This window comes from Vicia villosa, unplaced genomic scaffold, assembly GCF_029867415.1.
Source record: "Vicia villosa cultivar HV-30 ecotype Madison, WI unplaced genomic scaffold, Vvil1.0 ctg.000605F_1_1, whole genome shotgun sequence".
Classification (NCBI taxonomy): domain Eukaryota; kingdom Viridiplantae; phylum Streptophyta; class Magnoliopsida; order Fabales; family Fabaceae; genus Vicia; species Vicia villosa.
In genome coordinates, this window is record NW_026705277.1 from 242,521 (window position 1) to 314,166 (window position 71,646).

The 71,646-nt window shown below is 32.4% G+C and overlaps 6 protein-coding genes and 1 long non-coding RNA gene across 17 annotated transcripts; 4 read left to right on the forward strand and 3 right to left on the reverse strand.

The window, feature by feature from the left end:
* Window positions 1–733: 733 nt before the first annotated feature.
* Window positions 734–3,494, reverse strand: LOC131629768 (vacuolar protein sorting-associated protein 20 homolog 2-like). The gene is made up of 6 exons (XM_058900550.1): window positions 3,102–3,494; window positions 2,588–2,740; window positions 2,246–2,398; window positions 1,897–1,980; window positions 1,125–1,254; window positions 734–1,025 (listed from the first exon to the last, which is right to left on the reverse strand). The coding sequence occupies exons 1-6, from the start codon at window positions 3,201–3,203 to the stop codon at window positions 1,000–1,002; spliced, it is 648 nt and encodes a 215-aa protein (XP_058756533.1). The 5' UTR covers window positions 3,204–3,494; the 3' UTR covers window positions 734–999.
* Window positions 3,495–13,816: 10,322 nt separating this feature from the next.
* LOC131629770 (RNA polymerase II transcriptional coactivator KIWI-like) lies at window positions 13,817–15,984 on the forward strand. Its single transcript, XM_058900554.1, has 5 exons — window positions 13,817–13,917; window positions 14,007–14,175; window positions 14,273–14,378; window positions 15,529–15,551; window positions 15,690–15,984. Exons 2-5 carry the CDS (start codon window positions 14,035–14,037, stop codon window positions 15,747–15,749), a joined length of 330 nt encoding a protein of 109 aa, XP_058756537.1. The 5' UTR covers window positions 13,817–13,917; window positions 14,007–14,034; the 3' UTR covers window positions 15,750–15,984.
* Window positions 15,985–18,320: 2,336 nt separating this feature from the next.
* Window positions 18,321–23,849, reverse strand: LOC131629769 (NAD-dependent protein deacylase SRT2-like). Of its 3 annotated transcripts, none has more exons than XM_058900551.1 (10): window positions 23,629–23,849; window positions 23,272–23,528; window positions 23,094–23,159; window positions 21,829–21,874; window positions 21,105–21,265; window positions 20,866–20,995; window positions 19,499–19,663; window positions 19,183–19,310; window positions 18,912–19,011; window positions 18,326–18,825 (listed from the first exon to the last, which is right to left on the reverse strand). In XM_058900551.1, the coding sequence occupies exons 1-10, from the start codon at window positions 23,665–23,667 to the stop codon at window positions 18,775–18,777; spliced, it is 1,143 nt and encodes a 380-aa protein (XP_058756534.1). In that variant the 5' UTR covers window positions 23,668–23,849; the 3' UTR covers window positions 18,326–18,774. The 3 variants fall into 3 exon arrangements, 2 of the variants coding, with proteins under 2 accessions (XP_058756535.1, XP_058756534.1); XR_009292109.1 differs by having other exon boundaries at window positions 18,781–18,825; window positions 18,912–19,006; window positions 23,629–23,848; XM_058900552.1 differs by lacking the exon at window positions 23,629–23,849 and having other exon boundaries at window positions 18,321–18,825; window positions 23,094–23,172; window positions 23,272–23,408.
* A 9,526-nt stretch (window positions 23,850–33,375) lies between these two features.
* LOC131629755 (uncharacterized) lies at window positions 33,376–33,789 on the forward strand. Its single transcript, XM_058900530.1, has one exon. The coding sequence runs from the start codon at window positions 33,376–33,378 to the stop codon at window positions 33,787–33,789; it is 414 nt and encodes a 137-aa protein (XP_058756513.1).
* Window positions 33,790–53,314: 19,525 nt separating this feature from the next.
* Window positions 53,315–54,985, forward strand: LOC131629771 (psbP domain-containing protein 2, chloroplastic-like). The gene is made up of 3 exons (XM_058900555.1): window positions 53,315–53,777; window positions 53,862–54,017; window positions 54,603–54,985. The coding sequence occupies exons 1-3, from the start codon at window positions 53,493–53,495 to the stop codon at window positions 54,855–54,857; spliced, it is 696 nt and encodes a 231-aa protein (XP_058756538.1). The 5' UTR covers window positions 53,315–53,492; the 3' UTR covers window positions 54,858–54,985.
* A 2,559-nt stretch (window positions 54,986–57,544) lies between these two features.
* On the forward strand, window positions 57,545–60,296 carry LOC131629796 (amino-acid permease BAT1 homolog). Of its 3 annotated transcripts, none has more exons than XM_058900596.1 (8): window positions 57,545–57,639; window positions 58,007–58,129; window positions 58,230–58,412; window positions 58,505–58,624; window positions 58,718–58,909; window positions 58,992–59,297; window positions 59,379–59,561; window positions 59,656–60,296. In XM_058900596.1, the coding sequence occupies exons 2-8, from the start codon at window positions 58,019–58,021 to the stop codon at window positions 60,145–60,147; spliced, it is 1,587 nt and encodes a 528-aa protein (XP_058756579.1). In that variant the 5' UTR covers window positions 57,545–57,639; window positions 58,007–58,018; the 3' UTR covers window positions 60,148–60,296. The 3 variants fall into 3 exon arrangements, with proteins under 3 accessions (XP_058756579.1, XP_058756580.1, XP_058756578.1); XM_058900597.1 differs by lacking the exon at window positions 57,545–57,639 and adding an exon at window positions 57,679–57,807; XM_058900595.1 differs by lacking the exon at window positions 57,545–57,639 and having other exon boundaries at window positions 57,821–58,129.
* A 1,656-nt stretch (window positions 60,297–61,952) lies between these two features.
* On the reverse strand, window positions 61,953–65,862 carry LOC131629797 (uncharacterized). Of its 7 annotated transcripts, XR_009292126.1 has the most exons (13): window positions 65,570–65,862; window positions 65,455–65,502; window positions 65,265–65,368; window positions 64,950–65,075; window positions 64,695–64,839; window positions 63,769–64,601; window positions 63,392–63,574; window positions 63,238–63,307; window positions 63,022–63,099; window positions 62,776–62,910; window positions 62,481–62,670; window positions 62,257–62,385; window positions 61,953–62,065 (listed from the first exon to the last, which is right to left on the reverse strand). It is a non-coding gene; the product is annotated as an uncharacterized LOC131629797 (long non-coding RNA). The 7 variants fall into 7 exon arrangements; XR_009292128.1 differs by lacking the exon at window positions 65,455–65,502 and having other exon boundaries at window positions 65,265–65,346; XR_009292125.1 differs by having other exon boundaries at window positions 63,769–64,579; window positions 64,808–64,839; window positions 65,455–65,862.
* Window positions 65,863–71,646: the final 5,784 nt, after the last annotated feature.

Sequence of the window (71,646 nt, forward strand, 5' to 3'; positions counted from 1 at the left end):
GTTTTATTTTGTTATTTATAATGTAGTTTGATTTTTGAAAAAGTAAGTATTTTTATTAAAAAAATTGATTTTACGAAATACATGGTGGCGGAGCGGGGATACCCGAACCCGTTAAGGATGGGTTTGGGTTTTAACTCCCCATCCCCGTTTGGGTTTGGGGCGGGTAACGGGGATTGATTGGGAATTCGGGTTTGGGTTTGGGGGAGGTAAAAACTGTCCCCGACCTGCCCCGTTGCCATGCCTACTTACCACCTTGTTTTAAACTTTAAAAGACAAATTTTGTGAAAAGAAAATGTTTCTTCTTCCTACCAGACCGTTTGGAGGCCTGTATATGGTATTATTGCTGATGACTGCCAAGTCATTCACGAGTAATTCAAATGCTATTAGTTCACAAACAAATTTTGCTTGAATAAATTTAATTAATACGTTGTTTTTCTTAATAAAAAATATTCAAATATCAAACATAAAGACTGAGGTGTGTAAAAACAAAACATGATTTTCTCACTATACAATTCAATGATAAAACTTATGTATCCTCATTCAAAGTTTATATATACTTCATTTCCTCGTTTCATATTAGTGCCAGCTTTAAAAATGGATGAAAATTAGTGTAATTTTACTTTCTTTTTTATTACAACATTCATTTCCCCCTCAAATAAATAGTTTGTGCATCACCCCCATTCTCAAGTCATTGTATTACATATTATAACAGTGAATAATACTCCAAAGACAATTCAGGAAAAAATATTTCACTCCTTTGTTCATTGATTGTTCTTTTGATTTTTGTGAAGAAGCCTTATATCAAATAGAGATGAAACTGAGTGTCATATATGCACATCTGTACAAATTAAATGTCATTGCAAATACTAAAACCATTCAAAACTCCAGTAACTGCATTAATCAACAGAGTTGATAATGATAGGGGTACAGGCAGACCAGAAGACCAGATTCTACATTTTGGTTTGCAAAGCAGTTGACAAGTTTACGTCACAATGTTCTTCAAGCTGCCAATGGTTCCTCCATAACTGTTGCAACATCAGCCATATCAGTTAGCAAATATTTACTCTACTTTTTTGTTTTCTTTGAAAGAGAGGTGTGGCAGGTTCAAAGGGATGAGAAAATACCTTTTCTTTTTATAGGTTCTTTAGCCTCAGTGGCAACGGGTGCCTTGGTTGGGACATCAGGAAGGTCCAAATTTTCATCAATATCTTCAGAAACAGTGGTAGGAACTTCGGGAAGATCATCGACAGCAAGCTGATAGAAATAACGTGAATTCATTCAATTGTCATGCAATAAGAATTTATGGTGAAATGATGCATCTATTGCATATTCATGCTTCTGTGAACTTGATAAATCAACATTTTTCAGTTTGGCATGACTTATGTGTTTCCTTTATTCCTAATTTTGACATTATGCAGTTAGTTGCAGTACATGTTTATTTATGCTAGATGGTAATAGTGTATACCAAAAATAACTTGGATTCATCAAATAACAACTAAATCAAATCTATTCAAATTCTGTTACGCAACAGTGCTACAGTCCCACTTTTTGACCAAACTTTGTATTAAATAGAGTATAGCGGAACAATAGCCATTTGTTCAATCCACTATGGTATAGTGTTATTATAGTAACGCTGTAGCTGCTACATAGCAATGCTAATGAAAAATCTCCATCAACTAACCTTAGCTAATACAATAACATGGCATTCCACCAGCAACAAGGTACAGTAAGTGAAAAGTGCTAAACTGAAGCACAATAATAATATGTCCTTTCCATATACTATGATTAAAGCCAATAGTACATTTCCATATACTATGATTAAAGCCAATAGTACAGTTGGAATAATATGAATGAATTATATTGGATTAAAATATAAGTCAACACAAAGTAACATACCAGGGTTTCCAAGTTCTCAAATTCGGCCAAAATCTCCTCTTCATCTTCTGCTGATAATTGCTCCCCAAGTACTGCATTAATTTCCTTTAAGTTCAACAAAATCATGTAAACCATCAGCAAGTTTCAAATGTAAACGAAAAAAAGAGAGTATATTGGAATTGCCAAAGAAAAAGTAGCTGCCAAAATATTAACAACCCAAAAGCACAAAAGCTCGATCAAAACCACAACAGCTTCAATCCCTAACTAACCCCGTCCCTCAAAAAAAGAAAACTTAAGTTCGATGAATCTAGATGTTGAAATCAGCTTTTAAAAACATCAAGAGTAAGGATAAGATTGAACTGAAGCTCACATCTTGATAAGCTTTAGCTTCAGCAGTGTCATCCATAAGTTTCTGAACATCCTCAATGTTTATCTCACTTTGTATGGCTTTCATCGCTTCATTTCCAGCCTTTAAACTTTCAAAAACAGACTTCTGCTTGCTTGCCAGTTCAATATCTGCTAACTGAACCCAAAAAATAAAAGTAAGCATCTCTTTCAAGTGTGATCATGTTAAAAGAGGGTAGCATTGTCGCTCAATTATCACTTCTGAACACAAAACCATAAAGAGAAAAAATATTGAATTGGTTTCATAGACAAGGGCAATTATAAAGCCATAGAAAGATGCTAACAGGCAGAGATTCAGAAATATTACTTGTTGCTCAACATTTATAAGCCAGGTGTCAACTTGCTTCAACAATTCTTCTTGTGTCTTTTTTTTCTTTAACGCGAGCAAGGCCCTATCTTTCTTCTTTTCACGAATCAAGTCACGTGCAGCTTGCTTTTCTGCTTCAATAACAGCATCAAGCTGAAAAACAACAAACACACAAGAAAATAACTCAATACTCGTGTAACTGTTCCACCTAATATCATCAAAAACCATATGAAAAAGGAATTCAAATGGAAAGAGTAGAAAAATGACAGAAATGCCCTTCTCAACTTCTCCACGGAAAACATATACAAAAAACAAATGCAATTAACATGAAAGTGATCTATATTTCAGTTCAATTTGATTAAGAGAGTGTCCAATACTTCAGTTCAAGCATTTCTAATCTAAAATTGAATTGAATTCTTCAAATCCCTTTTAGCCCTAATAAGTAATAACATCCAATTATGAGAATGCTAGAACATAAATGAAATTGAGGAAAGAGGGTTTAGAAAAAAGTAACCTTTTGTTGATATTGGGCAAGTTTGCGTCTCTGGGTCTTGAGAGCTAGAATTGCACGATCCACATCCGTTACCTTAGGTTTCTTCACGAATATATTCCCCATGGATTTCGACTTGCGGTGCTGATAAGGATGTTCTATAATCTGGGCATGGACTTGAATTGAATCGAATCGATCATAGAGAGATGATGATGGAATTGGAAAGATGAGGAGTATTGGATTTGGGTTTTTAATTTTTTCAGTTGAATGTATCAGAATTATATGACGCACAGTACAACACAAAGCTCTTGAAATCTCAAAAACTTGACGCTCTCAGATGAAGGATGACGTTACCCTTGCTCTTGTTCAAGAGAGAAACAACTCATTAAGGGAAAAAGAGAAAGACAGAAATAACTTATTAATAATATATTTTTTACCGTATACCATTTTTTGATATAAAATATTTCATCATAAATACAATTTCTCGTATATAAAAATATTTAGGTCAATAATAAATTTTTCCCGTATACAGACTTCATTTTTGTTTAAGTATCATTTACAAAAATATTTGGTTCAATAGTAAATTTCGTATATAAAAATATTTACATCAATAGTAGATTCTTCCCCTATACTATTTTTGAATAAAAAATATTTGGTTCAATAGTAAATTTCGTATATAAAGTTATTTACATCAATAGTAGATTTTTTCCCCTATACTATTTTTGAATAAAAAATATTTGGATCGTAAATACCATTTTTCGTAAATAATAGATTTTTTCCGTATACAAATATTCTTTTTATTTAGGTATCATTTACAAAAATATTTGTATCAATATTAAATTTTCGTATATAAAAATATTTAGATCAATAATTGATTTTTTGAATAAATTTTTCCCGTATATCACTTTTGACTAAAAAATATTTCGATCATAAATACCATTTTTCGTATATAAAAAAATATATATCAATAATAGTTTTTTTTGGAAGAAAAAAGTGAGAAAGTGATGAAAGAGAAAAAAAAAATAGAGAATAAAGAGAGATTTGATAAGTTTGATAAAATATAAGAGTTGTATTATTTTAATAATAAAATTAAGAACTTTATGGTACAAAGACAAAAAAACCACAATTTTAATGTGGTGGCAAAAAATCAAATAAGGGTATTTTGGACTTTTTCACAACCATTAATTTTTTTATATTATAGATTGATAGTTTTTTTTTGGAAAAAAGAAGTCAGAAAGTGATGAAAGAGAAAAAAAATAAAGAATAGAGAGAGATTTGATAAGTTTGATAAAATATAAGAGTTGTATTATTTTAATATTAAAATTAAGAACTTTATAATACAAAGACCAAAAAACCACAATTTTAATGTGGTGGCAAAAAATAAAATAAGGGTATTTTGAACTTTTCCACAACCATTAATTTTCTTATATTATAGATTGATAGATTTTTTTTTGAAGAAAGAAGTGGAAAAGTGATGAAAGAGAAAAAAAATAGAGAATAGAGAGAGATATGATAAGTTTGATAAAATATATGAGTTGTATAATTTTAATAATAAAATTAAGAATTTTATGGTACAAAGACCAAAAAACCACAATTTTAATGTGGTGACAAAAAATCAAATAAGGGTATTTTGGACTTTTCGACAACCATTAATTTTCTTATATTATAGATTGATAGATTTTTTTTTTTGAAGAAAGAAGTGAAAAAGTGATGAAAGAGAAAAAAAATAGAAAATAAAAAGATTTGATAAGTTTGATAAAATATAAGAGTTGTATTATTTTAATAATAAAATTAAGAACTTTATGGTACAAAGACCAAAAAAACCACAATTTTAATGTGATGACAAAAAATCAAATAAGGGTATTTTGGACTTTTCCACAACCATTAATTTTCTTATATTATAGATTATATTGGGACTTTAATTAGAGTAATTAAAGTAATGAAGGGTCATAATATGAATAATAATTAATTTTTGTACAAAAATCATACTCCTCCATTCTTTTTCATAAGTAAATTTTACTTTTTAAATTTTTGAATAAATGATTTATTTGAATTATATATAAACTAGATACATCAATTACTTAATAAATCTAAAAAGTAAAAGTTATTTATAAAAGAGAATGAAGGGAGTATCTTTAAACTCTCTCAAAATTATAAACTCTCCTTATTAAGACACAAATTTAAGTGCGGGAAGTTCTTTAATAAAACTTATGTTTTAAATAGAAGTTGTGTTAATAATTATTCTAAATTATAGTAGAAGTTATGTTTCATATATGGGCAATTGTGTCTATGAAGAGGAGGGAGAGCATCCGAAAAGACATAAAAAGAGTACATGAAGTGATCAGAGTGATATTTATAAATTTTACTAATTCTTGTGAATTTTATCACTGAAATTCGTTATTTTTACGGATCACTATCACCACAATACATTTTTTTTCCTTTAACTCAAGAAAGGATGCTAGAGTTTTAAGGTTTAAGTTTTTACCAACCAAGTGTTTTTTTTTTTGACCGAACCAACCAAGCGTATTTGAAAGCTAAGTTTTGTAGCAAATCCTTAGGTGATAGAGTTGATGTATATGACGATGTTTGTAGTTTTGTTTCAAATATTTTGATAAAAATAAACTTAACTTGTCATATGTTGTTGATAGCTTTTATGTGTCATTAAAGTTATGTTTTTCTCCTCTACATAGGAAAAAGCGGTTCTTATTTGAGTTTCTGTTTTGTTTTTACAGGTTAATAGAGAGATGATGGGTGTGATAGAATTGTTGCAACATCAGGTTGAAGAGATTCAACTCCTGTGAATTTTATCACTAAAACTACCTATTTATTATTGGGTTAAACTACTCCCAATATCCTTTAAGTTATTTAATTGTAACAGTTTGGTCCTTCAAGTTTTTTTTGTAACAACTTGGTCCTTTTAGGTGATATCTGCCTCATTTTTCTCTCGTGTTAATTATTTAGAAATGTTGATTGTTGTGTTTTTGGAAGCACTTCATCATTTTTACATCCCTCAAAATAATTGCATCCACAATTAACACATTTTCTCGGTTAAAAAAGATAATGGTGCACACATTTGATAAAATAAAGGACCAAGTTGTAGAGAAAATTTTGGTCAAAAAAAAGTTGTAGAGAAAATAACATGAAGGACCAAACTGTTACAATTAAATAACTTAAAGGACCTCGGGAATAATTTAACCTTATTATTGTATTCAAATGAAATAGTGAAAGTGATATTTATAAATTTTACCAACTTCTATGAATTTTATCATTGAATCTCGCTATTTTCACGGGTAACTATCACCACAATACCTATTTTTTAATTAACAAAATATTTGTAAATATTTAACATTATTAGTGATATTTGTAAATATTTATAGTTATTGGACATATTGAATTTATCATGTTGGTGATTTGCTACATATTTATTTTTAAATATTTTCAGTTATTAGTGATTTTATAATAACAATTATATATCACTAATAACCTAACTTTATTGAATGATCTAAGATATGAATGAAAGTCATGGCCGTCTCAAATAATTTGGAGGTCCTGTTCTAATATTAAAAGTGGGCCCTTGAAAAAATTAAAATTTTTAAAATAACATTATCAACATTTAAATTTTAAACTAAAGTTTGTGGTTCTTTTATAAGAAATTTATCAAGAGTTCCTGCTTGAGATTGAGTTATCTCATTAAGTCTTTTTTTTCTTACATTTTTCATAATCCGGATCAAACATTTTAAATTTAGGAGGTAATTTAGGAGACATAATAAAATAATGAAAAAAATTAAAACCTGAAATTTTTTACTATTCTTGATTAAATCTGCAACGTTGAATTTGAACCAAATACAGAATATTGAAGTTGAATAGGAAAATAAAATTTAAAGATGATTAATTATTTTTAAATAAAATTGTAAATAAAAAAATAAATAAAAAACAATGAAAAAATAAATACCAATTAATATATATATATATATATATATATATATATATATATATATATTTTATGCCAGGAAAAAATAAACTATACACAAAATTTTATATATATTTGTTAATTCTATAACTTATTAAAAGTAATGCATGAAACAAAAACAAATTATTTTTAAGCAATATTGCAACAATTTCATGATCTAACTTGCACGGAAACTTTGAGAAATTGATTTTGAGAGATACTAGTCCTAGTAGTATTATAATATATAATATAATATAATTAGCCCTAGTAATATCATTTATATATCTTATTAATGAATTAATAATGGGTATATGGCAGTACAATACACAAGACCCATATTTTATTTATAGGTAATTGCTGGAGTATGCAAGCTATGCAAGCATAAGTATTTAATACATAATTTTTATGCAATTATTAATTGGACTAGATTGGTAATCAAAATTTTGAGGCCCCCCATATTCAGAGGCCCTGTTCTGAAGGTCTGGTTGCACTTGCCAATCACCGGCCCTGATGAAAGTACCCGTACGGATGCAGGGTCTTCTACTAGTGGTGGACAAAAAACTCCTTGACCAGGCTAACGCCACCTTCCTATTAGGTTAAATTATATTGGGACTTTAATTAGAGGAATTAAAGTAATGAAGGATCATAATATGAATAATAATTAATTTATGTACAAAAATCGTACCCCCTCCATTATTTTTTATAAGTAAATTTTACTTTTTAAATTTTTGAATAAATGATTTATTTGAATTATATATAGACTAGATACATCAATTACTTAATAAATCTAAAAAGTAAAAGTTATTTATAAAAGAGAATGGAGGGAGTATCTTTAAACTCACTCAAAATTATAAACTCTCCGTAATAAGACACAAATTTAAGTGCGGGAAGTTCTTTAATAGAACTTATGTTTTAAATAGAAGTTGTGTTATTAATTATTCTAAATTATAATAGAAGTTATATTTCATATATGGGCAGTTGTGTTTATGAGGCAGAGGGAGAGCAGGCGAAAAGACATAAAAAGAGTACATGAAGTGATAAGATGTAGATTTACTTAACTAGTGTAGTGGTGTTTAATCTAATGATTAAATTGACTGATACACTAGTAACAGGTTTAATTTGACAGAGTCCTCATTCTAGAAGCCTCTTAAAATTATGGGTGTATATGAGTCGGTTTGAGTTGAATTTAGTCAGAATCATAACTCAACTCATACATGGTATACCGGTTTGAGTGAAGTAAAATAATCACCCATGACATCATTTGGCTGGTTTGAATAAAACCATAAATTTATGGGTTGAATTGAGTTGGGCAGTGGGTTACTTTTTTTTTTTCTTCTTTATATAGTTATAAATGAAGTGTCACATTTTTTCTTGATAAATAATTTAATCAACTGCCGCTATTTGTTTAAACATCAAATGTCAAAATACATGATAAAATTCATCATAAACATATTTGCAAAAATCAAAGTTACATTACAGTAATACCTAAATGACATAAAATACTTGCAACTTATAAGAATTAGCATCAAAATAATCAAAGTACGTCATCTTAAATAAGTTAAAATAATTACTTACAAAATAAAAAATAAAAGATGTTCGAAAGATTGTAGTTGGATCAACAAAGATTAAAAACATCAAAGTCATCACTTATCAAATTTTTTTAAAAAAATAGTAACTCAATAACCTATGAATTTTTTGGGTTGGGTGTGGATTTATCCATAACCCAATTATTTTGAATAGGTTTCATTTTTTAAACTCATATTAACCCAATAATCTAATTTAACCCATTTATTTAAAATCGATTTGAATGAATTTTACTGGATTTATTAAGTTTACCAACACGTATACATCCCTACTTAAAATAATATACTTAAACCAAAAAAAAAAACATTTTATTTATAAATTATTAATAAAAAATATCATTTTTATTTCACTTTTACATTTTATTCTAAATAAGTGCAAAATATTAACTTTTGTTTAATATGTGCGAAATGTTAACTTTTACTTATAAATAGTTAAAAAGAATATGTTACAATAATAAAAAACAATAATATTATATAATTTTTAAATTTGAGTCATCCCGCCAAGTTAAATTAGAAATTGAATCTTAGGGACATTTTATTAAATGGTTTATAAAATTTAAATATATAACACATTTGTTAAATTAGTCAAAATCACCCCGTTTAGAAGAGTTGAAGTTGTAAAAGAATGATGTAAAGTCACACATTTATTGTTAAATTACATCCATTTTTTTGGAAAATGTGCATCAATATTTCAATTTATATTATTTATTAATTAATATCTAATTTATTTTCTTTCTCTTTTTTTAAATTCTTATAATTATTTGAGTAAAGGTAAACAAAATCCTCTTAAGCATGACGCCTAGGGTGGCTCAGTTACTCTTGCTTGTATACATAGTGTTGTAAAATGAAAAAAGAGACTCGTGATAGGAGAGACTTCTTAGTTCACACATAATAATAAGGGTCCATTCATTGTGTGATATCTTAGAAAGGGCGACATTGATGGTTATAAGAACTTCCGACTTAAACATTGTAAAAAGGATTAATGTAACGTCCGTTTTTAGTTTGCGTGTTTTATTTAATTGTGTTGTGTTATGATATGTGTCCTGTTTTACTAAATTATGTGTTAATTAAGTGCTTATGCGATATCGGTGTTATTTATGGGGTTTTATAGTAAATAATATAAGTTAATAAATTAGGAGAGTTATTGGGCTTAAGGTAGCATTAGTAAGTGTGAGGTGTGATTTAAGGCCCATTAGTAATGAGAAAGATAGTAAGTTAAACAAAACAAGGGTTTTAGAGGTTTAGAGAATAGAAACTCATTTTTCATAAAATAGGGAAATAGAAGAGGAGAGTGAATAGAAGGGAAAGGGAGAATTCCAAGATTCAAGTTCATAGAGTTGGCTTCATTCCAAACCTAAGGTAAGGGTGGGATTCTTCCATGCTAAAGGGATGTATGATGATGTTTTGGGTGGGATTTGATTGTATGTTTGTATCCATGAAAGTTGTGTGTAGAGATGTTAGGGTTTATGAACAAAATGCATGAATCTATGATTTGAAATGTGTTTTAATTGATATGTAGTGATGAATGATGATAGATTTCGTGCTTATACCTGGTTAATTGATGTTTAGAATGAGATATGGGTGAAGGGAGGGGGATTATGCAGGTCTGATACTGTTACTGAATTTCAGCAAAATCGCGCCTCCGCTAAGCGGACCTTGTTTTGCTCTTCGCTTCTGTCGCGAGTCGCTAGTACTCCGCTAAGCGGACCTTGTGTGTATTTCGCTTCTCGACCCCTTCGCTAAGTGGGCCCTGTTTTACAAAAATGGTTCTAACTTTGAAATGATGTAACTTTTGAACCGTAACTCCTTTTCAAGTGCCGTTTGGACCTACGTGAAGCTCTAATTGATGTTTTCCCATTGAATATGCTTGGTATAACTTTGAAAACTCTTGGAATCTTTTCTTGAATTGAATTTTGTTGACATTAGAGATCCGGAATTGATTATGTCGTTTAAGTTGATCATGTCGTTTACGTAGAATATGTGGTTCGAGTCGATTATGTCGTTAAGTGTGATTGTGAATGTGCATCATTGAGTCACATTCATTACATTGTTTGAGACGACCCTCGTGGCAAATGTTTGAGACGACCCTTCTGGCGAATGTTTGAGACGGCCTAATGGCAATTGTTTGAGACGAGAGTTTTACTCCAATGGTACCACATGCATTTGCATTGTTCGAGTTGCATAAATAAAGTCGTATGATGAGTCATAATTGAATATTTGTGTGTGCATAACATGAATGTTATCTCGTGTCGAGTTCATGGTTGTTTCGTTGATCATATGTGATAATTGACTATGCATGCCTTAATTGAGATTGATATTATTGTTGTTAGTAAGATGTTGAATGATGTGAATAGTAGTAAGTGATATACGTTGAGAAGTGGTGACCAATGTATGATTATTTCTCCGCTTTGAATATTATCATACATTTCTTTATAATGAATGACATCTCACCCCTTCTGTTTGAATGTTACCCTTCGTTGATAACGTGCAGGTAATGACGAGGAGTAGTCGTGTACCTATAGCTCGAGTTGGTGTGTGTCGATCCTCTGATACGTAGAACTCGGGGAATGTTGGATTACTTGTTTATGTTTTGTTTCTTGTTGTTTATCCTTGTTAAACTTTATCCTTATATTGTGCTGAGACTTGTTAGATGTATTGTGTCGTGTTTGGCCATGATATTATGAGTTGTTGTTGTTGACATATGATTTTCCGCTGCGATGCGAGTACTTATTGGCTGACAATGATTAACGATTTCGATATTGTTCTCCTATATGTGTGTTATGTATCTAAGAAATTGAGCATGATATACGTATGTGATTTTGTTGTTTAAAATGTGACGCTCCGAATCATTATGTTCTATTTGCTTTGAAATTTTGTACTCTGATATTTCCTGTTAATTGCGGGGTAGATTTGGGGTGTTACAATTAACACCCTCCAAATCGTTAATGACATGGAGGTGCGTGTAAAAGAAGTCATCCTATGAGTAAGCTAGGGACGCCATGTTGACCTTTTTCGTCATCGAAACAAGGTTCTATTAGGACGTCTTCTTCATCCTCTGAATCGGGTAAATTTAAGCTTTTACAAGAGGAATCCATTTTTTGTAGGTTGTACAAATAGTCTTGTAATCTTTGACTCCAATGCACTTTAAAGAACTGGACACCATCAATTGTATTGAGTTTTCTGGGAAAGATGTGTGAGAAATAAGAGTCATTATCACTACTAGAATATGAACTACTATCATAACTTTAAACCATCCCTAATTCAACGAGTTTGTAAACAACATTTTCATTTGGCCGCCTCACATTTCAAACACAATGCCACCACATCTCTTTATAATTCTGATGAGTATAAGGCTCTATCACATTTTCAGTATCATCTAAATCTCTACTAATTTCCATGGGGATGATGATGGAAGATGGAGTTGAACTTGGAAGGGAAGAACCTATGAAGAAATTTGCATTAAGAAAATGAAGAAAATATGACTAGAATCCCCTTATTATAAAGCCAAAATACTTAGGTTGTATTAGCTATTATTGCTCGACATAGGTACGTGCCAACGATTAGGGAAAAACCCATATACAATTATGTTATAATGCATTCAATAATATCAAAGACAAATACATCATGATAGGGCATTTAATGCTTTACGTGGTCCCAACGTTTGATACTTAAGAGACTCACCCTCCAAACCTCGCTCGAGGGACTTGTCTTACTATTTTTCAGAAAGGCCATTATGCATACAATTTAATTACTTCGCCATTCCCAGGCCTCACGATTTAAGGATTGTGGACTGAGATAACTTTTATTGGACCATAAAGAAAAATAAACCATGGTTTAAGCATCCCAAACGAGTAATGTAATGACCATTAAAGAATTGGTGATTATTTCCAATGTCTCATAATTATAGCCTGGTCTAACGACCCTAACACTTGTCCATTATTGGCTCATCTCTTTAATATGTGGCATATGAGGTGTTCTTGAAAGGGTCAGTCTAATGATACCAGTAAAGGAGGAAACCTCTTATTCAGTCCATAATGAAACTGCTCATTCAATTAAGGAAAAAGAATCGTCCATCGCCCCTTATTCCTATGTTTAGGGACAAAAAATTGAGGCTCGACCTAACTTGCAAGAAAATGAAAATATAAAGAAAACTAGATGGGTTCAATTGGATCAACGGGTTGGAAGGTCGTACAAATGGCTTGGTTTAGGTGGATGTGAGCGGTTTCGGGTAAATAAATTGAATAACATGCACCCTAACTCCTTCACTAACCATAGATAAAACAACATTGTTTTGCATTAGGTTTTATCAATATGAGTATGAGACACAACCTTCAACATTGTTTTATTCCTTCCATTGCTTCCATGGTCTTTCTCTATTTTGTTTCACCGATCATTTCCCACTCACACTCCCACCAATCTTCTTTTCCGTTAACCCAAACTATCATCCATATTTACCACTACCCATCATCACCTGCCATTATATCAAGTTTGTATTACCCCTCTTATTATTGTTTCTCAATTTAATATTTTTAGATAATATCATTTTCTCTTTGTAGTTTTTGGGTTTTTTTGTTTCTCATATAATTTACATTTCGTTAGTACCTTTCTAACTTGTTTTTGTCTTTTATAAAGGGACGCGAAAATCTCACGTGCTCGTCGCTCTAACAAATTATATAATTTATGTGTTTCGTCTTTCATGCTAGAGGGAATGTCGCCGATTGACACTACTTATTACTTTTATTTTTCCTTCAGACTCGTTTTCTAGGAACTAGACTCAATGACTTGCAAATACAAGACACTCGAATGACTCAATATTTTTAAATTGCCTTACCCATAATGACAAAAGGAAGAAGAAAGAAAACTCTAAAGTAAGAAGAGAGCCACATGTTCAACTGTGAATGTAGCTAAAAGGTCGACACAAATAGATTAAACAGAGTTGGATTGATTTGTTGTGAGTAGCTTAGATAAAAAATTGGTTAAAGATAAAAACGGGGAAGTGGAGTTAGGTATGCTCCATTTACTAGTAGTAACTAACATAGCTGGTTGAGATAGACTCAATTTCATATTTTTCTTACTTTATGAGAGATCTCAAAAACTAATATCACATAATTGTTTTCAATATCCTATATTTTTTATTTTATTCTTTTTTATTTAATAATTTATTCTTATTAAAATATTTAAAAAAAAAAAGAAGTTAACTATGTATTTTTGTATAGAAACGGAAAAGGCGAGCCCCAACTCTCTCATTTACTCAAAGGTTACTCTTCTACTCTATTGTACTTCCATTTGGGCGCCAAAAAGTTTCTAGGTTTTAATTTTTTCGTTCTTTCACTTCCCTCTCTTTCAATTTTCTTCTATATATTTACTTCCTTCTCTTCATAACTCCACTTTTCACAGTGAAATATTCTCTTGGAACTTTCGAGAAATGTCTGCAACTGGTAAGGGGAAGAAGCGCGAGGAGCTCGACCAAGCTTCCGATGGCGACTCTGAAGGCCGCGCCCCTGCAAAAAAGGTTCTCAAGAAAGATTCCGACGATGATAACTCAGATGACATCACCGTCTGTGAGGTTTGCTCTCAAAACCCCTAACTCCATTTCTAGGGTTTTGTGTTTTTTTAATTTTTTTTACATTTTTATATATTTGATTTTGATTTTGTATAAGCAGATAGGGAAGAACAGGAAGGTTACTGTGAGGATCTGGCAGGGTAAGCTTTGGGTCGACATTCGTGAGTTTTACATCAAAGACGGGAAGCAGTTGCCCGGCAAAAAAGGTATTTCATTCCTATCATTTTCTCATTTTTCTCGAATGACCTACGGAACTTGTTCGTGTTGAACTTGAGTTGCTGGGATGCATTGTTGTTTACAAAACATTGTAATGGGTTGTTAGCTTATTAGGTTTTGAAAGTGAATGTTATCTATACTTTGTGGTTGCGTAGTTTATTGTTTGAAGAGATTGTTGGAATATTCAATAGGATATGAATATGATGTTCAAATTGATGATAACTGCAATTTTCAATTTCATATAGATTGTGATTAGTAACTATTTACTTCTTGAGTATGCTCCAACATGTTGTAGTAGTGATGCACGATGTTTCTAGCTGCTATCCATTTATTTTGTGTGTGCTGATTTGATTTGAGTTATGGGTGAACTAAATGGATTCTCATGCAATTCTGTTAACGTTTGTTGGATAGCTTGCAAACCTTAATATAAACAATATTCTTTGCTTTTGATTCAAAGAGGTGGACAATTTCATTCCACAATGACTTGAATCATTTTTAAATACTCTAGCAGTTTGTGATAAATGAGTAGGACTCGGGCTGATTGTGAGTGTGCTATGTTTTATGTGAACATTTATATGCGAACATGGTATTGCATTTAAGGTGGGAAAGTTTGGAAGTAGTTTTACTGAGTTGAGAATGCCGTAGTTGTAAGTTTAATAAAGTGAATTGACACTAAACTTGATGAATTCAATTTTATGGAAATTTTATTTTGTCACATAATTTGTTGGATCATGCTACTAAATTCTTAAGCCTCTAGGTGGCAAAGGAGTATGCTGGCCTTGTAATACATTTGTGTTGGAACTTATGTGTGCTTGTCCTTTTCTTTTCATACCAGTTATTGTTGAATGTTGTCTTGCATGTTTGTTTGTTTGTCTGCCTGTCTTTTGACCCACAAAGTAAACTGCCAGAATCTCTTTGTTTGTTACATTTGACCTTAGGTTTCCTGTTTGGATCAAGTAGAGCATCTGATTAGATTTGGTTGTCTTCAATTCATTTGCTGAAAATTTAGTTGTTGTTAGAGTTAATTGACATCAACTGATCTTTGTATTCACTCTACCAAGTTTGATAATGCTTGGTGGTACTGGTGGCTGTTAAATTGATGTAAAGAAGTTACAATGACATCTCTATTTCTTGTTTCAGGTATCTCTCTGTCCATGGATCAGGTACATCTCAACTTTTTTGAACTTGTTATTTTGTCTTCTATTCCGGTCTCAAATCTGCTGGTTTCTACAGATTTAGAATATAAAAGATTTGGAGCCCATTATTCATTGACTAATTGTCTGTCTCTCCCTTTTATGCAGTGGAATGTGCTTCGTGATCATATTGAAGACATTGACAAGGCTGTTGTTGAGAAGTCTTAGGTTGTTGTGCATTAAGTGGAATTACCTGGCCAAATATTATCTGTGGGCTTCTTTATTTTTTTGAATCATTAGAAGTATTAGACATGGTGATATGATGTAGTATTATCCTAGTATTAGGTAAGCATGAAAACCTCCGGATTGTTTTCTGCTGTGTGAATTTTGAATGTGAACTTTAAAGTGGATCATTGAGACATGTATCATATGTTTATCAATGCATATGTAAAGTGTTGGATCAGTTAGCATGTAGTTCTGTTACTCCCTAATGCCTTTATCTTTAAAGTTTTGGATTGAGATTTTTCCCCCATTCCTCCTCCTAGGCTTTGTTTGGATTGATGGAATTGGATGGAGCGGAGCGGAATGGAATGGAATAAAATGATATTCCGTTGTTTGGATAATTTAAAAACGGATGGAGCGGAGCGGAAATGAGTGGTATGGATTCCATTCCATTCCATCACTTACCACCATATTCCTTCTTCTCCGATTTGGGCGGAATGAATAATTTTCCTTATTCCGTTCTAAAATTTCCAAACAATGGAATGGTACATTCGTTCCGCTCTGTTCTACTCCGCTCCATCCCACTCCGCTCCATTCCATTCCGCTCCGTTCATTTCGTGATATCCAAACATACCCCTAATGTTTTGTGTACTTATAAAATAATATTATATTGTTTTTTGAATTTTAAAAAATATCAAATTTGAATAAAAACATAGAAACTTCATCTCTATCATCCCATTCTTAGCTTATATTTATGATGCATTCCATACCCTTCAAATATCACATATACTCGATCCTTAACTCTATCAAGTAAGGACCATATTAAGTTTGCTAAAATTATTTGGCGCCCACTGTGGTCTGTGAAGATGAGAAAACATAATTTATTGGCCATCATATCATGGTCCAATTGATGAGATGACACAATCACTTCCCTGCTAGAAGAAATGGAGACCTTAGTCGTAATTTAGTTCATCGTTTGAACAATGCCCTGCAAACATTAGTTGAAGGACCCTGAACTACTATGTAAGGAAATATGGAATGCTTCAACAGTGCGTAATTTTACTTTCTTTTGGTGCCAAGTTTTAAATTGAGTACCTCTAGGTTGAAGGGTATGCCTACAACCAAGTGACACTGGCAATAGGAACACTATTATTCTCATTTTCATTGTTGATCTCACCCTCGAAAATGAGTTCTATTTAACCTTTTTAAAGCTATGTTTAAGATGAGAAAAGATATTGATTTAAATTAGCATACCACTGAAAAAAAGTAAAGTGACTTTTTTCCTTCTATTTGGGAAGATTTTGAAAAAGAAAAAAAAAAGACAGGTGAAAGTCAGAACAACATACAGTGTTCCCTCAAAATCTTTTGGTTAAAAGCAGAATTGTAGTGGAGTAAAAGGAATCAACACATATGTGAATCATTTAGGAGATGTTGTTTTCTCTATTTTCTTTGCTTATCATCTTCTGCTGGGCATATTTATCCATTATTTGTCATCTAAGTTGATAGAGAATCCGACCCTTCCATTAATACGGGTTAGCCTAGCTCCTTCTAAGATGATGATCTTCTCTTAATAGCTTCTACAATGTAGTTTTTTTTCTAGGGAAACCTGTTCAAAAGGGGGGTGATTGTTGATTCAGATTGGATTGTCGAACCCTTGTGTGATGATATGGTTGAGTCAGTCTTCCATCTCTTTGTCACTTGTGAGTTAGCATTGTTAGTAGATACATGATCTTTCATTGGTCAGGTTGGCAGATGAGTATTCCCGGTGACCATAGACTTTTGTTTGAGTATTTCTTTTCTCTAGGTGGTAGGGCTAAGTTTAGGGGTGATTTTGTTATGATTTGGCAAACTGTTGTCTATTCTATTTGGAGGGTTCATAACGATGATATCTTTAATGATGTTTCAACCGTAGAAGAAGTGGAAGAGAAGAATATTTTTTGGCCTATAAATGGTTTTTAGGTAGAGCATAGGTAGAGCATAGGTGGACCCATGCACTTTCTTTGGTTTGCTTAAGAATTCTATCATCTAACTAAACTAACAGCAGATTGAGAGTTTGTCTTGATTATGAGGTTGTTTGTGGCTTGTGGTTTTTTGGTTCTCTTTGGTTGCTCTCTGGTCTGTTGAATGAGGTATTGGTAGTATAAAATTTAGCCTGAATCCTGTCGGTGGTGTTTCTAGACGCTCACATGTTTTATCTATGTGTTCCTTTCGAGTTTTTAATTGTTACGTAGTTTTTCTGATTTTCTCTTTTAACTCGTGTGCTTGTATCTTTGTCGAGGTGGTATGTTTAGTATTTCTTGTGTTACCTATAATTTGATTGTTATGTGTCCGCTCTAAGAGTTGCAGACGATTCAATGTAGAACAATGTTAAAGAATAGTGCTAAATTTAATCCATAAAAATTGTTAAAATACATAAATGACTGTATTTTTTTTATACACAACATTGCTCATGTTTACAAAGAAAACTGTGAATATGATCGAAGCTTTTAAAAAAACTTGCATCTATAATCTATATGTCATATACCTGAAGTCGTGCATAAAAAATAAAAAATAAAGGGAAAATTTAAGCTGATCACAATTGGTATAGGAAAAAAAATTCCAACCCAGCAAAAAGAACATGAATATCAATTACTTTATTTTCATGTTAACTACATTCTTCATTCAGTTACAATCACAGAAGAGACAAATAATAAGATAAAATACAATACTGAATCTAGAGCAACTTTCTGGGTCACTAATGACAGTGTAATTACTGTTAATCAAATGAGTTGAAGTTATTTAATCAATGAAAACAGCACCAACAAACACAATCTCCAGGCGATATTATTTCTGAAAACTTGCATCTTTTACAAACTCTGAAAGCGCCACTTCATGAATATTGAAGTTAACATTCCTTTACTAATGTGTTCTCATTTGAAGTTGAATATTGCCGGAATTTGGCACGCACTCAATAAGCACTACATGAACAACATGACGATTAAGAAGGGAGAGGGAACAATACAGCTTATGTACATTTTGTGATCTATTATCATTACACAGCAGGTATGCTGATGGATCCCATGTCAAGTACTCTTGGCAGTATCTGCATAATGAAGCAGCCTGTTCAAATTTGGGGTACAAAACATTCAATATTCAGAAATTACATTCAAGATCAGCCTCAAGCCATACCTCACCCAGGCGTGCATTGATTTTCAAGGGCACAATACCATCAGCACGCGTGAGACCTACGTTGACAATTGCAGTTGCTGCTCCTGCTTCATGAGCTGCCCTGTGAGAATAAAATTTAGAAATGGGCGATGCTATATACCGTCAGTCATTTCATCGCAGACTAACTAAATATTTCATGGCTTGAAGCTCAAGAATACATTCTTTCAAAATTCCAAAGCAGTCTCCTCCATTCCAAACACTAACAAAAAGGCCTACATAATCTTGAAAATACCTGACAAGTCGAAAAGCAGACATGGTCATCACAGACGAACCTAGTACAAGAAAAGCATCACAACTTCTAGATGCTTCCATTGCCATATCGGCTCTGTCCTTTGGAACATTATCACCAAAGAAAACAACCTTCACAATTATTGGCAATGAAAACATGTTAAGCAATTCACATTTAATTTACCTAATTAAGAATCCACAAGATACAATGGTTATAATATTGAAGAACAATAATTTGTTACAAAATAAACAGGGTCAAAGTACCCGCTAAACACAAATAGCCGGCAAATATTTCAACTGAAAGAGACAAGATGACCTACATCAGGTTTGAGAACACCATTGCACTTCTGGCAGGTTGGGATGATAAAATCCTCCTCCCAAAACTTTTCGTCAATCTCAATATCACCATCAGGTCTTTGTTTCATTCCAAAGCTTTTGTCTGACCCAGGGTTTCCATGGTCCAAACTATCAATTGCTTCTGCCCACTGGTTTAGAATCCAATGTTCCAAAAATTAGACTCATCAGTAAAGGCAAACTTGGAAGAAGTTTATGCATTCCTATAGTTTGAAAACAAAAACTCCAACTAACACATTGATGATTTGATAAACTGAAGTATTGGTAACGAATGTAGCAATTTATTTTCCCTTCAAATTGATACTCAAGATGCAAGTCATATTTCCTAATTTCAGTTGAAAAACCATATAATATCTGACCAATTCCTAAGATAATATTTTCCCGCTTGTACTTTATTAGATTCTGTTGTTTACTTAACAGGCAACACAAAACTATAAGAGAAACTATTAAAACAAATCTCGAGATTAACGAATTGGATAGAAACATGATTTTGGATAGAACATTATGGCAGAATTTGATCCATGTAGCCGACCCCACTTAATGAGGATAAGGCTTGATTGTTGTTGCTGTTCACTTAACAGATTTGTTTCCTTCTGTTAGAAAAATGCAGTTTTGTTTCTTATATAAGGATCAATTCCGCCTTCATATTTCCTGCTGCAGAATCTGATTTTAACAGAGAAACAAAACAGACATTCCTCCCTGTTCTTATTTCTTTACATATTTCTTGAGAAAACTCTAGAGATTGTTTCAATATATGCCCTGCAAATTATATAAATTCTTGCAAGATAAAGATGGGACACTCCCTCGAACTTTAGAGTTAAAAAATACACAAAAATAGAAGGTATTTAAAAGGTTTTTTGAGTTAAGAAAGTAGTTTTTGTGTTGGACCTACAAGTAAAGGGTAGAAATGCCTTTTAAGCACGAGAGTTTAATAGCCAGTATTATTAATCAAACCATATAGAGTCTTTCACCTCTTTTATTTAATATATATGTAGATGCCCAACAATTAAATTTCAATGCACAATTAACCTGTAAGTATAAATCATTTAATGGGACCACTGTTCTCCCCAAGTTATGCACCAGATAGACTACACCCAACAGTTTTCATTTTCACATTCTAAGACTTCTGTTTCAGCAGATTTAAAACCTTTTATAAGTAAATCCATCAACAAATAGTTTTTACAACAACTATCACTCATCCATGTTTTAAATATTTCAACATGATAACATATTAGATCTTTTCAATATCATAATTATGTTTCTCAAACTCATTTCTTAAGCATTTGGTCATTGACAACACAAATTCCCAATAAAAATAACCCAAATTACTGACCTTTGAATTGAGGTCCTTCAATTGGTCCTGAAATAAGTTCCGGCAAAGGGAATATCCACAATCTAAACAAATTACAGTATATACAGTCCCATGTAATTCTAATGGGTTGCTGCCAGCTCTATGATGCAGCCTGAAAATAAGATATAACTATAAGAATATTCAAGGATAGGCTTGTATTAACATGTAAAATCTGAAGCATTCTAAGTAGGTTTAGTTGATAAAGATTAATAACTAGATACCTATCAACATTTTGGGTAATCATAAAATCAATTCGGCCAGCTTTCTCGAATGTTGCCAAAGCACGATGAGCAGCAGATGGCTGTGATGCAGTAAATTTTCTCCACCCAGCATAGCTCCTAGCCCAATATCTCCTCCTGGCTCGGCTTGAACGAAGAAACTCCTTTAAATAATGTCAAAAGAAAGGAGAACTCAATCTCAGATACTAAGGAGAAACTGAAAACATAAGTTTGAGATTATGTAATCAATCCTAAAATTCCTTAGTTTTCTTGACTATGTTTGGCATGAATCTGTAGTTGAGTTTGTCCCCCATCCCCCTACTTCACGTCATTGCCATAAATCTTCAATTTCAGTATAAACATGGTAATGCAAATTCTATATCACATTCATTGATGGTGAGAATATTGTTTCCCTATATGTTTTCTTGCTTACTTTCCTTACACCAAGATACAAATATCCTGTTCAATTAACTCAAACAGAAACTTTAATTCTCTTTTAGATAACCAAATAGTCCGGCCTTTTCTCACTGGGCCATGATATTTCAGGTGCTAAAGAAATTCCAAGCTATTACAAAAACCAATTGTAGCAGAATATCTATATGCATAAGATCTATGTTTTCCTATCCTTAACTATCAGCTTTTTTGTTGGTGATAGTTTTCTATTGTATTTGGGCATCATCACAAAACAGTAAAAGAAGCAAGTCTGGTTGATTTGCCTTTAGCTCACCTGGTGGGTTATTGGTCTGAAACCAGAACTATAAGCACCATTAGGGCTGAAATAAATAATAAATTACTATCAGTGAAATGGAAGAACAACGAAAAAACAGACTAAAAATCTAGCATGCTAGCATAAAGGGTAATAAACTTTAGTCATTCATTCCACATTCTCAAGTTGTGAAACTCCATAAGGATGAAGCATATGTTAGAGATTAAAAAAAAATCACACATTCTTCACTTATAGCTTAAGCTTTTGGGATAGTAATTGGTTCATGACAGCATTTATAATCTTCATAAACTATAAGAACGACACACCACCAGTAGATGGATTGTGGACCCACCACCAATAGCTGCATCTAGTATGCGTATGGTTTCAAATAATTACATCGTTAGCCACTATATCATCTTTCTGCCTCCTTTGTCACACTACCGATGCAGCCCATTTCTATTAATGTAGAAGTTGAAATCCAAATAAACAGAGATCACTTTTCTCTGAAGTCTTAAGATTGTCAGAAAACAAAAATACCAATGTTGAAAGTATCAGAAGTCCTACAAAGCGAAGCAAAGTGTGAAACAACTGCGCAAATTCTATGGGCACTGTACGTATCACAATTTTGTAGTGAAGTGAAAGTAAGTTCTTAATCCCTTGCAAAGAATGATAGAGTAAATAAAAAAAATGAAGTATACTATTAACTAACTATAAGTCTAAGAACAATATAGATGACAGCCTGGACCAAAAGAATGCCAGTGCACCATTCATTCCACTTTTGTTGCCACCAATTTATGAACGAATGCCATATCAACAAAATTTATAGGGTGCTACAGATATGTTAATGGTGAAAATTTTACGAGGTCTGCAAATATAATATAATAACAACTGAGCCTTATCGCACTAAATGGGGTCGTGTACAGGAATCAACTTTTGCTATAATGCTCTATCAAGTACCATGCTTCTACCAAATCATTAATCTCGAAATCTTTCTTAATAACTTCTCTTATAGTCTTTCTAGATCCTCATCTTCCTCTATTTGTTTGCTTTGTCTCCATCAGGTCTACTCTGCTTACCATAGAATCTACAAGTCTTCTCTCTATATGTTCAAACCACCTAAGTCTATTTTCCACCATCTTCTCTATTATAGGCGCTACCCCAACACTATCTCTAATACTTTCAACATCATAGAAAAGGTATTGCAAGTAGCAATTATAAACATTACTACAAAGTGTTGCCAGATAAACATTCAGGTTAATATGAGACCAGAAAGTAAGAGGCAGAACCTTCTATAGTCAGGGATACCGCACTCTGTACTGATTCCAGCTCCAGTCAATACCATGAGCTTGTTACTATACATAAAAACTGAAATTAAGTTAGCTATCTGTTTCATTCTGAAAATGTATACTGCAAAAATATATTTGTAACTGGAAATATGATATGAAAGTGAAATAGAAAATGAACCTTTTTTGAAAAAATTGATACAAAAGTTCAACATCTTTGGTACTAGGAGGATCTGCATCAGGAACTACCTTCCTATCCCTTAAGACATTATTAGACTGGTCTTTTTCATCATCTACAATTGGGAAGGTTCCAGGTGCGGATATTCGACACGATGTTTGAACAAACCTTACACAACCCTTGAATGATAAGAATCTCCCTCCTGTTGTTGATAAGTTCCAATTTTGAGTTCGTAGCAGTTTCCTGGCGAATACAAGGGACTGCAATGTGCAGAAATTGTAGCATAGTATGAGAATTATTATTATGAACGAAAAAGTAATATAGTAGTAGCAGAGAAAGAGAGAGGGGAAGGGAAGTTACGGTGAGCGAGGAAGAAGGTGACATTGGAAGTAATAACATAATTTCAATTCAAAGGATTGCGTCGGCGAGGGAGAGTCATTGGAAAAATCGTCGCGTCTTTGGTTTGGTTTGGTTTTGTTTATTATTGTTGCACAGACAGACTCCTCCACGCCTCCACGTTACATACTTCTCTTCCGCCTATTACTACAGATTTTTCACGGAGAAAATATTAAGGCAACAAACAATGCCCACAAAATATTTTTATCTAATATATTATATTTTTTTGATTACTTTTAGATGAGGAAAGTATCTTTTGGTTAGTCATATTCAAACTAGTAGTAGGTAATGGTATGACCATACTTTTATCTATCCATTAATTAAAGATCAATTGCATTAACTCCTTAAATTATTTTTTATTATAGATTATTTACCCAAAAAATAACATTTAAATAATCAAATAATGTTTATATCTTTCGTCTCATAAGAAGTGTCTTATTTGAGCAATGCGGGATTCTTAAGAAAATGATTAGATGTGTTAGTTTTAATGATAAAACCAAAAATTTAACGCTACATTGCGTAAAGACCAAAAGCACAAGAACGCAAATGTCGGAACGTGATGATACAATTTATATGACTCTAATATTGATTAAATTCAAAAGGGAGTCATCATCAACAGTGCAAATTTTAATAAAAAACGCGTAATAAATGGGGGTAAGGGGGTGTTTTCGAAGATACATTTCTGAATATATTCTGAAAAATTTCAGAAATGCATCTCCGAATTACTCCCTCCGTTTTTTTATTATAAGTCGTTTTGGCAAAATATTTTGTATTTTAATATAAGTCGCTTTACAATTCCAATGAATAATTAATGATATTTTTCCTATTATATCCTTAAATATTTATTATTCTCTCTCATTTCAATTATATAAATTTATCTTCCACATATCATTAATGAAGGATAATTTTATAAAAACTTTCATAATTTCTCATTTTCATACAATAATTATTATTTTTCTTAATCTGTGTGAAAAGTCTAAAACGACTTATAATAAAAAACGGAGGGAGTAATTTTTAACAAAAACATAAGGATTTGAAAATATATCTAAAAAATTTAAGAACAATAACACATCATAAGGGGAAAAAGAAATTTACATATTAAATGCAATTAAAAAGTTTCTACAACCAAAGAGAGATTTGAAAGCTAACATGCTAGATTTGTTTAATGTCAAAAGACAAAGAAACTAATTGGCCAAATTTTTGCAACTAAAAAGCAAGTGTTTTACATATTAGGAATACTCGAATTAATCGATTATTTAGGCTATCTATATCTATATCTAAATTCAGTTATTAAAAACTGATTAATTATTAATATAGTTTTAATTAAATTCATATTTTAGATTATGTTATTAATGTGATTTTAATCAAATTTATAGTTTGAACATCCATATTCAAAATAAAAATCAAATTAATCTATTATAACAAATTTTAAAAAAAAAATATATTTTTTAATTTTCTGAAAAAAACATTTTAAATATTTTGGATTATGTTTTTTCTTTTTGAAATTAAAAAACAATATGTTTTTCTGAAAATAATTATTTTTCTTACAAAAAAGTTTAAATAAAATATTTTTTGAAAATAATTCCTGGAAATAAAATTTTCTTTCCGGAAAATATAATTTTTTTCAAAAATAAAATATATGATATCTTTTTTAATAAGAATATATTTTTCTGTAAATAAAAAAAAATATTTTTTTCAAAAAATAATAAAATCTTGAAAAGAAATTATTATTTTTTAAATTTTAAATCAAAACTAGTTATGGACATAATCGGTTAATAAATATTTTATAACCATTTTAAGAAAATGGAATCTAGTTATGAAAATTGGCTTTAATAACTAACTATAACACATGAATTATATATGATTATGGATTCGTTATGAAAATTAACTGTCCATGAGCATCCCTATATATTAGAGCTTGAAGTTGTGAGAATGACTGTTGGTGGATTTGAATTTCATATAATATAATGGAAAAATTGGTTAATGAATATTTGGTCAACTTAGACCAATTAGACAAGAAGGTTCACCTCCATTAAAAAGAGTTTTTAGCTTTTAGCTTTTAGCTTTTCAGCTCGTATTTATAAAAAAGCTCTGTTTGGTAACTCTATTTTAGCTTTTAGCTTGTAGCTTTTTTACTAGCTTTTAGCTTTTTTTTCAAAAGCTATTTGAAGTAGCTTTTGAGCTTGTAGCTTTTAGCTTGTGAGTTTTTCTTCCATTAATACCCTTATTATTTTAACTAAAATATATTATTACCCTCATTAATTAAAATGCCATTAATGTCATTTTGTATCTATCAGCTAATGAAACAGCTAATTTACCAAACAGTAACATTAGCTTATCAAATATCAGCTACTAGCTATCAGCTACCAGCTACCAGCTAAAAGCTACCAGCTATCAGCTAAAAGCTACCAGCTATCAGCTAGTTTTACCAAACAGACATGTCCCATTAAGTATTTGAATGGTCAAGTGTCTCTATTATGGGTATCCTAGTTGGGACCTTTTCAATATATATCTAGAGGTTAATGAAACACACAACAATTTTCTTATTTTCAAAATAATAGGGTGGATTCTAACTATGTTTGCAATATAACAAGTTAGATCCACGAAACAAATGAGGGTCCAAAGAGTTGGGGAGAAAGCCATAAAAATCATTAGAGAACACATTAAATAAGGGAGAGATTTTATGCAACATATGTATAAGATAGAGCAGTAACCTCAAATTTACCTTCGATAAAGTGATTGAGGCTGTGAATAATCTAGAAGGCCCAAAGGAGTTAGACAAGGAGGATAATTTCAACTTTAGCATTGATATTGATGATAATTAGAACTATGAAAAATGTTGACAGAGCATTGGGGATTAATTATGTGTAGGTGCATGAAAACTAACTCCGATATAGAAAATCAAATATTGGTCGAGATATAAAGGCTTGTAAATCTTAGAGTCAATGTGGTATTAGTGTTTCCTGTTGAATTTCATACAGATTGTGCGAAAACAATTTGATGATCATGACTTGGAAAATTTGAGTGAAGAATTGAAATTCATGAATGAGAATTTGATCAGTGTTTAATATGTCAATATGTCAATACGTCTAGAAAAAATGATAGAAGAATCAAGGGATCACTAACATTCTCTCCACACCGGGATCATTCAAAAAGGAGTCAGACAATGGACATACTATAAACTTGATTCCTAGATCCATGTTCAAGAAAATTAACAAGACTTTAGATTTAGTGACCACCAAAATGGTTACCAAAGACTTTAAATCAAGGCTTCTTGGATCAATGGGGGTGACTATACATAATCTCAAAGTGGGGTCAGTTGAAGAAAAGTTATGTTTGTGATGATACCAACCAAATCCACTTACAATTCACTAATAGGACAAGATTGGAGTGGTCATGGAAATTTCGAGGACGATGCACCAAAAGTTGTTCAGATGGGATGAACGAGGACATGCAGAAATTATCAAGGTTCATCCTACATGCACTAAACTTCAAGATTATTCATCATGCGTCAACCTAACACATGTGGTAGATTGAGTAGTTGATAAAGAGGTGTTTACTATTACCTTTATGAACAAATTGAACTAACTCTACACGGTGAGGTCGTAGAAAAATGAACTTCTTTGAATGGATTATAAATGTGCAAGTTGAAGATTTTTAGCCCAAAGTAAGGCTAACAAACTGGATCGTGTCACTGATAATTTGATTACTGATAATATCATTGATGATGATTCATAGAGATTAGAGAAAGGGTCAAAAGAAAGGAACAAGTTATAGGTTAAGTACCTCTTAGAAGAAATTAATCTAGAAACTTTGGAAAACAAGAGGTATATATACTTGTTAGTTCATTTATGTCAAGGGAAATCAAAGAAAAATTGGTTGAATTAATAAAATAATACATAGTCTGTTTCATTTAGGATTGTGATGAGATGTCTAGTCCCAACATGATGTTCCTTTATAACATGTTCTACCTTATAACCAACATTCCATAAATATCAATCGACAAATAATAATTTTCGGAGCATGTATCAATTTCCTACACATACAGATTACTGAGACTAACTTAGTGAGATAACTGATCATAGCATGTCACTAGGAGCTCTTACCGTGAATAAATGATCTAATACTTAATTTCTAAGGACAACTCCTAACCAAAAATGCACTAAACTTTCAAGAACTACTAGGAAAAAAACACATTTCATATCAATACATTGCATCGTTAAAGATGAAATCAATGTGAAAAAAAGTTTACTAGTGGAAAAACACATTTCACATTTTTAAAATTTTGAACAAATCTTTTAACATTTCCCATTGGTGGTTTTACTTAGCCGATAGAAAAAAATTAAATAAAAAATTCGAACAACTCACTTTTCCTTTCCATTTCACACTCTCGTACTATTGTTTCTAACAACCCTAAAACTTATTCCTTTCGTTTTGTTATCCTCCTCATTAATGATTTTCCTTCTTTTCCTATTGTTTTTCCTTCTTAATTGCACTTCTCAATTTTGTTTCCCTTTATGTTTGATTTTTTCCAGAACCATCGTCTGATCTGATTTTTTTATTTTGTGTCTGTTGTCGTTTTCTTTGACAAATTCATGCTCTTCAAAGTTCAAGCCGTGCTTGATTCCATGAGAAAGAGTGTTAGAATGAACAGTCTTTAACAATACAAACAATCTCAAGACAACAACATGGGTTGATTTGAAGAAAGAGAACTGATATGCATACACCAAATAATGACACCTTAGCATTTTACACCGTAGCTCCAAGCACTATATTGTAAATGACACAGATTCCAATGCATGTGATAGTAATAAAATAAGGGAAAACAATTGATTGTACCGTATGTAGATACATGGATGGGATGTATTACCCGATGTGAAAACAATTTTTCACATCGATCAATTTTTCACACAGAAGTTAAGTATTAAAATATTGATTATTAACGGGACATGAAGTTACTGATCAAAATATTGTTTTATTAATTATACCTTCAATTATTATTTTTTCACGGGTAATCAGACATTTTTTTATTAAAAATATATATATCTAAAACAAATGCGTGTCTCGTACCAGAACCCGTGCGAACGTACGGGTTTGTTACTAGTTAATTGAAAAGATGAGAAATTTAAGTCAAAAATTAGATAGAAATATCATTATTCTTGGATGTGTACACATTATTTCAACTTATTCAAAAAAAAAATTGTTTCTTACCTAATCATTATAACTTTTTAAATTGGATTTTCCTTGGATGCCGGTGATATCTTAGGTAAATGACACAATGTTGAGGCCGACCACTATGGCGTAGCAGCTCGCGTCTCAATTTGAGATCGCGACCTCTATTTGAATTAGAACGGGTGGGAGCGAAGCACTTTTCGGTTTAGAGTGAGTTACACTCTGCTATTTGTTTTGACTGGAAAAACATATATTTATCCTTACAAAATTTGGGTTGGAGGAGTATTTTTGTAATTTCACTCCATTTGTCCTAGGTTAGAAAACAACTCACGTTTTTCTCACTTCTCACCGTCTTCTCACTTTCTCACACGACTCTCACGTCCTCACTTCTCATTGTCTTCTCATTTCTCATCGTCTTTTCACTATGCATTTCACACATCCTCACGTATTTCTCACTTCTCTTTGTCTTCTCACTTCTTCACTTCTCACATTTCACAGTCTTCTTTATTTACTCTTCTTCATTTAATAATAATAATATTATTTTTCTTCTTCTTTCTTCACTTTTCTCACTCAATTGTTTTTTAGAGTAATAATAATTTATTTATTTTTTTACTCTCTATAAACTTTTTTCATAACTCTATTCTTCAGTATTTTAAATGAATAATAATTTTTTTCTTTTTTAAAATATAATAATTTATATATTTGTTAGATTAGTCATATAATTAGTCTAAAAAATAGTCAAATAAAGGTTTTCTCGCTATCCTATTTTTGAGTTGGCTGCCCTTAGTCGATAAGTTTGCCTCAAATAAAAGCGGTATTACTTTATCCACCTTTGGGGTGCTAGTCCACCACAATAAAAACTAAAGTATTATAAATATCTTTCATAAATTTTTTTAGATTTTAGAGATAAATCTCCAGACATATTTAAATTACATTGATCCAATGCTTTGTGAGAATCCAAAAATGCACTTCCGTACACTTATAATGGTTCCTTATCATTATTTGGTTCCTCATCATTAATTTCATAGTATAACTAAAATTATTATATGAAATAGACACAAAAACAAAAATTTAGTATTATCAAAAGAACCCTTCGAAAATAAATTTAAGCCATACTGAAAATTATCTCAGACATTTTAAATAAATTGCAAAAAAAAAAATAATGAAAAGATATATAAAACTATATTATAAATGCTTTTGAGTGAAACTAATTTCAATACACTTTATATGTATCTAGATACTTCCTAGAAAAGACATTAAAAAAATCCACCTAAAAATGGTCAAATTTAAAGATCAAAGAAATGTTTGAATATATTAAGAAGTGGATCAATAATAGACTCACAAGTAGGTTTTTGCTGCATTTTTAATTTTTAGAATTGCACTTCAGAATGATTCAATTTCTAGAAGTGCCCTTCAGAATGATTTTTTCACAAAATAAGAGTGATTTTTTCACAAAATAAGAGTGATTCACTTCTGAAGTGCTAATTTATATATGTGAAGTAGTGAAGTAGTAACAAACTGGGTTAACTCAGCGATGGGTCCTAAACTAGAAGAACTATATCCACACTTTAATTCACTTGATGATTACAATTTTGTGATTGATGTACCAAATTTTATTTTTAATAAAACATAACCTTGCGTGATCAAACTTCATCGCCAACCTTTTTCAAAAATCTTGCAAAAAAAATTCTTACATTCTAAATCAAGATTTTCATTCAAAAATTTCAATTTCATCACTTCAAAAGGGGACCCAAGCTTAAGATTGCTGCATATGTAAAGGTCAAAATTGCTGCAGATGTAAAGACTTTCTGGAATCTCCAACTATATGCGAAAATGAAAATAGTAAGATCTTTCGAAAATACTAAAATGTTTCATCTATGTAATGTCTGGTTATATATGTAATGTCTGATTATATATGTTATCAATTTTAATTTTAGCTTCAATATGCATTTGTGTTTCATCGTCCAGAAATCTAACTTCGTATGCCTTATGGAGATGTCAAAATGTATTTGGGTGCGTCCAGAAGACGTATCTCCGCAATTTAGAACTATTTTGAGTTTATCACACGAGCATGTAGTAACAACTCACAGGGTGCCTCTAGAAATTTCCAAAAGACAAATCATATCAAAAAGAATCTAAAACAACATGGCCCAACAATTAGAACAACTATGTAGTCTCGTCTCAAATAAGAGAATTTCTTTGTAGACCCCCCTATGGGGAGGACCTCCAGCGAAAAACCAAAAATACCCCTACTTCGGAAATGCATTTCCGAAGTAACTTTTTTTAAAATTTTTCCCTGAATTCGGAAATGCACTTCCGAAAACATCAAATGGGGTGTTTTCGGAGATGCATTTTCGAAAACACCCATTTTTGGGGTTTCAGAAGTATACTTCCGAAAAATGCATAAAAGCGAATAAGAAACCTTCATAATCTGAACCTGTTTCATAAACAAAAACCTTCATACATCCTCCTTCATACACCATCTTTCAAAATCACCTTCAGTATCACAACTCCTTTCATAGTTTCATATCATCCTCACTGCCAAAACAAATTCAATGCATTTTCGAATCCAAAACAACAATAACACAACAAAAACTCAACACCTTCAAACCAACCTGCAGTTTTAAAGCACAACGACATTAATGTGAGGTCAACATCCATCATCATCGCTCCAACAACGCTTCAGTGATTCGACCTCTCAACTCAGCTTCAATTTGCAACAAAACGCAAAATGCAGCAACTTTTTTTTTTCGTAACGACGTCAGCATGCACTGTATAAAGTTTAACATTCATCAGCATAGTCTGTGACACAACCATCTTCAGCGCAACAAACCAACCAACTCGCCATTCCAGCAGCAAGCATTAGCATCAACACGAAACTAATTAATTAGCATGCATTTTTCGGAAGTATACTTTCGAAACCCCTAAAAATGGGTGTTTTCGGAAATGCATCTTCGAAAACATCCCCCATTTGATGTAGGGGGTCTATAAAGAAAATCTCCTCAAATAATCCAATAATGTAGGCTCAAAAGATATGCTATCTTTCCAATGTAAAATGTTTATAGCTAACCCAACAATAGAAATTTCAGAATTCTCCTAAAATTATCATAAATATGATTATGTTGAGCAAAAAAATTGGTGTGTTCATATAATCCTTACCAAGACCGCTAAGATCATTGCTTAACCATCATCGTAACTAACTAGAGTGAGAATCAACAAGAAGTGCAACACCAATTCCTGAACCATCATTGGAGTGTTCAACAATAATACTTCCTATTACATCTTCACCAACTAACTCGTTTAATGTATTTTCTAAGCACTTGCTGTATTTAGTGTAAGGCTCACCATCCATGGCTATCACATTCTTCTGACCATTAGTAGTGGTGGTATCCTTTCCCAACTTCTTCAGAATTCCTAAGATGATAGCAACAACAAGACGAGCATGAGTAGCAACAATATTGCACAGCTCAACAATCACTTTTCTCATTTGCAAGGAAGTATCAGAGATCTAATATTCAAAAAGGGAGAACAAATTTAAGTCGATGAGAGTTCTCCATGGCAACTTCTAAAAATTTTAAAGTAAGGGATTTCATATGTGAGAACTGTGAAGTTAGGACTCATGTGAAAAACATTTATCAAAACAACATTAGATATTCATGTACCTCCAAAATGCTCTTCAGTTTGGTTTTGACCACATTGAGATCAGTAGATGAGTTGTGATGAATGGCAGACATGTCAGGTGTTCTACACATCAAATCACAAATCAATCAATGAGGCGTATGTTGAGATTTTAATACCTTGTGTCGAAGTAGCATGCTGTTAGACAGAATAGGGGTGTGTTGAAATAGGTTAATTTGTGTCGAGTTGTATTAGATGTCAAAGTGTCGAAGCTAGTTGCTTCACACAAAATTTTGACTTGGATCGAAATAGGTATTTTGGGCTTTTTAGTTTTGGGCTTTTGTAACCTAAAACTATAAATAGAGGGAGTAACTCCTATTCTAAAAACTCTTGTAAGTGAATAAGAATTTTCCAACATCTGGTATCTAGAGCACTGGCTGAGCGATTCATGGGAAGAAAATTACGATGGCAATGAATTATCCGAATGGGCATTTTCTGGTGAGTCTCCCAATTCTGAAGGGTCAGAATTATGAGAATTTGTGCAAACAGATGAAGGTGATTTTCTGTTATCAAGATCTTTATGATCTTGTGAAATAAGGAGTAACACCGCTTGCAGAAAACACAACGGATGAAGAAAAGACTGAACACAAAGAATTGAAGAAGAAGAAATATAAAGCAATTTTTATAATTCATCAATATGTTGATCTAGATAATTTTGAAAAGCTGAGTGATGTTGAATCATTGAAAGAAACCTGAGAAATTCTGAAAAAGTCTTTTGGAGACGCAGAAAAGAAGAAAGAGGTGAGGTTACAAACTCACAAAAGAACATATGAATTGCTTCAGATGGAAGAAAGTGAAAGCATAATAAATTTCTTCACTAGGGTTACGAAACTGGTGAATCAAATCAAGGTATATGGAGAAATGTTGACATCAAGATTAGTTGTGGCAAAGATCTTGAGGTCATTGGCTTCAAAGTTTGACCACGTGGTGGTAGCCATAGATGATTCGAAAGATTTGTCGACATTTACAAAGGAAGAGCTTCAAGAGACGCTTGAATCTCATGAACAAAGAATGGTTGAAAGAGCTGCAGGAAAATCGAAGAGTGATGTGGCTTTGCAGGCTAGCGAGCAAAAGAAGAAAAGCAAAGAAAGTTGGAATAGAAACAAAGATAGAGGAGGCTACAATAATTCGACTGGTGTTAAAGAGGTAAAGCGGCAAGCAACAAAAGTAAGTATTTGTTTAGATATAGGTTATATCATATCGTCTCCACATGGATTAGTGATTGAACTACCGTTCAACAGTTTCCACAGTTATGAGTTTGGATTGATTTGGTAAAGCATAAAAACGGAAAAGTAAATATTGACAAAAAAATAATTCATTTCTTAGAGAGAAGAAACTTATCAAGCCAGTATATAATCTACTTCTCACAAACTTAACTTATCGACTAGTTATACTCAACCAACAATACTCTTCAGTATCATCAGCATCACTCACACCCTAAGTCATTTCTAACCCATAGTAGAGATAACTACTATATCATATCGGCAACGATCTCTCAGACAACCTTAACAACACAGTAGACATCCATATCAATTATATCGACGATCTCTCAACCGACACAACTAACACAGAAGCACTAAGCTTCGACATCCATAAAGATTGTTATCTCCAAATCTATCTCTAGAATCCAGAAACTAAAAAATAATCATTCTAGATAAGGATTCGAGCAGTATATGTATATAACAATCCAAACCCGGAGCAAAAATCTAAGACAACAATCAAAACAGATTTGTAAAGCAGATTTTATATAACGCTAAGGGCGACAAATATACATGAGTTCAAAGTAAATACATATACAAAACTAAACTAAGAGAAATACATAGAGAGAAAGAGATAAAAACCACAAATCTTCTGGGTTGTCAGCGCCGGTCAATGAGCAATCTACCTCTGAATCTCCAAATGCACGATCCAAAGTTGTTATCTAAGTTAATCCTAATGAAAAATGGGTGGAATTGACATGGGAGCACAAAAATCCCCAAAACCAACCACACCAAACCTAAAATGAACTTACAGAAAATATATACAAAATTTTGTCCCGACATGTTCTCCCGGCGATCTAATTGCTCTGCCCGACGAAACCTTTATTTCTGGCCACACAGCCTGCGCCACGTCAATAAGCTGACAAAAATATCTGCATTCTCCCGACAAAAGGAAGCTTCGCCCGGCGAGTCCTTATTCACTCGTCTGGCGACCAAGAGGCGAACCTAGTCAGTAGCCAAGCGAAATTTTGCATCTTCACGTTCGCCCGGTCACTCATACCAGAAGCAACAGATTCGCCCAGGGAAGGGAGCTTCGCCCGACAACTCACACCAGAAGCAACAAAATCGCCCTGCGAAGGGAGCTTCGCCCAGTGACCGGCACCAGTCTGCACTTCTTATTTTCTTCATTCCATTGACTTTCTTTCTTTGCCTGATTTTTTTATTGATCCAAAATTGCACCATTGAAGCGTTATTCCTTAATGCTCCTTACATGCTCAAATACCTACAAAATCAATGGAAAATCATTAGTCGATACATAAATGAATCAAAACTCGATTAAACACAAAGTATACGTATTTTATGTAATATACACTAAAACACGTATAAGTTGAGGAAAAAGAGTAGATAAGTGCACCAAAACTATAAACCAAAATAACAACAAAAACACAATTATCAAACTCTCCCCAACTTAAACTTGTCTGTCCATCAACTAACTCAAGGAAACAAATGCAAAAATACAAAAATCATGAATCAAAAAGTTTGAAAAATGAAAACAAATGTATGGCTCAAATGAAGAACGGTACACATAAAATACATACTTACCACTAAACTACGACGACAACATAATCATAAAACAAATGCTAAATAAAAAGAATCTATGTATAGTATTTCGATGTAGTATATAATTTTTTCACATCAACCGCGATGTGAAAAAATTCTATACTACATCGAAATATTATATATAGATTTTGTAATTGATATGAAATGTCCATTTCAACTCATGTAAATTGTCTACGTAAATAGTGAACTTCTAATATATCTTCCACAACTTTTAGGGCCCGTTTGGTGCGCAGGATAAAAGACAGGATAGGATATCTGTATCATATCCTATCTCAATCTAGTGTTTGCTGACACAACATGATATGATAAGTCATATACTATCCTGCCTCACTAGTTCAAATTGTTATCCTAAATATGAGCTGGGTTAGAATCCGACAGGATAGGATAAGAAAATGATTTACTAATTTACCACTATAAAATATAATTTAAAATAAAAAATTAAATATGACAAAATATAAATAAAAATTAATTTGATATTAAATCAAAAATATTAATAATTAATTTAATAAAATAAAAAAATTAGAATATTTAAAAATAAAATAATTGTTAAAATTTTAAAAATATGAATTCTAATTTTATTTTTTATCAAATTAAATATATGTTCTTGCAACGGTAATTTTGTCATATATATATATATATATATATATATATATATATATATATATATATATATATATATATATATATATATATATATATATATATATATATATATATATATATATATATATATAAAATATACACACACACAATAATTCATGATCTTTTTCAAGAAAAATTGAAACTATTTACTCACAGTGTCAATGAATTTTTTTTATCAATTTATAAATTTTAAAATATTTTACAAAATAATTTTTTAAAAAAATAATTGTTTTACATATATATATATATATATATATATATATATATATATATATATATATATATATATATATATATATATATATATATATCATACAATAGAATAATGCAAGATGAGAGTTTTGGCAATTTTGACAAGTGTCAATATTTTAGACACCTTACTATTTTAAAAATTTCTATTTTAGGTAATCTTACTATATTTATTATAATTTATTTTTTAATTATTTTTTATTTTATTTTAGAACAAAATTCCCATAATGTCTACTTAATAATTAATTAGCAGATTTTATTGTTATTTTGAACTATTGGTTTTCCCAATATTTTGTGAGTTGGACCATTGGTTGCACATAATTCAAATCTTAATTAATTAATTATCAATAAGATACTTTCCATCCTATAATATTTTTGAAACACGTGATTTGAATTTTTTTTTGTCATTACCCATGTTTCTTCTATCATTAGGTATTCCAAACCATTACAAATAAATAAGAAGCATGAGCAACTTCTCACATTAACACGCCCAGGGTTTTGAAAGGGTCGGGTTGAAAAAATCAGATTTACTTCTTCAAGAGAAGTTATACATGAATCTCATTTGGTCCTCCTTGCAATATTCAATTCTTCTTCTTATTAGAAACACCACAATTTTATACCCTAAACTATTGCTTTCATTGTTTTGCGTATGAACATACCAAGAACTCGGGGGCGATTGGACAAGATCCTTAAGAGAAATTTCTCAATTCTGCATCTTCGGTTCCTTTCATTTGCAAATCAGAGCATTGTAAGTGTTTTACGACTGCACTCGACTCAAGTGAGTTTTTTTTCATTTTCATCTCTCTTTGTTTCGCGTCTCGCCGTCGCTAACTAACCCTTTATCTTGAATACTTTTTACAGTTATGGTTGAAACCACTGTTGTTGTCCCCATCACCTTCGAAGTTGATCCCAATCAAATTGAATTTGCATATTCCTTCTTTCCCAGTTTCAGTTTTGGTCTCAAGTTTGATGGGTTGGTATTTTGTTTTGGGTTTACTTCTTGATATGTTTTCATTTTTATGTTGTTGTTATATGATTGGTTAGGAACCGAGTTCCGACAATATTGTGACAACACACTACAGGATGGCGATGACAACTTCAAAGGTGGTTCAATGGTAGCACTCTAACAATCAACTGCGGCTACATCCCAACCGTCTACAGTGGTATGAGTGTTGGTATGTATAAAACATTGAATTTTAATATCTCTATAAATAAAGAATCATTGTATAGTAGATAAAACAATATTCATCTATGTATATAAGTGCTAAAGCTAAAGGCAAAAATGTATTTATAATGAAACAATATTCAACTATGTATATAAGTGCTTAAGTTAAAGCCAAAAATGTATTTATAATGAAACAATATTTAACTATGTATATAAGTGCTTAAGCTAAAGCTAAAAATGTATTTATAATTATACTTTGTCTTGTTTCTGTTTTAAATTTTCTACAATCTTTTACATTTGTAATTATTCAATATATTTTCAGTGTTTCGGTTGATATGATGCTCTTAAAATATTGGTGTGTTTGCAAGTATCTCTAAAAATATTGGTGTGTCTGTGCAGGTGAAGTTGCAATGGTTAATTAATAGACAAAGTATATTTAGAGCAGTGCTACTGAATATGGTATTCCGAAGTTGCAATTTGGCCAGATATTAAAATTGAGTTATTTAGAGACTTTTCTGATTTCTTTCTAAACTCAAATTAACTCAAATCATGTGACATTTTTTGTTGTTGATAATTAATATATAGTTATATCATATAAATATGTATTTAGTGCATAAAATGACCTTATAGGTAAATCTCATTATTTATTTCATTGGTTAACAATAAAATGTATGCATACTTAATGAGGTTGTTGTGAATTGTGATCAATGCACAGATGATGAATGACCATTATTTTATTAATTAAGAAAAAAAGGATGAATTTTATGATTCTTTTAAGGATAGAAAAAAGAATAAGGATGTAGGCCATACATCACAAGCAGCTTTTGAGTCACCTGCATGTCTTCATATGTTGATTTTTTAATGTATTTTTGAATTTTGTATTTTTGAATTTTGATTTGAAATGATTATTATTTTAACTTCTCAAAAAATTGGTATTTAAAGTTGTGATTAAATAATTAAATATTAAAAAATAAAATATGTTAATAAATAATTATTATGATGCTTCAATAGTATTATTAAATATGAGATCTCTTAATTATTAGTATTTTTATTTATTAATAATATAAATTCATAAATAGAATTGTACCACACGTTAATATAATAGATTTATTTTTTAAACCAAATGGATTTTCGTATAACTTTTAGTTTCTAACCTCTTACAATATAAACCCTAATGTTTTGTCTTCATAGTCTCACATTTACATCTTTCACCAAGTACACAGTAAGCCTTTCATTTTTTCTTTTTTATGTCTAAACCATATGATTCATTCGTAAAACGCCTCCATGCCCTAACATCTTTTGTTTTTTGTATTAATCAGGAGGCAATGTTGCGCAAATTCGATTTTAGGTATTAATAACAATTATAATAATTAACATTTATCAACCTAATAAAAATAAAAATGATATTAAATTAACAGTCCCAAATTATTAATCATAGAAATAATAATATTTTTTTTTCTAAAATTAATATATAATGATAATAATATCTCTAAAAAAATTTAGGGCTAAATAAATTGACAAGTTAACTTTTTCTTTGCATTTGTCCTGATATCACGTTTTTATATTTTCTGACTTATGTCATTAAAACCTATGGAATTTTAATTTTACACCAATGAAATATTTGTAATTAGTTTAATTAAATAGACTTTCTGTCAATACAAATGATTCTAAAATGCACTACCATTTACTTATGTCATTAAAACCTATGGAATTTTAATTTTACACCAATGAAATATTTGTAATTAGTTTAAATAAATAGACAATTTTTTAGTAAATAATTAATGTAATTTGTGGTAAAAAAATATGATTTTTTCAATAAAAAAATTATTAACAATTTTAATTATATATTAAATTAATAGAATGTTTTATTTCTTAATAATCTAACCAAAATCATTACACTACAAAATACTTATTTAGGTAAGAAAATCCTCTTATATTATTTTCTACAACTTGCATTATACAATGAATTGAAGATTATCCACCTGCTTTGCATGATGAAGTTTTTATATTGGATCACATAGAAAATAACGGTGCACTTTACAAAACATTTTAGTAATCGTAAAAGATTTGTTTCATTTTTTTCTTCACATTTACAGTCTTTATAAACATATAATTTTATGCCCTTTAATTGTTATTTTATGCCTTTAATTGTTATTTAGATAATTTATTTTTATTTCCAATATAATTAATAAAAATAAATATTTATTTAATTTTTAATATAAATTATCTTAAAATAATCGAGATATTATTAATTTAGCTATTTAAAAATAACTATAACTATAAATATTTATTTACTCACAACGAGTCTATACATAAAATAAATGATTATTTTTTCACCAATTTTTTATAACTTAATATAATATAATAAGTTACTCATTATTTATTTTAAACAAATAAATAATTAGACTTGGTACAAATATTTGACATATTTAAAATATAATGTTTTTGAGAATTTAACATTAATAAAAAACGATTTAGGTATATTCATCACATACATCGTGAAAATTATTTAGTTGAAATGTATAAATAAAAACGGATCATTATTAATTAATAGTTTTAATTATTTATTTTGATTTTTTAATTACCTCATTTAATTTACAGCTATTTATTCAACTTCTTAATATTATGGTTATCATTTATAATAATGCACAAATTATATATATATATATATATATATATATATATATATATATATATATATATATATATATATATATATATAGATATATATATATATATAGATATATAGATATATATATATATATATATATAACGTTGCGCGACCCGCGGTCTTCCAAATAGATTTGATGTTTTTTTTTATCTTTTGATTTCCTTCTTCCGCAAGCTTTCTCAGTGTCAATACATATTCATTAAACTCTATTATGTAATTTAAGGATTTATACTATAGTTTTAATTATTATTTAATTGATAATACTCATATTTAATTTTATGGGAGACATATAAAATATTAATTAATTAATTCAATTATATACACGAGGCTAAGTTACAAATATTTTTATAAGCATAAAAAAGTTTACTGTTGATAGAATTATTATTATAAACTGTAATAAGTTAAAAATATTTTTATAAACGGGAAAAGTCAACTGATGATACAATTATTTTTATAAACGAGAATAAGTTACAAATATTTTTATAAATGGGAAAAGTCAACTGTTAATACAATTATTTAACGAGTTAATTTTTTTAAAAACTTACACAAATTATTAATAAATTAGAAATGCCTAAATTATTTTATAATTTACAAATAAATTTAGTTAAATAAATTTTTGGCTTAAATACACCTTTGGTCCCTGTATGTTAGCGAGTTTTTGATTTTCGTCCCTATAAGTTTTTTTTCTGGGTCTGAGTCCCTATATTTCACTTTCGCGTTTGTTTTAGTCCCTAAAATCAAAATCCGTAGGAAAATTCGCAGGAAAACCTTTAGGGACTAAACAGCAAGCAAAAAGCAAGATATAGGTGTCATACCCCAAAATTTGCCCGGTCAATTCGTGTTTTTTAATTCATCAAGGATCAAAATTAAGAATCATGGGGTTTGACATTCTTATTGTCAAACCTGCGTTCTTATAAAATATCCTGAGTTAAAATGGGGGGTTAAAATCAGAAAGTGCTTGAGCCCAGTCATCTGGCCCGTTTTGAGGTTCTAGTCTGTTTCACAATCGATCACATGCCTTATGATTTTTTTTTATTATTAATTTTAATATTTAGTTTAATCATCTTTTATTATTGTTAGCTATTCATAGTTAATTTTAATAGAATTATCATGTTTATTAGTTTCAATTATTGGTATTTATCATTATTATTTTTTATCACTTGATTTCTTTTAGTTAATAAGAATATACTCTATTAGTATTTTAATGTTATTATTTTATTGTTACTATTAATTATTATGATTTAATTCTATTAACTATTATTGTGGTGTTTTTAAGTCAAAAGAAAAAAAGAAAAAAATAAAAACAAAAGACCCAAAGAGGTGAACACGTTCTATCAGCATTCTATCAAAAATTTCCAAAACCAATCTGTTCCAAATCTTCCAAAATTTGCATAAAATTATTCTTCAATTTAATGTCAACCCTAAAAGACCCCAACTATAAAGCTGAGGAGATGAGCAGTAAAGAGGGGGAGGTGGCCGCTGGAGAAGGGCCTCCAAAACAGTAAATACGTTCAAAAAATAGGGAAGGAAAAAGTGAAGATCGTTTTGGTGGTTGGAGTTGGTTGCAGGGCGTATTAAACATCTTAATCGATTCTTTGGTGCTCCTGGGTGCTATTGCAATCGTCTTCTACGATCAAAACATATGGAATCATGGCATAAGGCTCACGGTTTGGTTGAATTTTTCTTATGTGTCGATTTCCATAATTCTTGCGTGATTAGTATAATTTGATTGCATATATTGATTCAAAATGATGTCACGAAGCTTTTGGCATAGGTTAATTAGATTTTGGTTGCAGGTACAAGGTTTCACCATTTTTAAGGTTGTGAAGCTTTAATTTGGGAACCATGGATAGAGGCAAAATTGGCCGAAATTAATAGTGTCGTCGCATTCAGAGGGTGTCTTTTAGTTAATCTGGGTATTTAATTGGGATTTATTGGCTTCGTATGATGAATTTGATGTTGGCAGGTTTATGGCCACACCAAGAAACCGTGGCCAATGCTTCTCACGTATCTGCAGAAAAAAGGAAAAATCCACGCGAAGAAGAAGAGACTCTAGGCGCATAAATTCTCTTTCAAAATTACTTAATTTTCGTTCTTTATTATATTATTATTGAATCGTTATAATTTCAACTAACGAAAACAGTTGCATTGGCAACGAATGAGTCTAGCAAAGGGGAAAACGGGGGTTCGATCCCCACCGGTGGCATTTTTCTTTCATTTTTTCATAAGTCTTAGCATATGGATCCAGCGCGCGCGTTCTCCTCAAACCCACGGTGTACCCGCAGCCAACAACCCTTGGATGGCTCTGGAGATGAATCTGATGCACGCAGTGCTGAAGGTGCACCATGGGACTTCAAAGGCTAGCAGCACAAGATTGCTCCCCAGGTTTTCTTAATAGTTTCATTTATTTATTTGTTTAATGGTTAATTAAATTAATATATTTTTATGGTTTATAGTTGGATCGTTAAACTAAATTAATAACATGATTAAATTAGAATTAGTGTTATAATTAGGGGTTTAGAATTATTTATTTGATTATTTCGATTATTCAACTTAATCTATTTAATTAATTTTAATTGCTATTATAATCACAAAAAACCTATAAAGGTGTACATATTAGGATTTTCCCAATCCCATTAATCCCTAAATAATTCTCTCCTCGACCCGACTAAATCTATTAGTCGCATTAGACGAGAGGTAAAAAATACATAAATTTAAAACACACTTAATTTGCTGCCCGCGACGATCAATCTATCGATCTGTAACCAGCAATGCCCCTCAATCCGTTAGCTATACTGACCAAATCTATTGGTCACCGCACTGACCAAATCTATTGGTCACCGCATCTAACGGTGCCATATCAAATCAGGGTTGTACGCCCAAAACATCTAAAACACACTAAACCACGACACTACGGATTTTCATCCTTGTCAATCAGATAATTCAAAATACCTCTTCAAAACTGCGAAACGGTAATTCAAAATACCGTCGAAATATTCATATCAAATTCAAAGGCGTACAATCCTGTGCCCGAACTACGTTGACTCTGATTCTCCATAAGGAGATACGTAGGCACTTGGCAACAAGGCGAGTTCCCCACCCTAAAATCTCAATTTCCCCCTATTCACTTCCTTAGCTATAAAACCCAAATATTTTAGCCATAAACTGTTACCTTAGATTCAAAGCCATGGGAAAGGGTTGAGGGTGCCTAACACCTTCCCTCGACCTGATTATAATAACTTACCCCGATCTCTAAACTGCGTAGGGTTTCCTATTCGCCCTTCAGAATAGGTGGCGACTCTAAATTTAAATTTTAGGGCAGGTTGCTACAGCTGGCGACTCTGCTGGGGAATAGTGATAACAAAACTGTAAATTATTATGCTCCTAGGTTTTGACAGGGTTTATGTTTTTGGCAAACCTTTTTAGGTTTTGGGCGAACTTTTTTAGGGTTTAGGTTTTATTTATTTTCTTTTTATATTTAAATATTTAAATTTTTATTTATATATTTATTTATAATTTCTATGGATTTAGGGTTTTATATTTAAATTTTTAAAATTTTTTTTATTTATTTATTCATTTACAATCTCATTCATATATATCTATTCGATTAAATATTTCTGTTAATTGAATATTTGGTATTTTTATCGCTTTCTTGGGGTATATAAATTGCTGTCAAACCTAAGCGTGGGAATTATATTTAAGACCAGAGGGGAATTACATCGCCTACGAGTCTTAACATAATTCCACTCAGAGTGGGTTGAATATTCGGAAAGGTCTGATACGAGGCTCGACCTTGTTGAGGGCTGGACTGAGTATTTAGCTGATCTCTCTGGGAACCTACCCCTAAAACTCGAACCTCATGGATTAATGAGTTGTTCCAAAATCCAAAGAGACAAAAAGTCTCGGCGGCTACGAACGATCCCATGAGACCTTCTAGAACATTCCTATGGGAAGGGTAGGCACCCTAAGCCGTTACGTCGAACCTATGAACCTAGGGCTTATGTGCTTACGTGCTTATTATATATGCAATTTATATACTGCGGATGCCTTGCATTTTAATTTTTGCAGGTACTCCTACGCGTTCCCTGGCCTGCAGGGACCCCATTTCTAAGACCATGTCCTTACTAACGAAGGACATCTACATTTGTGCACGTTGATTGGCCTCCCGATGGCCATGAGACTTAGTGACTGTCATGAACAGTCACTCCACGCCTGCATCTACGCACCCCCTAACATGTGGGGAGTTTCTTTTTATATCCTTGCATTTTACAGCTACGTGTCCTTCCCACGAAGGACATCTTCGTTTACGCACGTCGATTGGCCTCTCGATGGCCATGCGATCTAGTGACTGTCTTGAACGGTCACCTTATGCTTACATCTACGTGTCCCCTAGCCCGTAGGGATTATATTTCTAAAAGAAAATCGCATCCTTCGTACGAAGGACATATTTGTTAACACACGTCAATTGGCCTCTCGATGGCCATGCGATTCAGTGACTGTCTTGAACGCTCACCCCATGCTTACTCCTACGTACTCCCTAGCCTATAGGGATTTTCTTTTGCATCCATGTGCTTTCACAACGACGCGTCCTTCCCCGAAGGACAATTTCATTAGCATGCGTTCGATTGGCCTCTCGATGGCTATGAGATCTAGTCACTGTCCTGAACGGTCACTCCATTCTTATTTCCGCGCACCCTCTAACTTGTAGGGTTTGGATTTCCATCTATACATCTTTCATCCCTAGCCTGTAGGGATTTCATTTCATCCAATAATCGTCCTTATATAGGTTGTGTTCCGCATAGAGAACCTTCCCACGAGGGACAACTTCATTGGTACACGTTGATTGGCCTCTCGATGGCCATGAGACTTGGCAACTTCACCAGTCGTTACCTTTTACATACTCCCGAATCTAAGGGATTTCCCTTAGCGTGTCATAACGTTTATCCTACAAAGATTCCACGAGGGTCTAATGTCGCCTCTAAGGTTATCCCTAGGATTATACGTCATACGTCTGCATTCATTCACGGAGTTACAATACAAGGAGTCCCGCATACCCATGCATTCGCATTTTCATGCATCCACACATTTACATTGACATTTACATTTGCATTCATATCTTCGCCCGCACCCACACTTACCGTGCTAGCCGATTTCCCGAGATTCGTGGAGAAAAACTAAAGAGGAGAAAGAAGGAGGATAAACAATTAAGAATGATCTTAAGGAAAAGAGTACGCCTTTCACCATGCCAGCCGCATGTCCATGCCTTGTCATAACAGGATTATAAATACAATAAAGGTTTTCATCGAGCAAGGATTAGTTCAACAAAGAGTTCCCTCATAGATACACTCAAGATGTATCTAGTCATAAAGGGGTTCATCTTAGAACATATCAAACTTTCAAGGACACTCTACGATAACCTGGGGGCAAGGATTAGTCCAATTGGGGCAAAATCCTAAACAAAGATGCATAACTAGGAGGGAGGGAAGGCGACCTGTGTTAACTCCACACCAAGGGGCAAAAGGGTCATAGGCTATCTATCAATCTACAAATTCTGAAGGTTACGAATGGTTTGACGCGCCCAAGGAAAATTCGAGGTTACCCTTCACTTCTACAAGTTCATCAACTAAGGAGTAAAACAAGGTCAATGGATCTACAAAGGAGATTGTCCCTAGGATCAATAGGTGTTTATCATGCTTGGAATTTCGATCCTTACGATCGCTAAGTGTTACTCAAGGAGTTGTACCTTCGGATTAGCAATTCTAATGGGATGACCATGCAGGTTTTGGAGTCAATTCATTCGCTTCATTCGTTCACTACTACGACTTTTCATTCGCACACTTCTATTTTCAATTTCAAATTTAGGAGTATTAACAAACGTGAGGGAGAATGACGAATAGAAATAACTAAGTCCAGCTAAAACATATGCTTTCAAGGTAAGACCGAGCCGAGGATGTACAGGCATTGCTTCAATTCCTAAACAGTGGAGATATAAGGATGTTAATCCCTCGTCACCCCCTCGAGCCAGGAGTTGGAGTTTGTTTCTACTTTTCAAATAAACCTTTATTTTAACCAGGGGCGGGGTAGACTTCAATTAATTCAATGGTGTATTTTGGTTGTCAAGAGAATCAGTCAATCCAAGCAAGGGTTCAAGCATAAGGATCAAGCAAAGCAAATGTTCGAGCACATCTTCTTCCTCATTACATCATTCAAGATCGAGGAAGTATCAAAGGCGAAGCTTGCAAATCAAAATCAATATGGCAGTCACAGCATTCCATATCCGAGGATAAAAACTCAAAAGGAGTATTCACAAAAAGGAGAAAAAAACGCCCGCTAAGTCAACAGAAAAAAAAACTGCTTAGGCAAAAATTAGGGCATCCCGATGGATCAAACTCAAAGGAGTTGGTTCATGCAAAAGAAAGGGATAAAAACAAAGGCGAAATACAAAGGATAATCTTGTGACTGCTAAATCATCGAAGTTTCCCAACAATGCTTGGATCTTTACAACATTTTCCATCAAAGCGTGGATCTCTACTAAGGCTTTTGCTCAACATCGAAACTGAAACGATTCTCTTGCAAACAAAGCACATCCATTGGATTAGTAGAATTTTTAGGATCTGGAGAACATCAAGGAGAAAGGGGTGGGATAAATAAAATTTTGAGCCTTATATCCATTGTTTCTTAAAATATGAACCAGGCCAAGTTACAACATTTAAAAGTCCTAATTGAGGCAAGGTTAACCATGAAAGCATGTTAAGCAGGATTTGTTATACTGACTCCTAGGTTTGTTAAAACTATCTCTAACCAATGTGCTTCTTCAAGCATTCTTTCCAAAACCATCCAGTCCTAATTCATAACGGACTTCGATTTCAAAACTTGCATACGCATTCCATTGGAGCTACTTCTCAAAAGGTACAACACCATCTACGAGTATACACTTAGCATCGAGGAAATCTCGAAATTGGTTTAATCAAAGGTGATCATTTCTAATAAAGACCCTGGAGTCGGGGGAACCACATCGAGAGGGTTCTCCTAAACAGGGGCAAAAATGTCAAGGATCGCAGGGGCATTCAATCAAACATCCTATTAACTAGGGGCACTCTTTCTAAAGGTCAATCGACTTGGGGCACACCTCGAAGCAATAACAGACAGGGGCATGTCAAACAGGGGAAGAATTCAAATTCAAAAGGATAGAACACTATGGATAGTCCTCTATAACCTGGAGATCAGGGGCACACCCTTCAATTCAAACGTCAACGCATATGACAAGGTTATTTCCCGGGGCACTTCCTTCATAACTTGGAGATCATAAGCGCCCTGTTTCCGCTGAGCACTGGGGCATGGGGTGTCAAACCCATAAGGCGAAAAATTCAAAGGCTAAAGGTGTGGAGAACCCCCAAAGGTTAAAGGCGTGGAGTATTTCTAAAAAAAAAAAATCAAACTGGGGCAAGACACACAACAAAAGGAAAAGGCGTTCTCGCACTTTACAACTTCGAACAAATATTTCTCCTAACTACGATCATCAAAGTTCAAAAACATGTATCGGGGAATCGCGCTAGCATCACACCCCACCTTATCAAACAAACCTACAACTCCAGCGAGCTATATACGCTTTGGTTATTAACAACCTATCATTAGGGCATCATGCAAATACATAAATCATGCATTGCATACATGGGTTGATACATTACACCATACCTTTTCGGGTAGTCTTCTTTAAGACAAATCTCACGGTCCTTTCTAGGAGCCTCCTCAAACAGTCTTATTCAAGACGAATGATCACCATTTCCAAAAAACCTTTTTAAGTAGTCCTCTTCAGGACATTCTTTCTTTAAGCACCTTTTCAGGTAATCTTTTAAGACGTTTCTTTTTCCAAGCACCTTTTGAGGTAGTCTTCTTCAAGACATTTTTGTCTAAGCACCTTTTTAGGTAGTCTTCTTCGAGACATTCTTGTCCTAAGTACCTTTTCAGGTAGTCCTCTTCAGGAAATTTTAAGTACCTTTTTAGGTAGTCTTCTTCAAGACAATTTGTCTTCCTTTTTTCAAGTGGTCTACTTTAAGACATTCTACGAACCTTTTTAGGTAGTCTCTTTAGACATCTTTCAATCTCTTCAGGTGGTCTTCTTTAAGACACTCTACGAACCTTTGTAGGCAGTCTTCTTTAAGACAAATTTTAACCCTTGCTAAGAACCTTTTCAGGTAGTCGTCTTTAAAGACATTCTCCATTCCTTGCTAAGAACTTTTTCAGGTGGTCTTTTTTTTAAGACAAATTTCTATCTACTCTAAGAACCTTTTCAGGTAGTCTTCTCTAAGACAAATGTTCACATCCATTCCAAAAAAAAAAAAAAACCTTTTCAGGTAATCTTACAGAAGACATTACTCCGTTCCACTCATTACGTCAACCAAACATACACATATGCATAAGCATTATCCATATACATAAACATTACAAAGCCAGCATAAGCATAGTCAGGGTATAGGTGCAAGCATGGAGTAAACAAGCTCAATGGGTTTAAGGAGATAAAATCTCAGGATTGCATCATCATTAGCATACATACATACGCATTAGCATACGCATATCATCTAGTGCATTTACACATCACAAAAAGCCCAATTTCTATTGGCAGTCCAAACCATCATTAAACCCAGTTCCCGTCTGGTAATCAGTTCCCGTCTCACTGTTACATCAAAATTCAAATCATACTACAAAAGCCTAGTTTCCAACCCTCGTGTTGTGATTGGTGTATTTTCTCCGACCCTCGAGTCGTGAGTCTCCGAACAGGTAAATCTTTTCCATGCAGGTAAGTTTGCTAGAACTATAGCAGGCGATCACTTTTATGCAGGTACGCTTGTCAGAACTATGGCAGGTAATTCCTTTGGGGCAGGTGAATTGTCCGAACTAGGACAGATGATCCTATTGGTGCAGGTGAACTTGCTAGAACTATAGCAAGCAATCCTATTGGGGTCCAAACTGCGAGTAGCTTACCAGCACTATGGTAAGTGAGAGATACAAACTGCGAGTAGCTTACCAGCACTATGGTAAGTGAGAGATATAAACTGCGAGTAGCTTACCAGCACTATGGTAAGTGAGAGATATAAACTGCGAGTAGCTTACCAGCACTATGGTAAGTGAGAGATACAAACCGCGAGTAGCTTACCAGCACTATGGTAAGTGAGAGATATAAACTGCGAGTAGCTTACCAGCACTATGGTAAGTGAGAGATACAAACCGCGAGTAGCTTACCAGCACTATGGTAAGTGAGAGATATAAACTGCGAGTAGCTTACCAGCACTATGATAAGTGAGAAATACAAACCGCGAGTAGCTTGCCAGAACTATGGTAAGTGAGAGATACAAACTGCGAGTAGCTTGCCAGAACTATGGTAAGTGAGAGATACAAACTGCGCGTAGCTTGCCAGAACTATGGTAAGTGAGAGATACAAACTGCGAGTAGCTTATCAACACTATGGTAAGTGAGAGATACAAACTGCGAGTAGCTTATCAGCACTATGGTAAGTGAGAGATGCAAACTGCGAGTAGCTTGCCAGGACTATGGTAAGTGAGAAGTCCACAAACTGCGGAAGCTTGCTGACCATAGCAAGCCAATTACACAACCAACAGAAGGTCCTCGCTATTCCTTTTCAGGAACCTTTCCAGGAAGTCTTCTTCAAGACGTATTCCATCCTTTCTAGGAGCTTTTCCAGGCATACAAGATTTTTCAAACGATTCCTCAACTGGTTTTATCGCGTTAGTCCCTCGGCAGTGATATTCTCCAAAACTTCAATAACAATCAAAGGTGTCTTCTTTCTTCTCAGAATTACTAACACACTTCGATTTACATAAACTAACAATCATGCATCATTTCAACTAACATACCTCATTCATACATTACGCGTATACATACATGGCTCTCATTTATTTTGAGAAGCTCACTGCATCAGGCATCGCATGCATCATACAATTGCATAGAATCAAAGGTTGCCTTTTCAGGCCACGCTACGATCTGAATGCGTAGCTCCTACAAGAAAAAAAAGAAGAGAAAAAAAGAAGAGAGCATTTGCTCCACAAAAAAAAAAAGAGAGAAGGAAGAAGGAGGAACATTTTCCCTGGGTGGCATCTGTAAGCCCATCTCCCTCAGAAGTCCTTCTCAACAAATGCAAATTTTAGGGCATTTCAGTGTCCAATCATCTTCTACCTTTAGATCACGATAGGCAGACGTGCCTATCTGACTCTTCAGGTTTAAGAAGATTGAACAGGGGCAGCTGTCATACCCCAAAATTTGCCCGGTCAATTCATGTTTTTTAATTCATCAAGGATCAAAATTAAGAATCATGGGGTTTGACATTCTTATTGTCAAACCTGCGTTCTTATAAAATATCCTGAGTTAAAATGGGGGGTTAAAATCAGAAAGTGCTTGAGCCCAGTCATCTGGCCCGTTTTGAGGTTCTAGTCTGTTTCACAATCGATCACATGCCTTATGATTTTTTTTTATTATTAATTTTAATATTTAGTTTAATCATCTTTTATTATTGTTAGCTATTCATAGTTAATTTTAATAGAATTATCATGTTTATTAGTTTCAATTATTGGTATTTATCATTATTATTTTTTATCACTTGATTTCTTTTAGTTAATAAGAATATACTCTATTAGTATTTTAATGTTATTATTTTATTGTTACTATTAATTATTATGATTTAATTCTATTAACTATTATTGTGGTGTTTTTAAGTCAAAAGAAAAAAAGAAAAAAATAAAAACAAAAGACCCAAAGAGGTGAACACGTTCTATCAGCATTCTATCAAAAATTTCCAAAACCAATCTGTTCCAAATCTTCCAAAATTTGCATAAAATTATTCTTCAATTTAATGTCAACCCTAAAAGACCCCAACTATAAAGCTGAGGAGATGAGCAGTAAAGAGGGGGAGGTGGCCGCTGGAGAAGGGCCTCCAAAACAGTAAATACGTTCAAAAAATAGGGAAGGAAAAAGTGAAGATCGTTTTGGTGGTTGGAGTTGGTTGCAGGGCGTATTAAACATCTTAATCGATTCTTTGGTGCTCCTGGGTGCTATTGCAATCGTCTTCTACGATCAAAACATATGGAATCATGGCATAAGGCTCACGGTTTGGTTGAATTTTTCTTATGTGTCGATTTCCATAATTCTTGCGTGATTAGTATAATTTGATTGCATATATTGATTCAAAATGATGTCACGAAGCTTTTGGCATAGGTTAATTAGATTTTGGTTGCAGGTACAAGGTTTCACCATTTTTAAGGTTGTGAAGCTTTAATTTGGGAACCATGGATAGAGGCAAAATTGGCCGAAATTAATAGTGTCGTCGCATTCAGAGGGTGTCTTTTAGTTAATCTGGGTATTTAATTGGGATTTATTGGCTTCGTATGATGAATTTGATGTTGGCAGGTTTATGGCCACACCAAGAAACCGTGGCCAATGCTTCTCACGTATCTGCAGAAAAAAGGAAAAATCCACGCGAAGAAGAAGAGACTCTAGGCGCATAAATTCTCTTTCAAAATTACTTAATTTTCGTTCTTTATTATATTATTATTGAATCGTTATAATTTCAACTAACGAAAACAGTTGCATTGGCAACGAATGAGTCTAGCAAAGGGGAAAACGGGGGTTCGATCCCCACCGGTGGCATTTTTCTTTCATTTTTTCATAAGTCTTAGCATATGGATCCAGCGCGCGCGTTCTCCTCAAACCCACGGTGTACCCGCAGCCAACAACCCTTGGATGGCTCTGGAGATGAATCTGATGCACGCAGTGCTGAAGGTGCACCATGGGACTTCAAAGGCTAGCAGCACAAGATTGCTCCCCAGGTTTTCTTAATAGTTTCATTTATTTATTTGTTTAATGGTTAATTAAATTAATATATTTTTATGGTTTATAGTTGGATTGTTAAACTAAATTAATAACATGATTAAATTAGAATTAGTGTTATAATTAGGGGTTTAGAATTATTTATTTGATTATTTCGATTATTCAACTTAATCTATTTAATTAATTTTAATTGCTATTATAATCACAAAAAACCTATAAAGGTGTACATATTAGGATTTTCCCAATCCCATTAATCCCTAAATAATTCTCTCCTCGACCCGACTAAATCTATTAGTCGCATTAGACGAGAGGTAAAAAATACATAAATTTAAAACACACTTAATTTGCTGCCCGCGACGATCAATCTATCGATCTGAGTAACCAGCAATGCCCCTCAATCCGTTAGCTATACTGACCAAATCTATTGGTCACCGCATCTAACGGTGCCATATCAAATCAGGGTTGTACGCCCAAAACATCTAAAACACACTAAACCACGACACTACGGATTTTCATCCTTGTCAATCAGATAATTCAAAATACCTCTTCAAAACTGCGAAACGGTAATTCAAAATACCGTCGAAATATTCATATCAAATTCAAAGGCGTACAATCCTGTGCCCGAACTACGTTGACTCTGATTCTCCATAAGGAGATACGTAGGCACTTGGCAACAAGGCGAGTTCCCCACCCTAAAATCTCAATTTTCCCCCTATTCACTTCCTTAGCTATAAAACCCAAATATTTTAGCCATAAACTGTTACCTTAGATTCAAAGCCATAGGAAAGGGTTGAGGGTGCCTAACACCTTCCCTCGACCTGATTATAATAACTTACCCCGATCTCTAAACTGCGTAGGGTTTCCTATTCGCCCTTCAGAATAGGTGGCGACTCTAAATTTAAATTTTAGGGCAGGTTGCTACAATAGGGACTCATACCAACAAAACAAACTTATAGGGACGAAAATCAAAAACTCGCTAACTTACAGGGACTAAAGGTGCATTTAATTTTTTATATATATTATTAATAAAAATAACATTTTATCTATTCAATAGTAATCTTATTATAAATAAAATTTGTAAATTATAAGTGTTTTTAAAATAAAATTTTTTATTTAAAAAATATTTAACCCGTGCCTCGCACGGGTCTAAGTACTAGTGTGTATATATATATATATATATATATATATATATATATATATATATATAAATATAATTTGAAATTATTTACTCAATAATTTACAAATCAATAATTTTCCGGCCATTTATATTTCATGTACATTTACAAATCATTTACATTTTATCATTTTTACTTTCCTTACAAATCATTTACATTTTATCATTTTTACTTTCCTATAATTTACAAATCATTTACATTTTATCATTTTTACTTTCTTATAATTTAAATTCAACTGTCATTTTATTTTCAAACTGTGTCCATTCTCACTATTTTTAAAATAAACTTTCAATGTTTAAAAGTTAAAACTCAAGAAGTGAATGAAGTAAGTAACTATGGATAACGATTAAACGAACAAAAACCCACCAACGTTTGTCACCCAACAGACCTCAAAGGAAAGAGATCCTCACTTTTCCAAAATGGCTTTGAAAAGTTTGTCTACCCTTTCACACACCACCACCCTCTTCCACAAACTCACTCATGCTTCTCCTTCTTCCCCAATTCTAACCCCCAAATCATCTTCATCTATCTACATTCACCATTCCTGTTTGAGCAAGAGGAAACTCATTTTGCTTTCACCCTTTCTATGGAGCGTCTTGCCTAATACACTCTTGTTAGCACAAGAATTATTAACTGATGACCTTCAGAGATACACTGATTCCAAAGAAGGCTTCACTCTTCTTACACCCTCTTCTTGGACTAAGGTAAACTATAAATTCTGCACAATTATTTGTGTTTTTCTCATAAAAGAAAACAATCTTTGATTCTAATTGGTGTGGTTGTAACAGGTTGATAAAGCTGGTGCTACTGTGTTGTTTCAAGACCCAAATACGGGAAGTAACAATATTGGTGTTGTGGTAAACCCGGTTCGGCTTTCAACTCTTCCAGACTTTGGGACTCCTCAATTTGTTGCTGATAAGCTTTTACAAGCTGAAAGACGAAAGGTATACATACACTCTTGTTCAATTTGTTCAAAGTTAGCTAGCTATGTTGTATTGTATGTAGAGTATATATATACAACAAGATAGAAAATGTAGGAATTGGATTGGCACTGAGTTTGTGTTGGGGAGACTGGGGAAGGCGGGGGCAACAATGGTCTCCCACATTTCCACCGATTGGCACTGAGTTTGTGTTGGGGAGATTGGGGAAGGCGGGAGCAACAACAGACTCCCACACCCGATATCTTAAGGTTTTGGATGGAGATATGACATCTTCCTTTTTCTTGTGGTCTTGAAGCATTGAACATGTTGCTACTCCGCCTTCCCCAAGCTTGTAATTTTGGTAAAAGTACACTTTGGTGCTTCAAGAAATTGAGATTGTAGCTGTGATGTTGTCAAACTAACCATGAATCTAAACATGTACTTCTATGGTTAAAAAATTACCAATTCAAGGTTTATTTCTTCTAAACTCTACCTTATTTACATATAGACCTACATGTCTCTGTGACTTAAGAATGGTTGATTGATACGCATGTCTATGTTATTGTACATATGGTTTTAACTTCTATTGCTTATTGCCTCGATGTTCAGGAAAGTACAAACGAAGCAGAAGTGATTACAGTTGAAGAAAGATCAGGGAAAGGAGGTTTGCAAGTTTATGAATTTGAATACAAGATTGATAGTACTCGGGGAGGGCTGAAGAGGATCTTTACTGCGGCGTTTGTGGCTTCAAGGAAGCTCTATCTTCTAAATATTGTTCACTCTGATAATCCAGAGAACCCTCTTGATCCAGATAAAAGATTGATGTTAGAGCAAGTTCTTCATTCCTTTGATTCATCTAGTTAAACTCTTGATTTTCGATTCTTTAATTATTGTTACCGAGTTATGTTCAAATGTACTCTGAAAGTCATCCTCATAAACGAGCAAACTAAATTTTTTAGTGCATATTGACTTAAATGTATTTGAACTTGTAATTACATATTACTTCAACTCAACTTGCAAGATTTGGTTATCTTAAGTGAATTGAGATTAAAGAAAGAATCAAATGTTCTTGTATCAGCAAATTCATAATTTTGTTAAGACATAACATCAAGTATTGATTTGTTTATCAGATCTTAGGTTATGAGACATTTCAATGATATGATAAATTGATGGTCACCACTAGATCTTTTGTAGTCATTTAAGTTTATGGTGGTGATTCCAATTTGAATGTTATTAAGCTATGAAAATAGAGAAAATAACATAAATGAGATGCATTGAAAAACCACACTTTCATTTAATTCATTTTTAACTCAATTTTAGTCAATTCAGGAGGAGTCACCTTCAGTTGAATTTCCAAATATCTCTCTCTTTAAGTCTCACACTATACTTGAATCAACATCACCAACCAACTTAGCATGCCCCTTAAGACATTATGTACTACTCACTTATCTCATATATTATTTATTTTGTTTATTTTTAATCAATGAGATAACCACTCACACTTGATTTTCAAACAATCTCTTTCTTAATTTAAGTGATATAGATGGAGCACAATATCATTCTTAAGTCTTTAATTTCATTGCTTAGGATCGTGTATATTGTATACATGTAGTGCTTATAAATTGTTATCACAAAGAATAACATTTAACAACTTAATATTAGCTTGCATCATAAGAAAGTCACAAAGACTAAAACTTAACAACTTAATGTTAGCTTGCATTATAAGAAAGTAGTTACTTCACAAACAAGTAACTGACTAACATACTTTAACATAACAAACAAACAACTCAATTTAAACTTGACAAATCAATATACTAAGTTTCTCCTTTAGTTTGCAAAGGATTGGCCATGATGTCTGAAAGTTGATCTTGTGAACTGCAGTGGATCAACTCAACCAATTATTCTCTTGTAAGATATTAGAGAAAGTGATATCTCACATCTATATGTTTGCACCACATGAATATTTTGGCAAATGGATCGAAATAATCGTCAAGTATCAATTTTATAAATTCGTATCCACATACAGTGCCGGCCTTTAGCAGGAGCAGCAAGGGCTGCAGCGCTGGGCCCCAAAATTTTGGGGGCCCCATTTATTTATTTATTTATTAAAACAATACCTTTTACACCTGTTTTTTTTAATATTGGTATTAAATAATTATTCTTTTGAAAACATTTTACACCGAATTTTTAAAGGTAGGTGTAAAATAACTTTTATTTTCACAATTTAGGTATAAATTTTTATTTTTTTGGGCCTTTTTTAAAATTTATAACAGGGCCCCCGGCTTGTTTGGGCCGGCCCTGTCCACATAGATTGTTGTACTTCCTAAAGGTAGTAGTGATCTTATTTTAGGAAAAAAATCAAATAGTAACAAGAGAGGAGGATACACAAACCATAAAATTGAAGAACAATGTGTAAATTGAAGGTTAAGTTAGACATTCTTTCGAATCATTTGACTATCTTTGTGTGGTAATTTAGTTTGGCCATATATTTATTTTCCTAATTATCACAATTATTTATAAAATAGTTATGTCTAGTTTCTTAGTACATAACTACTTTGTCAATTGCAATTCTCTAATGTCTTAGACGATGCTGTAATTGGTGATGATTTAAGCAATGATTAAAAATATTATATCACAAGCTAATAAAACCCTAATTCTAGTATTTTAAAATTTGAACAATAAAGTTACAATTTTTTATAAAGGATTAGTATTCAATAAAAGGGTTGCAATTATATATATCAAAGTTCAGCATATTAGATAGTCGACACAAGTATAGAGCAAACTCATCTAAAAGAAGGTTAATCTAATGCCTTTAACTACTCATGTTAAATACATTAGGTTATAAATTCTCTAACATGAGTAGTTAGATGCATTAGGTTAACCCAGGGAAATTACCCTTTTAACTACCCTACGAAGGAGTGTAGGAGATCCAAGGCCAGGATATATCCAACGGTCCCCCGCACGACACGTCAAGGGAATAACGGGTTGTTATAACCACTCCATTATATAAATAATACGTGCGAAGAATTTCAGGGAACCAATTTCAATTTCAAATTTCATTCACTCTTCTTCACGTAATAATTTTTGCGTTGAAGTGCTAACATTACATGTCAAGTCCTCTTCCTCCACATCTGAAGTTGAGATCCACTGTTGTCTACCGCGATCACCAATTCTCTGATCGATTCTGGTTCCATCGCAGAAACAAACTAGAAATTCAAGACTAGAAACACTGTGAGCAACGTGACAAAGCGACCTAAACGAGATCACGTGAACAAGAAACAAAGAAAAGGGACTCTCAATGCTACTGCATTAGTAGCATACTGCTTTGTCTCTATTAACCAAAAATAGAGGATGCTGTTAAAAAGGAAAAGAAGACAAAACTTGAAGCTAGGAAAGATAAATTTTGGCTTAATGCCGTCTCACATTCTCTATACTTTTTTAAGTACTAAAAATTCAATATCTACAATCAATGACATAATCAACCCTACTAATTATATATAACTAGCAACTTCCTGCATGATACAAATAGAAAACTAATAATGACAGGCACCCTCTTATTCACATGTACTGCAATTTTTTATTATTTAAATTCCGTCTTCATCTCTTTGTGTGTCCACATTCAACTGAATTTGTCAACTAATGTAAAGTAAGTACAACAATTAAAATATAGTTGTAATCAGTTCAATGATCTTTCATTTCTCTAGTATCATATTATATAATGAGTTGATTTCTTTGTTTTAGTTGTACCTTTTTTAATGTGTTGAAACATTCAATTTTCATGCTGCAAGTAAAACCAAAACAAATATAGAAACATGTATGAACTCAGTTTTTCTTTCATTGTTTGATAGAAAATGGTGACGCACTAGAAAAATAGTCTTGAGAAAAAACTGCTTTAGATGACTATTCAAATATTGCAACTGGTTTGAAAAAACTACAAAGTTTGAATCTTTCATCAGAAAAATATAGTTTCTTTCTTTTTATTGTTTGAAGTTTATCTTATAACTTCTCAACAGAATCTTTGTTACATGGAGAGTGGAACCAGCTTTGTCCCGGAAATGACAGAAAACATAGCTATGGATTCAGCAGAGAAGAGACTCAATGAGCTTGGTTACAAGCAAGAACTAAGAAGAGAAATGGTTTTTGTTCTTTTTGCATCTTGATCTAAATTTTCTCACTATGAAAATAACATTTTTTTTCTTGTAATTAAAGCTATTGATTTTTCCATGTATTTTGCAGACTATGTTCAAAACTCTCGCGATATCATTTTCAACAATGACGCTTTTTACTGGAATCACACCTTTGTATGGTTCTAGCCTTCAATATGCCGGCCCTGCGAGTCTTGTCTGGGGTTGGGTAGTTGTTTGTTTCTTCACTTGGTTTGTTGGAATTGCTATGGCTGAGATATGTTCATCTTTCCCGGTTTGTCTCTTCTCATAAAGTTTATGCGTGTATCAGTGAATCGGTGAATAATTTACGTAACTAATTTTCAGTTTTGATTCAATCTATAACAGACAACTGGTTCTCTGTACTTTTGGGCTGCACATTTAGCCGGTCCAAAATGGGGACCATTTTCTTCATGGTGCTGTGCTTGGCTTGAAACCATAGGTCTTATTGCTGGGATTGGGACTCAGGTAAATGGACTAATTCGGTTAAACTTCTACTCAGTGTTTCCGTAGATTGCGTGCAAAAGTAACTCATACTTTTCATGGTTGGAATTTGGAAAGGCCTATGCAGGATCACAAACATTGCAGAGTATAATCCTACTTTCAACAGGCACAAATAAAGGCGGAGGGTACTTTGCCCCAAAATGGCTATTCTTGTGTATGTACATTGGCCTCACTGTTATTTGGGCAGCATTGAACACATTTGCTTTAGAAGTTATCGCCTTCATCGATATAATTTCAATATGGTGGCAGGTACTTTTGATTACGGTGATTGCGTGGTTTTGTGACTCTGAAATGTACATCGCAATTTACTCATACTCATTTTTACGGTCAGGTTATCGGTGGAGCAGTGATAGTGATATTGTTACCTTTGGTGGCACTAACTACACAATCAGCTTCATATGTATTCACAAACTTTGAATTAGCACCTAATACAACAGGAATATCAAGCAAGCCGTATGCGGTGATTCTATCGTTTCTTGTGAGCCAATATTCCCTCTATGGATACGATGCTGCAGCACATTTAACCGAAGAAACCAAAGGCGCAGACAAGAACGGACCCATAGCAATACTCGGTAGTCTTGCCATCATTTCAGTATTTGGTTGGGCTTATATCTTGGCACTTACATTCAGCATTCAGGTATAAATATAATCAACCAATTAACACTTCAGTTTTTTACAGAAGAATGATAATTAACACCGATTTTCATCTCTGATTCAGGATTTCACTTATCTTTATGATCCAAACAATGAAACTGCTGGAGCATTTGTGCCAGCACAGATATTATATGATGCATTCCATGGAAGATATCACAATTCTGCAGGAGCAATAGTTCTACTATTTGTCATTTGGGGTTCATTCTTCTTTGGTGGACTTTCAATCACCACAAGCGCTGCCAGAGTCGTAAGTACTACGACCCTACGAGCCTTTATGCTTGATTTATTTGAGTTTATCTCGTAAACAATAAACAGTTACGAAACTCGTAACCACTTTTCAGGTTTATGCACTGTCAAGAGATAAGGGAGTGCCATTTTCATTCTTATGGCGAAAACTGCATCCAAAGCACAAGGTACCTACAAATGCAGTATGGCTATGTGCAGCAATATGCATTCTTCTTGGTCTACCAATATTGAAGGTGAATGTGGTATTTACTGCAATAACATCAATATGCACAATTGGTTGGGTTGGTGGCTATGCAGTACCAATCTTTGCAAGAATGGTGATGCCTGAGAAGAATTTCAAGCCTGGACCATTTTATTTGGGAAAGGCAAGAAGACCAATATGTTTGGTAGCATTTCTGTGGATTTGTTATACATGTAGTGTGTTCCTTTTGCCAACTCTTTATCCTATAACTTGGGATACTTTCAACTATGCACCTGTTGCTCTAGGGGTAGGTTTGGGTTTAATAATGATTTGGTGGGTAATAGATGCAAGAAAATGGTTTAAGGGGCCAGTTAGGAATATTGATGCTCAAAATGGCAAGGTGTAGTTATTGATCAATTTGAAGAATAAGTGGAGGAATATTCTTTATCCCATACTTGTTGCTTTAGACTTGTATGTACTATGGTTTTATTAAGACAAATATTTAAAATCCTTCAGTTGAAAGAGGTAAGATGTTAATGAAATAAAATTTATTCACTGTTCGTTTTAATTTTTTTGGAGACGTTGTGTAGGTTAGTCATGATTCAACCATGACAAAATTATTAGAGGCCTTATTTAACCCCATTTTAATAGTGGCAAAGATTTATGAGACCTTATTTAATTACGATTTATCCGTAAAAAATTTGAGACCTTATACGATAGTCCGCTTTGCACGCTCTCAAAGATGATTCTGCTCTCAACAGGAGACAATTATCCATTGTGGCAATGTGCGATGTGTCCGTTGCTCTTGGTGCTACTAAGAACAAGATAGGTTTTTGTTGATGGAATGATTCCCCAACTGACACAACTAGTAACAAACCCGTGCGTCCGCACGGGTTCTGGTATGGGACGCGCATTTGTTTCAGATGTATATTTTTTAATAGAAAAATATCTGATACCCGTTAAAAAATAATAATTGAATGTATAGAAATATGTCTGGTACCCGTGAAAAAATAATAATTGAATGTATAGAAAAGTGTCAGGTACCCGTGAAAAAATAATAATTGAATGTATAGAAAAATGTCGGGTACCTGTAAAAAAAATAAATTAAATGTATAGAAAAATGTCTGGTACCCGTAAATATTTGAATCAGTAACTTCATGTCCCGTTAATAATCAATATTTTGATCAATAACTTTATATTCCTGTGTATAAATATTATTTTTATTTAGGCATTGTTATCAAAAATATATAGATCAATAATAAATTTTAGTTATATTTTTAAAATAAAATTAAAATTGTATCAAATTTTAAATTTTTAAAAGAAAAACATCAATAATATATTTTTCAATTATTCATATATTATCTTAAAAAGTATTGTATGTTAACCTGCGCGTTCACGCGAATTTTAGACTCGTTACCTGTGTGTTCACATCGTACTGGTGTGTTTAACTTAAATTAAAAATAAATTCTATTTTTTATTAACTATTCTTTTTAATGCTAGCCATTTTTCTTAAAATGAAAAAGAAAAACATATTAACAAATACGTATTTTTCATTTTGTTTAAGAAAGAAATCTTTTGTTACTTTATAAAATTATCCCTTAGTAATAGTATGAGCTTAGTAAATTAAAATAGTTAGATTGCTCCACACTTTTTTGCAAGATACTTATTTCTTGCAATAACATTAGTTCTACTGACACAGAAACATTATATTATAGTAGAAACTCAAAACAGTCCACTGGCGAGTTGGAATCACAATTGAAACATGAGTTTTATTTCATTAAAATTCAATACATTATTTTTCATCATATACTCACTTTATTCACTCCATCGTTCTTTTCATTCAATCACCATTTATTCTCACTTTCTAACATTGCTTTTCCATTTCAATAATGCTTAAACTTGATATTTTTTTATAGAAAAAACAGTTGAATAAAATAAGAGCAATTTGTGATATAATTAAGTTTTTATTTCAAATTCATGTACATGTTATATTCTTCACTTATATATATATATATATATATATATATATATATATATATATATATATATATATATATATATATATATATATATATATATATATATATATATATATATATATATATATATATATATATATATATATATATATAAAGCAAAATTCCAAGTGATTAATACATGTTACATTGCAAATAATTCATAAAGGTTCATTTTTGAATTGCAAATAGGGTCGTATGTAGTACTCCCGCCAATATTAAAATCATCATTTGCACATATGTAGTACTCCCGCCATTCGGTTGACGAAGATAATTCGGAACAAACCAACTATGATGATTGACTTCATCCTGCAAAAAGGTTTTTGTCACTCATACAACAATGACTCATCTCAAACTACACCACAAGATAAGCAATATAAAAGAAAAATTTGCTATGGGCTCATAGTTGCCGAATCTACAAATCAATATAAAAGAGGATAATCTGAAAGTGAAGCTCACTGTACACCTTGCATAAAAGCACAATTCCATGAATATTTTACCTTTATTTTCATTTCTATTGGCTGTTCTTGAAATTCGTTTCAGATTTATAAAAGGCATAGTTCGACGATCAGAATTTCCTTCTTCAATAGACAGCTAAGAATCTACGTTTTCATCTTCTGGTTTTTCATCTGCTGCATCCACGCAGTCATATTGTTTAAAATCGTAACAGAAAAGTCTGAAAGCGGTTTAAATTACCTTGACGCCGAGAATAAGTGTTACCCACCTTTTCGGTAACACAATCCACTACAGCAATGCAGAAAGCAAAATTTAAATTCCAATGTTTCATATAAAGCAATCCGAATAATTGCGATTTCTAACTCTCCTCATTTGAGTTGTTGCACCCGATTACATCCGGCATAATCAAAACAGAGAGCAACCGACTGGAAATGCAACACTAACAACGACAACGACTCCTAGAAATTAATGAAAATTAATTAACAAATATACACAACACATGTGGCCATAAGAATGTATCAGTAAATAAGCTTAGTTTTATCGTTCAACATACAAAAACCAACCTTTCATCTACCATAAGTGATATATATTTGTAAAATCTTAGCACATTATCGGTTTATTCAATTAAACATCCTCATTTCTTATTGTCCAAGGCATAGCTCTCAAACACCATTTTCAAAATAAGCTACAAATGAGTGCTGTAAAAACAGTTTCCAAGTATCAGAATATCTTTTAACTTCCAATTCATAATACTTGCTCATCTGATCTTCTTCATTCAAATTTGAAGAATTGCAAATAGAACCACTTACAGAAATGACAGAAACATTTATGAGGAAGGCCACCATAAGAGCAAAGGCACTTTCTATCATGTAAAATATGCAAGCATCCTATCAAAGAAAATAGTTAAATAAGACAATAGATACTGCTTTACCATGATAAACACACTTATGGCATCACTTGAAACATAAATAAATGTTGAAAGGAAAAAAAACAGTAAGCACATATACAAAAGATCAAATGATTACTTTGATTCCACGAACAGATCAGGGTATTTTCGTAGAAAGTACTAATGCCGAGTGCAGGAAGAGATTGTGGCTGAGGAAAATACATATAGAATCATGGCACAAAAATACACTGTAAGGAAAAAGAAAATGGAAAAAGAAGATATGAAGAACTAACGGCATAACCATAGCACAGAGAAGTGAAATTGCAAGACCAGTAGCTCTATTCCCTTTTAGTTGCGGCAGAAAAAAGACCCTTCACAACTTGTTTAGCATCAGGCTTTGCATATCCAAGCTCAACCCAAAAACAGGCAGCAATTGTAAACACAAGAAATGCATTCAAGAATTCAAGTTTCCTAACCTGTTCAACAACAATACAGAAATGGCTCATATCTCTCTTCATAACATGAAAACTCTCTTTATGATATCAAACCATAGAATGGAATACAATAAACTACCCCATATTGCTGTAATGCTAATTAGATGGTGTAAAAATGCATTAAACACCCCCATAAGATATTGCCAAGTCAGAAAGAAGCTGGAAAAAATGCATACCATTGTAATGACAAATATAGGCAGTCACAAACACTGGGAACCACGGTGAATAGGTCAACGATAGATGTTGCATCAGTAACAATAGGAATGAGTCTCAGCATCGGTAACAAAATAATCAATCCACGTGCAACAACAGTAAACGTTAAAAGCGCAATTCCCTGCGAAACACACAAATGCCCAAAATTAATTGCAAATGCACTTCGAAATGAACGAACAAAGTTATATTAATTACTTTAAGTTATTCGTAAAAATTATAATGATACCATGAAACTTTGTTGCTTCAGAGGTTTAAATGAAAGTTGTTGTAAGTCATTCATAAAACCGGTTAAAGATTCAGTTGTTATTCATAAAGAATTTTATAAAGCAACAGTGAACTTGTATCAATGGAACTTTTATCATATGGTTCACTTTTGCCCATTTACAACCCAGGCTAACAACAGCCTAAGCATTTAAATTTCTACCATAGGTTATCCAATGCTCCTTCACAACATCAGATACAAAGATCAATTTCTCACATGTTCTTGTGTCTTTGTTCCCCAAGCCAAAATATGACTAATCTGAAAAATAGATATGTGATGAACTTATCTTTTGTCGTCAGAGATGGCTCTGTGATTCGTGCGGTATCAGGTTGGAGTATTTGTTGAAGGCATCGATTAGAGGTTACTAATCTACGCAGCAGACGCTCGATATAATTGGATCTTGAATCGGTTGACCATCGTTAGTAACTACAGGTGTTTTAACGGTATATTTAATTTCTCCCGTTATCCATTGCAGAAGCTTTATGAAAGCATATGATATCACCATTGTCTAACTGCATTCATAGAAAAACAAATCTGCAGGAAAACCAATGATACAATAAATTAGTGAACACCAACTTCTTATGTATTATACCTCGGTTTCTAGAAATTTAAGAAAGTGTAGGATACCTCGGTTGCTGAGACATTTTATCAAACACCATGCGTGCAGAATTGAATAAGTAATATCCTTGAGAATTTTCAGCTTTAATTCCAACTTGCGGAAAAAATTGAACACTGAATACCTTCATATCAATTGGAAATTGAACACCGAAATCTTCATAGAAAATAAGATAAATAGTTAAGATAAAAAATGGTAAACATTGTAATTATAAAAGCAATTTTGATTGAATAGGTTAGAAAAACTTCTCTTTCAATCACACATACCGGCGATGGTTCTGGTAAAAGTTATACCAAGCTAATAATATACCGGCGATGAAGCAAACCATCCTCCCTCGAATTCGTAAGAATCTCAAAATGTTTCTCAACCTCAAACCATCCAACATCGCCATCCTATCTCAACAACAATTTTTGAAAGCATGTCAAAACCAAAAACTAATATTTTAATTTATATTTAACAGATTACTAAAAAAATCATGTCCATCTATATAATGACCTGGGTGATGATGCCGATACCGCCCGTAGTGTCATCAATATATTGAAAACAAAAAATTAGCATAACTCATACAAATCAATACATACCCCGTGCTTGTTTTTACTTGAGCCAACTCCATCTTTCTCAGGAGAAAGATGATTTGTAAAAGACACATCCTCAGTGCAAACCCTAAGCCATGGAAGCATTGGATCTGGAAAAAAATGAGAACATCAAAACCCTCTTCATCACCACTTAGTAACAACAAAAAACTCCAGATCTAAAGAAGAAGATGCTCACCTTATTCTCAGATAAGTCATGTTCGTAGTTTCGGAACCAAACGAAAATCTTAAAAACAATGTTAGAGATGCTGAATAAATAAACAAATGAACCAAAGCTTTGTTGTGATTCGTACCTTCCACTACTGGCTTACCGCGTGCCTCTAAAATTTCACCAAGGAAACACAATATGAAACATAGTGAACATCTTCCCAGGGTTTATTTCCACGTGAGCCAAAACCACCAAACCTGAAACAACAAACACAAAATCGAAATCAAAATCGAATCTATTTGAAACTCAATAATAACAATGAAGAAAGAGAGGGAGAAGGAAGAAGAAGAGGATGAAGGAAGAAAAATAGGAAGAAGGAGTGGGAGAAGGAAGAAGTCTCAAAAAGAGAGAAAAAGAAAATGAACGTGAGAGAGAGAGAGTTGTTTTGAAAAGGTAGAAAAAGTTGTTTTGAAAAGGTAGAAAAAGTGTAGAATTGGAAGGAAGTAGAAGACAGCATCCACGTGTGAGGCAATTTTCCAAAGGAGGGTAAAATTGGGATTTCAAGAACAATCGATTTTCTTATATTTAGATATTCGACGTGGCTTCGTAATGACATTGTCATTTCTAAGGACGAATATGCTAGAATCATCTAATTTTACAAAATATGTAAGTAATTTCCAAAATATTATTTGGAAGTTGTTTTTCTAAGTAATATATATTTCTACTAGAAATACATTGCAAGTAAGTTGTTTGGTTTAGTGGTAAGAAAGAATCCTAAATGCCTTAAGGTTAAGGGTTTCGAACTCGCAACCCTTCAGTATCAGGGCACCTGCATTGCCATCTGAACCAACACAACATTATTGAAATCAAACGGTATCAAAATTGAAATCAAAATGAACAATGGCCGGATTCAAACTCGCAACCCTTCAGTAAGGGGGCACCTGCATTGCCAACTGGGGGCGCCTGCATTGCCAACTGAACCAACACAACATTTGTGAACAAATCTGAATGATAGCAATATAACCTATCATTGTTCAAATGTAGAATTTTATTGAAAAAGTGTTTCTTTTCATCAAGTGGCATGAACTTCTATATAAATAGAGGCACTTGGAAATCAGAAAAAACACACGAAAATAGAAATATTCACATCTGATTCTCACCATTTCAATTATTCTAAAATCATCCTTTACTTTATTAATGCATGAGTAAAGTGTAGGAAACATTTTCTGTAAACTATTATCAAAAGATACGCTTAGTGTGTTTGTGCAATTCACATTAAGGAATTCAAAGTATCCCGAAGGAAATTCGCCGTTAATCTCAATTGCATCCAATATACTTTAATTGGTGGGGACGAATTGTTCCTAAAGGTTAGTGTGAAATTCACACGCTTTGAGTTTTCAAGTTTCGTTCTTCATCAACACTTTCTCTGATCAAGGGCTGCCACATATCCACCAACGACTCCAAGTATCCAACAAAATAATGGTCCAATATTGTTTCAACTTTGCAAAGATTTCATCACTTGATTTTGATTGAACAAGTTTTTATTTTCATGCTATGATTTATGGATGATTATGACATTGATTTTGAATTTGCATTTAAAGGAATCATGCAAAGTACAAAGGTTTTCAATTTAGTCATCAACCTCATATGAACTATGCCTATTGAAGTTTCTGAGTCATTTGTCATTTGTGTTGATTTTGTTTGAGGACAAGAAAAAAATAAGTTGGAGAAAATTGATAAGTGTCAAATTTATTGATTTTACATACGCACTTATTAACTTAGCACAAGTAATCACATGAAAGACCTCTGATTTATCATAAAAGGAAGACAAAACACTTCTGTGAGCTTTTTATCATATAAATAGCAGTCATAACCATTCATTTTATATATACTTCTAGTTATCATTGTGACAGAGTTTACACCAGAAACTCACTAATACAGCAAGAGATAAAGTAAGAGGGGAGAATGAAGATGCAAGCGTTGTTTGAGAAATCGACCTAGATGTTATTCCAATTCTTTCTTCTAGATCGTCATTGTACAACTACTATGAGTAAAATTAGATGATTTCTTTTTTGTTGGAGTCAGATATAATCATCCGAATATGGCGGATCAATCGGTGATCAGAGTAGATCTTGAGGGAATTACTAAGGCTTTTACCGTGACTCTAACTACTTTTGCAAGATGGCGAATTTAGAAAATCAGGTGAAGAACGCCAACATCAACAGGAATAAACGAAGAGACAAAAGAGGAGGAAAGGTTAGGGGTTGAAAAATTTCAGATAATCTAATTTTTGTTCTACGTCCACCGTCCATGATGGATCAATCAATGCATCAAACAGGGACAATAAAATCATCAGGTCTATAAATTCCATCTCCTTTGATTGATTTCTTTTCTCAAGTAAAATCTTCCAATTTACACAGCTTAAAAAAAACTTTATACCTTGCAAAACTGAGAATAACATTCTTAAACTAAATAAACTAGTAACTAACCCGTGCGTTTGCACGGGTTCTGGTACGGAACGTGCATTTATTTTAAGTCCCCACTTGATATTATAATATATTTATTATATAAAAATTAGTAAAACAAAAAAATTGATAGTATAAGTAAAAAAACAGTTAGACTGGATATTTTTTAAAAGTAAATATCGAGTAAAAGAAATCACTGTCCCAAAGAGGATACTTACATACCAGATATTATGGGGGAGTTATATATATATATATATATATATATATATATATATATATATATATATATATATATATATATATATATATATATATATATATATATATATATATTGAAGTATTTAAAATAAATATAACTTGTGATAACAATGTGAGGGTTACCCAAAAAATAATAAACCCGTGCGTTCGCACGGGTTCTGGTACGTGACGCGCATTTGTTTCAGATGTATATTTTTAATAGAAAAATGTCTGATACCCGTGAAAAAATAATTATTAAATGTATAGAAAAATGTCAGGTACCCGTAAAAAAATAATAATTAAATGTATAGAAAAATGTCTGATACCCGTAAAAAATAATAATTGAATTTATAGAAAAATGTCCGGTACCCGTAAAAATATTTAGATCAATAAAAAAAATTTAATACAAAATATAGTTTTGTTATAAACCCGTGCGTTCGCACGGTTTCTGGTACGAGACGCGTATTTGTTTTAGATGTTTATTTTTTAATAGAAAAATGTCTAGTACCTGTGAACAAATAATAATTGAATGTATAGAAAAATGTCTGGTATCCGTAAAAAATAATGATTGAATGTATAAAAAAATGTTCGGTACCCGTAAAAAAATAATAATTAAATGTTTAGAAAAATTGTGGTACCCGTAAAAAAAATAATTGAATGTATAAGAAAAATGTCTAGTACCCGTGAAAAAATAATAATTGAAAGTATAGAAAAATGTCTGGTACCCGTGAAAAATAATGATTGAATGTATAGAAAAATGTCCGGTACCAGTGAAAAAATAATTAAATGATTAGAAAAATATCTGGTACCCGTGAAAATATAATAATTGAATGCATAGAAAAATGTCCGGTACCCGTGAAATAATAATAATTGAATGTATAAAAAATGTCTGGTACCCGTAAAAACACTTAGATCAATAAATTTTTTTAATACAAATACAATTTCTTTATTCATTTATCTACAAAATACAATTTCTTTATTCATTTTAATACAAAATACAATTTCTTTATTCATTTCTGTCATTTCAAAATCGAAAAATATTTTGAATATCATTCATTTATAAATATGCATTTAAAAAGATTATTTTTTTTAACATAAATTATTACTTTCTTTATTCTTCTCAGGAATATAACTAATTACGATTTAAAACATGTCCATTTTATTAATTAGAAATTGTTACATATTTAACATTTTTTATTAGTTGTGCAAATTTACCATTTTTATGATAATTAAAAACATGTTTATTAATTATTTAATAATTTTCTTATTTTCTATATAGAAAGAGTAGGTATCAAAGAATTGCAAAGAAGCCTACCACGTGGCTCACTATCTAAGCAAAGGGTCATTCTGGTCCTTTCCAGAACATCAATCTTTCTTATATTGTAGATTTAAATTCTAACATAATTTGTTACATAAAAATATGTGGGATTGAGTGTGAACTTTAATCATGAATTTGGATCTGGTTGATATTTTAAATTTGGATTCAAACATAATTATAATAGTATTTTTATGCCAAAATAAATACATATAATATGAAAAAATTTAATAATATATATCTACATTTACAATATCAAACATTATAATAATTAATCCAAAATAAATACAGAAATAATTACTCAGCATTAACATACTCCCTCCGGTCTCATATGTAAGAAAAAAAAAATTTAGAGTCTCAAATATAAGCAAAAATTAATTACAATGGTTACAATTAAATATACCATTCCAATTTTACCCTCAAATTTAGTTTTTCAATATTCATGTTTATTCCTATAATAACTCCACTTTTTACACTTCCAAAAGAGCATTTATTTTGAAACGTTGCATTTGTTATCATTGGCTTTTGAAAAGTCATATCCTACTATTATAAATGGTGCAGTATCATCTTGTACAAAACTCCATGAGTCTTGTTCTTCCTTTTTTTTTATACTCTAAAAATGGCAAACCCACATCATTTAGCTAATGAGTTTCCATCTTTTGATGAACTACCATGTAGGTCCTTAAAAGACAAGTTAAAATTACTTGAAGAATGATCATTTAGATTAATGGATGGTGCTATGTTGCATTCCAACATTTCATGATTAATATATGGAGTGTTTAGATCAATATTAAGAGGCATTTTTATGAGAACCAAAAGATAATGATACAGGAAATGTAAAATTTTGGCTATGAAAATGAGAACCAAAAGCTTTAGTATTTATAGAACTCACTATGAAAATGTTAAATTTCTACAGGGCGGGACCATGGAAATTTAGGCGGGTGGAGAATACAGTAAATGGACTAATAAGTGTTGTTTTTAGGCGGGACAAATTTCTACAGGAAATTTTAGTAAGAGTAAGTGGAATATATAACCACTAAATGACTAACCATTAAATGGTATTAATAAAAATTGACTAACCATTAAATGGTTATAATAAAAATATTAATTTATTTCTAAATTAATAAATAAGGGTAAATATGGAAAAAATGTATATTTTCCATTACTTAAATGAATATATAGCCACTTTCTTAAAGGGTGAGCTTCTTTTTTTTTTTGCTTACATATGAGACCAGAGGGAGTATTGATTTGTTCCAATCTTTTAATTAAATTACTTAAAATTCAATGAATTTTTTTTAATTATGAACAATTATTAATGGAAAGATATTGCAGAGAAATTAGGGAAGTTATTTGTAAATATTTCTTCACATGATAAAAAAAGAAAATTTATAAGTAATTCTATTTTTAATCTCTTTTATTTTCCTGCACCAAAAAGTGATAATTTTCTTTTGATTGAGAGTTAAAAAAATAAATTAAAAAAATCTTGAAACTAAAATTTCATTTTACAATAAGTCTCAACTATTGAAATCAAAGATGTCACATAAGGGTTCGTCATGTTAAGACCTTCATTGCTTCCTTCACCGGCCACCGTATTTGAATATTTGAACGGAAGTATGCTATTTGTATGAGCGTGCAGATAAGAAGTAGCGGAGGCAACAATATTATAATTAGTCATGGCACTTATCCTATATCCACCGTTATTTGACTGCTATTCTTCTTCTGGCTTCTCTAAGCTTTCAACTTCTTGAGGATTTTTCTCAGGTTTTGCTGTCGATTCCTTTCTCTCTAGCGATGAAGTTACAAAAACAGATCGTACTGTTTTAAGAGTTTCACTGGCTAAATTATCAAATAAAAAAAATAAATTAGTTTTGATTTTGTGGAGAGTTTAAACTAATTTCTGAATCCAAAACCATATATATTCTTCTCTATAATCCAAAACAATATAAAACCCTTACTAATAGAGGTTGCAATTATGCTCCAACCCTTGATATTGCAGCAAAATATGGGCAAAAGCGCCTAATGCAGTCGCAACGGACGCAAAGACCTCTCAAATGCCACCACATAGTGTGCTTCTTAAAGATAGAGAGATAACAATCACCCATTTATAAAAATTACTATGAATGTTGCTCACTCAAATGAAATTTTAATTTACAAAGAAACTAAGGAAGGACCAGTATAAAAAACAACACGTTATACTAAGATTCG

What these genes read in the sequence shown, in the direction of transcription:
- LOC131629768 (XM_058900550.1), bottom strand. Translation starts at nt 3,203, where the DNA reads ATGGGGAATATATTCGTGAAGAAACCTAAGGTAACGGATGTGGATCGT. An exon ending in TTGAGAACTTGGAAACCCTG is followed by an intron (nt 1,255 to 1,896) that starts GTATGTTACTTT and finishes TATTTCTATCAG; the next exon opens with CTTGCTGTCGATGATCTTCC. An exon ending in AGAACCTATAAAAAGAAAAG is followed by an intron (nt 1,026 to 1,124) that starts GTATTTTCTCAT and finishes ATGTTGCAACAG; the next exon opens with TTATGGAGGAACCATTGGCA.
- LOC131629770 (XM_058900554.1), top strand. Translation starts at nt 14,035, where the DNA reads ATGTCTGCAACTGGTAAGGGGAAGAAGCGCGAGGAGCTCGACCAAGCT. An exon ending in GCAGTTGCCCGGCAAAAAAG is followed by an intron (nt 14,379 to 15,528) that starts GTATTTCATTCC and finishes TTCTTGTTTCAG; the next exon opens with GTATCTCTCTGTCCATGGAT. An exon ending in TCTCTCTGTCCATGGATCAG is followed by an intron (nt 15,552 to 15,689) that starts GTACATCTCAAC and finishes CCTTTTATGCAG; the next exon opens with TGGAATGTGCTTCGTGATCA.
- LOC131629769 (XM_058900551.1), bottom strand. Translation starts at nt 23,667, where the DNA reads ATGTTATTACTTCCAATGTCACCTTCTTCCTCGCTCACC. An exon ending in ATTACCCAAAATGTTGATAG is followed by an intron (nt 20,996 to 21,104) that starts GTATCTAGTTAT and finishes TCTTATTTTCAG; the next exon opens with GCTGCATCATAGAGCTGGCA. An exon ending in ATGGTGTTCTCAAACCTGAT is followed by an intron (nt 19,311 to 19,498) that starts GTAGGTCATCTT and finishes ATAATTGTGAAG; the next exon opens with GTTGTTTTCTTTGGTGATAA.
- LOC131629755 (XM_058900530.1), top strand. Translation starts at nt 33,376, where the DNA reads ATGTTGACATCAAGATTAGTTGTGGCAAAGATCTTGAGGTCATTGGCT.
- LOC131629771 (XM_058900555.1), top strand. Translation starts at nt 53,493, where the DNA reads ATGGCTTTGAAAAGTTTGTCTACCCTTTCACACACCACCACCCTCTTC. An exon ending in CACCCTCTTCTTGGACTAAG is followed by an intron (nt 53,778 to 53,861) that starts GTAAACTATAAA and finishes TGGTTGTAACAG; the next exon opens with GTTGATAAAGCTGGTGCTAC. An exon ending in TACAAGCTGAAAGACGAAAG is followed by an intron (nt 54,018 to 54,602) that starts GTATACATACAC and finishes CTCGATGTTCAG; the next exon opens with GAAAGTACAAACGAAGCAGA.
- LOC131629796 (XM_058900596.1), top strand. Translation starts at nt 58,019, where the DNA reads ATGGAGAGTGGAACCAGCTTTGTCCCGGAAATGACAGAAAACATAGCT. An exon ending in AAGAACTAAGAAGAGAAATG is followed by an intron (nt 58,130 to 58,229) that starts GTTTTTGTTCTT and finishes TGTATTTTGCAG; the next exon opens with ACTATGTTCAAAACTCTCGC. An exon ending in TAATTTCAATATGGTGGCAG is followed by an intron (nt 58,910 to 58,991) that starts GTACTTTTGATT and finishes TTTTACGGTCAG; the next exon opens with GTTATCGGTGGAGCAGTGAT.